The 71179-nt window shown below is 43.1% G+C and overlaps 2 protein-coding genes across 7 annotated transcripts; both read left to right on the forward strand.

The window, feature by feature from the left end:
• The first annotated feature begins 18249 nt into the window (after positions 1-18249).
• LOC141553867 (uncharacterized) lies at positions 18250-37496 on the forward strand. Of its 3 annotated transcripts, XM_074285293.1 has the most exons (5): positions 18250-18724; positions 19822-19874; positions 23822-23948; positions 25521-25616; positions 28670-37496. In XM_074285293.1, the coding sequence occupies exons 2-5, from the start codon at positions 19842-19844 to the stop codon at positions 30433-30435; spliced, it is 2022 nt and encodes a 673-aa protein (XP_074141394.1). In that variant the 5' UTR covers positions 18250-18724; positions 19822-19841; the 3' UTR covers positions 30436-37496. The 3 variants fall into 3 exon arrangements, with proteins under 3 accessions (XP_074141394.1, XP_074141395.1, XP_074141393.1); XM_074285294.1 differs by lacking the exon at positions 19822-19874; XM_074285292.1 differs by lacking the exon at positions 18250-18724 and having other exon boundaries at positions 18758-19874.
• Positions 37497-49067: 11571 nt separating this feature from the next.
• On the forward strand, positions 49068-59995 carry LOC141553871 (uncharacterized). 4 transcript variants are annotated; one of them, XM_074285304.1, is made up of 4 exons: positions 49068-49903; positions 53625-53751; positions 54850-54945; positions 57736-59995. In XM_074285304.1, exons 1-4 carry the CDS (start codon positions 49685-49687, stop codon positions 59184-59186), a joined length of 1893 nt encoding a protein of 630 aa, XP_074141405.1. In that variant the 5' UTR covers positions 49068-49684; the 3' UTR covers positions 59187-59995. The 4 variants fall into 4 exon arrangements, with proteins under 4 accessions (XP_074141405.1, XP_074141406.1, XP_074141408.1 ...); XM_074285305.1 differs by having other exon boundaries at positions 49069-49903; positions 57739-59995; XM_074285307.1 differs by lacking the exon at positions 49068-49903 and adding an exon at positions 50854-51346.
• The last annotated feature ends 11184 nt before the right edge of the window (positions 59996-71179 follow it).

Raw genomic sequence — 71179 nt, forward strand, 5'->3', positions numbered from 1 at the left:
CCTGAGCTTGAGCTCCTGTTGCCAGTTCTTTGTGTTCTCTGCCTCTGCCAGCTTCCTGAGGTCCTCCTAAATGTGTCTTGGTTTCTGTGGGGGAGGCAGGAGGACCATCACCACAGTCTCTGTCTTCCAGTTCTGCCTCTCCCTGAGTTTGTCCAAGCTCACATGCTCCCTTATCATAGGTGTGAATCTTGTGGAACTATAGTAATACTAAGTACATGTACTGAATTAGAGAATTTTTAAGCACCATGCTAACCATTGTCTTTATCAATTCTACTGAGTACATTGTAAGCATCCTTTGTTTCAGATTCGGAGTTCTGGCCCATAACAAATGTGACTGTGGGACAGATGAAGAGACAGAGCCAAAGAATGAAAAATAGAAAAAGAGATAGAGACAGAGAAACAGAGAGGGGACATAGAGTGAGATTTAGAAGAGCCACTCAGAGACAAAAAGAGATACAGACAACGAGTCAGAGAGAGAGCAAGCCAGAGATAGAAAAAAAGAGAAATAAAGTACCAGAGGGAGAAAGAGAGAGCCAGATAGTGAGACAGAGAAAATAGGAGAAAAAGAAATAGAGGGTCAAAAAAAAACAGAAACACTGAAAGAGGCAACAAGCCAAAGAGAAACAGTTGAAAGAGAGTGAGATAGAAAGAGAGAGAGAGAAATTTTAATTGACTTCTCTATGTGTGAATTAGTTAAATGTGGGGTTTGGCAATTTAATTTACAGATTACTACCACTGAAGGGAGACACTGACTCTTTTGGATATTTAGCAGAATCCACAGACACCTATGTTAAACAAGAAGGGAGAAACCTGTGGGGGGTGTTATTTGTTTATATGTTTGCTTTTTAAATTTGACTTTTAGCATCAGAAATTATGTCAGAGACAACTTATTGTTGATGTGAGGGACTCTCTGAGAGAGAAGAAAAAGAAGAGTCCAAGAGAAAAAGACAGATAGACAGAAACAAAAAGAGAGGGAAAACCAGAGAGTGTGAGAGAGAAAGAAATAATGAGAGTGAAAGAAAAAAGAGACTGAGATAGATAGAGAGAGTGAGCCAGAGTAGGAGAAGAGGATAGAAACAAAGTACCAGAGGGAGAAAAAGATCCAGAAAGAAGGAGAGAAAGAGAGTGAATAAGAGAAAAAGGAACAGGGTTAGAAAGAGGGAGAGATAGTCAGGCAGAGACTATCAGAGAGTAAAAGTTAAAAAGATAAGAAGAAAGAGAGAGCCAGAGAAAGAGAATGAGAAGAATAGAAAGGGTCTGAGAAAAAGACTAACAGACAGACATAAAGTGAGAGAGAGAATACCACAAGGAGCCAGATAGTGAAAAAGAGGGTAAAAAAGAGAGAAACAGAGAGGCAGCAAAAAGCAAAAGAGAGAAACAGACAGACAATCAGACCAACAGATGAGAAAAATCAGAGAGTGAGAAAGAGAAAGAAAATTTCAAGGGACAGAGCAAAAAAGACACAGTCACAGATATCAAAAGAGACTTAGCCAGAGAGAAAGAGCGTCAGAAACACATAGAGACCGAGCGAATATAATAAAGATGACAATACTCCCCAAACTAATCTATTTATTTACTGCTATACCAATCAGACTTCCAAGAAACTATTTTAATGACCTAGAAAAAATAACAACAAAATTCATATGGAAGAATAAAAGGTCGATAATTTCAAGGGAACTAATGAAAAAAAAGTCAGAGGAAGGTGGTCTAAGTGTACCTGATTTAAAGCTATATTATAAAGCAAGTCACCAAAACCATTTGGTATTGGCTAAGAAATAGACTAGTTGATCAGTGGCATAGGTTAGGTTCACAGGGCAAGATAGTGAATTAAAATAGCAATCTAATCTTTGACAAACCCAAAGATCCCAAATTTTGGGATAAGAATCCATTATTTGACAAAAACTGCTGGGAAAACTGGAAATTAGTATGGCAGAAACTAGGCATGGACCCACATTTAACACCACGTACTAAGATTAGATCAAAATGGGTCCAAGATTTAGGCATAAAGAACGAAATCATAAATAAATTGGAGGAACATGGCATGGTTTACCTCTCAGACTTGTGGAGGAGGAAGGAGTTTGTGTCCAAGGGAGAACTAGAGGCCATTATTGATCACAAAATAGAACATTTTGATTACACCAAATTAAAAAGTTTCTGCACAAACAAAACTAATGCAAACAAGATTAGAAGGGAAGTAACAAATTGGGAAAAAATTTTTACAGTTAAAGGTTCTGATAAAGGCCTCATCTCCAAAATATACAGAGAACTGACTTTAATTTATAAGAAATCAAGCCATTCTCCAATTGATAAATGGTCAAAGGATATGAACAGACAATTTTCAGATGATGAAATTAAAACTATTTCCACTCATATGAAAGAGTGTTCCAAATCACTATTGATCAGAGAAATGCAAATTAAGACAACTCTGAGGTATCATTACACACCTGTCAGATTGGCTAAGATGACAGGAACAAATAAGGATGAATGTTGGAGGGGCTGTGGGAAAACTGGGACACTAATACATTGTTGGTGGAGTTGTGAAAAAATCCAGCCATTCTGGAGAGCAATCTGGAATTATGCCCAAAAAGTTATCAAAATGTGCATACCCTTTGACCCAGCCATACTACTACTGGGCTTATATCCCAAGGAAATACTAAAGAAGGGAAAGGGACCTGTATGTGCCAAAATGTTTGTGGCAGCCCTTTTCATAGTGGCTAGAAGCTGGAAGATGAATGGATGTCCTTCAATTGGAGAATGGTTGGGTAAACTATGGTATATGAATGTTATGGAATATTATTGTTCTGTAAGAAATGACCAACAGGAGAAATACAGAGAGGCTTGGAGAGACTTACATCAACTGATGCTGAGTGAAACGAGCAGAACCAGAAGATCATTATACACTTCAACAATGATACTGTACGAGGATGTATGCTGATGGAAGTGGAAATCTTCAACATAGAGAAGAGCTAATCCAATTCCAATTGATTAATGATGGACAGAACCAGCTACATCCAGAAAAGGACTGGGAAATGAATGTAAACGGTTATTTTTACCTTCTGAATCCAATTCTTCATGTGCAACAAAAAATTCGGTTCTACACACATATATTGTATCTAGAATATACTGTAATATATTTAACATATATAAGACTGCTTGCCATCTGGGGGAGGGGGTTGGGGGAGGAAGGGAAAAAATCTGAATAGAAGTAAGTGCAAGGGATAATGTTGTAAAAAATTACCCATGCATATGTACTGTCAAAAAAAAAGTTATAATTATAAAATAAAATAAAAATTTTTAAAAAAGGGAAAAAAAAAGAAAAAAATGTTATAATTATAAAATAAAATTTAAAAAAAAGAAACACATAGAGACAGAGAGTGAAAAAGACAGAAAGAAACTGTAAGAGCAAGACAAGAGAGGAACAGAGTCACAGAGTAAGAGTAAAAGAGATAGACACAAAAAGAGAGAGAGCAAGCAAAAAGCAGTGAGAAAAAGAGAGAAACAGAGAGAGGAGTGAAAGAGGCACAAAGAGATCATAAGTAAAAAGTAGCCAAAGCATGAATGAGAGACTGAAAAAAAGAAAGAAATGGAGAAAGAGGAAAGAGTGAGAGACAGAGAACAAGCTAGAGAATGAAAAATAGAGTGAGAAAGAAAAATAAATAGCAAGACAGAGAGAAACAGAATAAAAAGGGAGAAAGAGTCAAAGAAAAAGCGAGAAAGAAAAAGAAGCAGAAGGAAACATTTAGAAAAAGTTAAAGAAACCAAATCAGTTCCAATAGAGCAGTAATGAACTGAACCAGCTGCACCCAGCAAAAGAACTCTGGGAGACCACTATGAGCTACTACATAGAATTCCCAGTCCCTCTAATTTTGTCCGCCTGCATTTTGGATTTCCTTCACAGGCTAATGTACACTATTTCAAAGTCCGATTCTTTTTGTACAGCAAAATAATAGTATGGCATGTATACATATGTTGTATTTAACTTATACTTTAACATATTTAACATGTATTGTTCAACCTGCCATCTGGGGGAGGGGTAGGGGGAAGGAGGGAAAAAGTTGGAACAAAAGGATTTGCAATTGTCAGTGCTGAAAAATTACCCATGCATTATATCTTGTAAATAAAAACTATTAATAAAAAAAAAAGAAAAAGTTAAAGAGAGGTAGTAAAAAACTCAGAAAGAGACATGTAGAAAGACAGAAACTGTAAGGGAGGCCCAGACAGGTTTTGGAAAGAGGGAGTAAAAAGGAGAGCAGAGAATAGAAAAGGAGAGGAAAGGAAAGGAGAGGAGAGAGAGGGAATGTCATTCACCATTGCTAATCTCATTTCATTATCTTTCTCTCTAAATCCAGGCCTTTCCTGAACTTTCTTATTTTTGTCCTGGTAATACACACAATCATATAGGATTAATCAGTAACAATATACACTCATTACCCATGTGTGACACTGAAGTGTTCATTTAGATATCTCATCTTTACATACCCCACATATATAAGCAGTTGCTAAATCCCAGCATTTCTAACTATTGAATGTCTTTTAAAAAGATATTGCATTTTAAATTTATGGAATAAAACAAGGATTTCTACGTAACACTATAATAACAAAGATGACTGTATGTGAAAGTATAAATCTGTTATATACAACTTCTTATTTTAAATATATCATAAAATTCTAAGGGAAATTTCATTTCCCCCCTCACCCACCCTAGAGATGCGTACCATTAAATACCAATACTTGTCTGTCTGTATATATATATATATATATATATATATATATATATATATATATATATATACACACACATACATACACATCTATGTATATGTGTATGTGTGTAAAATTATTCTATACATACCTTTATTAACTATTTCTCTGGATATAGATAAATCATTTATAGTTAATTTGAGTATTTATAATAGACAAAATAACTTATATATTCAGTCATTCATAAAACAATATTGTTGTTACTGTTTACAATATTTTCTTGCTTCTGCTCATTTTACTCTATTATTTCACACAAGTATTGCCATGGTTGTTTTTTTTTTTTATTTTCTGAGATCCTGAGCTCATCATTTCTTATAGCACAGTGGTCTCCCTTCAGCACCCTATATAACAACTTGTTCAGCCAATGCCCAATGAATGGGCAGCCCTGCAGTTTCCAGTACTTTGCCACCACTACAAACACTTTAGAAGATATCTTGACTTAATCCTCTTCTCTCTGCTCATAGAGCTACTATCTTGTTCAGGCCCTTACAAACTCTCATTTCTTCTCTAGTTTTGAGTCATTTTTTATAGCTTTCTGTGACACTTTGTGACCTTACTCTGGGTTTTCTTGTCAAAGATACTGTAGTGATTGGCCATTTCTTCCTGCAGCTCATTTTATAATTAATAAAGCTGAGGTAAACAGGATTAAGTGACTTGGCCAAGGCCACACAGCTAGTAAGTGACTGGGGCCACATTTGAGCTCAGAAATAGGAATCTTCCTGCACAAGGTCTCTCTAATAGCTTCCCTAGGATTCTACAAATCTTTACTGATTGAGAAACATTCAGAAAAATGGTCTGATACTAGTATTTTATTCACTGACCCATCATTTAGGATCACTAGGTGATCCTCAGCCCCCTCAACTGTTTGGGGATTTCATTGCCCATTTAAGAAGAACGCTTATTTCAAGCGCTAGAAATAGGGGGCACAAAGAACTTTGCACAAATGTCTAGATTTCTTTCTCAAAGACCAGGCCTTAAAGCAAACCCAAGCTGATTCTCATCAGCCACCCATAGGTCCTAGTCCAAGCCCCACTGGGTTATTGTGTGGATTAGAATCAGACTAAATGTAAATGTCAGTAATTTCTGCTTTGGTCAGAAACCCTGAGGGTCGTCCCCCCCCCAAGATTGACTGATTGATTTAGATTTGGGAGGAACTAGGTGAAAGAGGAGATTCTTGGCTCAATTGCTCCCCAGCCTTAATCACTAAATGTGTGCTGCCTCAATCAAACAGACCTGTTGAAGATCTTAGCATAAAAAGACCAAGATTTCCATTGCTTCCAAGGCCATCTTAATCTCTCTCTGGGCCACTGGACCCAGATAGCTCTGGAGGGGGAAAAGAGACAGGTGATTTTGCCCAGCCCTCCCTCACTTCTATTCCATTCACTTGTTTGTCATGACATCCCCTCCCTGATGTCATGGTCCTCTTGGAGAAGGAAGGACAAGGAACAACTCTATCCCCCTCCTCCATCCCTCTTTCTCTCTCTCATCTGAGAAGATATTTAGAGACAGAAAATCCTGAGTTTAAAAAAAAAAATTTACACTGGACAGTGATACTAATCCTAGCCGTAATCGCCCCAATTAGAATGATCCTCCACCTAATCAGACTTGCCCTAGTCAATCTATAAGCACTTATTAAGTGCCTGTTTTGTTCCAGGCACTGTATTAGGCACCGGAGGGGCTGCACTGAGTTTCAGAGGGAGAAACATGACCCTAGTTTCTTAGTCTTCTGATTCATAAGAGTTCTAATCAATATACAAAATTGAATTCATTTTTTACTCGTAGGTGGTATGGAACAATGGAATCAGTGCTGATTTTGAGGGCAGAGAACCCGAGTTTTAATCTTAGCTCTGTCACCTGGTATCTATGGGATGTTCAGCAAGTCATCTAACCTCATTGGGTCTCAGATCTTTCATCCTTAAAATGAGTGGAATGGACAAGGTGATTTCTTCGGCTCCTGCCAGCTCTAAATCCATCATTTGATACTAAGGAAACGCAACTTTCCTGCAACTTGATCTGATTTTTTGAGGTAAATCAAAAGTCCATGTTCTTTTTTCAGAGACATGTTTTAAAACTGAATTTTTTAAAAAGTAAATTGGCTATTTCTGAGGGAGAGGGACATACTTTGCAGACTTAGCAAAAAACTTTGTAGGGGACATGCAGAGCTGCCCCCCTCAAGATGATTTCTACAAAATAGAAGGAACTAGAAGGTATGTGGAAAGGTGAAGAACTTACAGATTAAGCACATATTGATCAGAGACTGTTAGCTAACGTAGATCAGGCCTATAGGCCCCAGTCCTATGAAGGCCTAGGCTGCATTCCATTATCCAAAGAAGGGGTTAAAAACATATATGTGGCCGAAGAGGTGGTATATCACCTTGTCTACTACATTCCACCGACCAAATAGGGCAATACAGACTTATATGACCAGTCACAACCAGTGGGATTTTGGAGGTTCTTTGTCTGAAATGTATTAAAGCTGTGAACATTTTCAAGGGAGTGGCTCTCTCCTGCTGGGAATTTGGCTCACAGACCATGATAGTCTCGAGATTCTAATAAATAATTCTGCTTTCCATGAGTGATCTCTGAGTAGCCAATTTGGGTAGGTCTTTTTGTCCCAAACAAAGGTATGAAAGAAGTGAGGAGCAAATGCATACGATGCAGCAGGGTGTGTGGCTGTGTCCCAATGTGCCCAATGAGCATTTAGCAAAATTCAGGCTTCTGGACAGCAGAGGCCCTCAAGGACAAAGATTAAACAGGACCCAGATGAGCCTTTCCCTGATGTTGTGGCTCCCCTACAGGCACTGTTGAGAGGTTAGTGGGGAAAAGGGGAAGCAGTTGCTCTTATCCAGAAATTAGCTAGGGAGAATGCTAATGCTCTTGCCAGAGAGCCATGCTCTCCTTAGATGGGGACGTGAGCTTTGAGGAGATGACAAAAAGATGTGCAAATGTTGGCTCCAGTGCCTTTCAAATGGATGCCCTCGCAGATGCTATTTCTTTTTTCTTTTTATATTTTTTTATAGCATTTTATTTACAAGATATGTGCATGCGTAATTTTTCAGCACTGACAATTGCAAATCCTTTTGTTCCAACTTTTTCCCTCCTCCCCCCTCCCCCTCCCCCAGATGGCAGGTTGACCAATACATGTTAAATATGTTAAAGTATAAGTTAAATACAACATATGTATACATGCCACACTGTTATTTTGCTGTACAAATGAATCGGACTTTGAAATAGCGTAAAATTAGCCTGTGAAGGAAATCTAAAATGCAGGCGGACAAAATTAGAGGGATTGGGAATTCTCTGTAGTGGCTCATAGTCATCTCCCCGAGTTCTTTCGCTGGTGTAGCTGCTTCAGTTCATTACTGCTCTGTTGGAACTGATTTGGTTCATCTCATTGTTGGAGAGGCCACGTCCATCAGAATTGCTCATCATCCAGTATTGTTGTTGACGTGTACAATGATCTCCTGGTCCTGCTCATTTCACTCAGAAGCTGCTATTTCTAAAGGAGTCACGGAGGGAATGAAGGTTAGGGAAACCAAGATATGTCATCAATGTGGGAAGACCAGCCACTTCAGGGCCCAGGGCCATCAGGCAGGGAGGGGAACTCGCCTAAAAGGGATATGCCATGATTGCTATAAACCAGGACATTATGCAAAGGAGTGCTGCAAAAATAATTCGGGAAATGAGGTGAGGGGCTCCTCAAGGGCCCGCAACAAGCTTATCAGTGGAGGACTCGGTCAGGAGTGTGGCAGGAGTATGTCTTGCAGTGGGGGGAGTTTCCAAATTGACCCCGGACATACAACCTTAGTACCAGTAACCAGGCTAGGCCCAACTCTAAGAGCAGAGCAGAGCAGCACTTGTGCTGGGCTTGACATCCTGTAGCCCGTTAAAATGTACACCACAATGTCATGCTGTGGTGACTAATCCACGTGACACGCCAGCATTTTTAGATAAGGGTGAACTAATAGCACCGGGGCTCCTTCTCTTACAGGGGCCAGACTCTGATATTAATTGGATGCAGCACATAGAGCAAGGCAAGCCTTGGGCCAATATATATGTTAAAGGAAAACCATTTAAAAGGCGACTCGACAACAGAGCTGATAGGTCTGTGACCTCCCGGCTCTTCTGGCCCCTTCATGGCAGGTTTGTACAGATGCCATGATGGTTTAAGGGCTGGGAGGAGCACAGCAGGCAGGGGTTGCAGCAGAAGGCCTGCCCTGGCAGTTTGCAAACAAAGGGGGTATTCCGGCCCCTCGTGGTCACAGGTCTCAGGTACAATCTATGAGACAGGGACATATTGAAAGCTTGTGGAGCCTCCGCTTATGTATCACCTCCACAGGATTTTGAATTGGGGTCATTGGGTGTTTGGGCACCACCTTTCAGATCACGCCCACACCATTAACATGGTACCCATCTCAGTGGGGAAAGCCCAAAACTCACATGAAATTGTACAACAGCTGTTGGGCCCCCAGAATAGTTACGCCTTAACTCTGCTCTGGTTACCATAATCATATGAGGGTATGACAGATTGTCTCTCTGTCCTTTGTAAAACCCCAACCTTGCCTTTGATGGTTACCTGGAAACAGTACATACCGAGAGGTCCAAGAGGCGCCCTGGGCATGTACTTTGCTGGCGTGCATTCCCGAGTTTCGGGTAAGCCAGACAAGTTTCTGTTAAAGGTATCCACCAAATATATAGGTGGTCAAGGAACCACGGGGCAGTCATGCATTGAGCATGTACCAATAACGGGAAAGCACTCCCCTCAAATGGTGGTACTGTTGTCAGGGCAACGAAAACGGGGAAAGGGGATATAAGCAGGGGGCAGAGAAAGAGAGAGGAGGAGGGAGAGGCGTGATGCTAATAAAGAGGGTGTGGTGACTGACTATCCTGCCCAAGTAATCTGGAGACATCTGAAGGGTGGTAGTGGTGACCAGGTAAGGAAAGGTGCTGCGCAACTCAGGAAGAAACCTGAGAAACAGCAGCTAAAGGCTGGACAAATGGAAGCGACGCAGCCCTGTATTTGTCATAAAGAAAAATCTGGGGAATTCAGAATGCTAGTGGACCTTAGGGCCGTTAATGCTACTACTGAACCTATGGGAGCCCTACATCCTGGCAAGCCATCTCCTAGTCTGGGAGCCCGGGCCGGCCAGTTACAGTAGTAGGCACACAAGACTGTTTCTGCTCCATCCCTCTGGCCCAGAGGATAAGAAAAGATCTGCTCTTACCATTCCCTCCATGAACAATGCAGGGCCTGCTCTGTGCTACCCATGGAAAGTTCTCCCCCAAGAGATGTGTTGCAGCCCCACCTTGTGTCAGGTGTAGGTAGCGCCAGGGCTAGAACCAATTAGGAAGGCGCGGCTTCATGCCGTGATACTGCATTATATGAATGATGTATCAGGGAACAGAGATCTCTCTGCCCTGCTTAAAGAGACCAGGAGCGATCCCGCTCAACATGGACTGGTGGGAGCCCCAGAAAAGTTCCAACATAGCTCTCCCATCATTGACCTGGGGCTCCTGGGACTTCTACAGTGACTAATCAGATACCTACATTACAATTAGACAAGGTGAATCCTCTGAACCTATTTGCCCTAGTTGGGCAAATCCAATGGTTAGGGGCTTAAGCCCCTATTCCAGTTTCTTTAATGCAGCCTTTATATGACATTCTGAAAGGCGAGTCTGATTTAAACTCCCCTCATCAATGGACTGCCTCCATGAAGGATGCAATTTATAAGATCATTCCTCTTGTTTCTAAATCTGAAACAGCAAGATGGGACTCCATGTGTCCTATAGAGGTCTCTTTAGTGGACCAAAAAAAGTCCTTTTGTGGTATTACATCAAATTCTGGAATATGTGTACGTGAAAAGATCACAGAAAGTATTACTGAACTGTACTGAAATGCTGGGAGAACTTGCCCTCCAGGCAGTGAAAAGGGCTTCTCATCTAATCTTTGAGCCAGGAGCTAGAGGAGCCATGATGCAAACATACTGACCATGGGCGTATTGTGCTCAATGGGCTACACTGAGCCCCCTTTCCCCATGCTTGCTACTTGCCTTGCTGTCCCACACTACAGTACAGCCCCCTCTTAAGACGATTATTGATGAGCCCGTGCAAGGCACAAATGTCCTTACCGACGCCTCTAAGAACTGCAAGGCCTCAGTTTATCATGAGTGCTCAAAAGAGATTCAGGTGATGGAGACTCTGTGTGACTCCAGGAAAATGATCTTTTCTCTATTCTCCAGGCCTGTAGGAGACACCCCGAGCCCATTAACATTGTATCAGACAGCTCACATGCTGTCCGGGTGCTGCCCCACAACCTCAGGACTTCCAATTGCCTACCTTGTGTCTGAGTTGCAGCTGATTTGGGGAAATCCTTCCACAGCTCCACCTAATACTCTGGTCCCAACACCTGACTTGGGGCCAACATGACTGTGAAGACACTGGCTTATTGGATCAAACATGCCCACTATCACCATTACTATTCACTACTGTATTAGTAATGCTAGCTTTGCCAACAAGAGATGAAAAAGAGATTAAAAGAATTAGAGTAGGATGAGAAAACCAAATTCACTCTTTGCAGATGATATAATGGTATACTTAGAGAACCCCAGAAATTCTACTAAAAAGCTATTAGAAATAATTCAGAATTTTAGCAAAGTTGCTGGATACAAAATAAATCCTCAACATTTTTATATATCATTAACAAAATCCAACAGCAAGAGATACAAAGAGAAATTCTGTAAAATCCGGACTAGCTCCTCTGAAGGGCTCAGAATAAGTCCTTGCCCCACGTTATGGGCACCAAATTGTAAAGTTCTGTCCTCTCTCAGTTGTAATCCTTCTCTGGGAGGGGATCTCTTTTCTGTAAATCTTTTCCTCTGTGAGCAGGTTTCTTGGGAGGCTTCTGGAGCCTCCAGCCAGAGCGAAGGCAGAATCTCAAATCCTCTCCTTCCGAATCCTGGCTCTGAATCTCCTCCAGCTTCCCTGAAGTTCTCCCGGGAAGTCTTGTCTCTAACCCACTTCAGACTGTCTCCTTTCAGACTGCCGTCCAAACTCAATGTCCCCGGAGGCAACCTTGGTGGCTCCTTATATCCTCCCAGAGAATGGGCTTGTGGGAACTCCTCACTGACCAATGAACAAGCTCCTTTAAAGTATTCTTTCAAAGGTGTAGACACCCTTAAAGATTTGAACTAAAGGTGTGAATTCTGAGCTAGAGAATTGGTAAGTACCAATTTAGCACTTAGTAAGAACCTAACAAAATTCCATTTAAAATACCTGTCGATAAAATAAAATATTTGGGAATCTATATCTGCCAAGGGAAAGTCAGCAACTATATGAGCAAAACTACAAAACCCATTCCACACAAATAAAGTCAGTTCTAAACAATTGAAAAAATTATTAAGTGCTCTTGGATAGGTTGAGAAAATATATTAAAGATGACAATACTACCTAATCTATTTATTTAGTGCTATGCCAATCATATTCCCAAGAAACTATTTTAATGACCTAGAAAAAATAACAACAAAATTCATCTGGACGAGCAAAAAGTCAAGAATTTCAAGGGAACGTGTAATGTTTGCTGATCTTGTTTTCTTGGAGGGCTCTGGGAGCAGCTTTTGTTTTAGTTCAGTAATCACTACAAGAGTAGCCAATAAAGTCCAAATCTTTTATTGTCTCCTTCAAACTCCTATCTCCTTCACTTGGGGCTTAGCTAGTTTTCATAGAGGCCTACCTTTCTCCACGGTTCTGAGAGCTTGAGCTTCCACCTGTCTTCTCTGCCCTCTGAATTTCTCTGAATGAATCCTAGCTAAGGCTCCTAACTTATATACTCTACACTGAGTATAAAGCAATCATTATATCACTAGGAAACCATTATTTGTTGTAAGATTAAATCAATCATACTGAACTACATAACCATTGTCTCTATCAATTCCACTGACGTAGTACCTGGTTTCAAGTTCTGGTCCATAACAGCAACTAATGGAAAAAAAAAATCAAATAAAGGTGGCCTAACTGTACCAGATCTAAAATTATATTATAAAGCAATCTCTCCAAAACCATTTGGTACTGGCTAAGAAACAGACTAGTTGATCAGTGAAATAGGTTAGGTTCACAGGAAAAAAAAACAGTCAATAACTTTAATAATCTAGTGTTTGACAAACCTAAAGACCCCAGTTTTTGGGATAAGAATTCACTATTTGACAAAAAAAAAAACTGCTGGGAAAATTGGAAATTAGAATGGCAGAAACTAGGCTTTGACCCACACTTAACACCATATACCAAGCTAAGGTCAAAATGGGTTCATGATTTAGGCATAAAGAATGAGATTATGTATAAATTAGAAGAACATAGGATAGTTTACCCCTCAGACCTGTGAAGGAGGAAGGAATTTGTGACTAAAAAAAGAACTAGAGCTCATCATTGATCACAAATAGAAAATTTTGATTATATCAAGTTAAAAAGCTTTTGTACAAACAAAACTAATGCAGACAAGATTAGAAGGGAAACAATAAAGTGGAAAAACATTTTTACAGTTAAAGGTTCTGATAAAGGCTTCATTTCTAAAATAAATAGATAATTGACTCTAATTTATAAGAAATCAAGCCATTCTCCAACTGATAAATGGTCAAAGGATATGAATAGACAATTTTCTAATGATGAAATTGAAACTATTTCTACTCATATGAAAAGGTGTTCCAAATCATTATTGATCATAGAAATGCAAATTAAGACAACTCTGAGATACCACTACACACCTGTCAGATTGGCTAAGATGACAGGAAAAAATAATACAGAATCTTGGAGGGGATGTGGGAAAACTGGGACACTGATGCATTGTTGGTGGAGTTGTGAAAGAATCCAACCATTCTGGAGAGCAATCTGGAATTATGCCCAAAAAGTTATCAAACTGTGCATACCCTTTGATCCAGCAGTGCTACTACTGGATCTATATCTGATTTTTCTTGTGCAACTGAATAAATAGGTATATTTATATTGGATTTAACATATACTTTAACATAGTTAACTACTTGCCATCTAGGGGAGGAGGTGGAGGAAAGGAGAGAAAAGTTAGAACAGAAGTTTTTGCAAGGGTCAATGTTGAAAAATTATCTATGCATATGTTTTGACAATAAAAAGCTATAATAAAAAAGAAAAAAAGAGTTGTCTCTGATAAATGTAAATGTGATGACCCTTGAGCAGATGACTTCTCTGTACTTCAGTATCTTCCTGTATATTGAAGAAGGTTGGACTCTGAAGTGTCTTTCAGCTCTACATCTCATGACTTCTGGTGGTTTAGGAATTGATGACATTCAAGGATGTGGCTGTGGACTTCATCCAGAAGGGGTGGGGCCTCTTGGACCAGCCTCAGGAAGAGATGTACATGAAGATCATGTTGGAGAATACCTGAAACTTGTGCTTCCTAGCTAAGGACATTTCCCCTGGTAAGTCTGAATCTGGAGCCAAAGGAATATCTTTATTCCCAAGTGTGTTGAGGTAGGAGGGTTTATCAGAGACCAGAAAGGGAAAAATACTGGTCTCCTGTGTCCTAGAAACATTGTCCTCCAGGCTGGTTTTCCTGTAAAATGTGTTTGCATTGTGTGATAGGAACCTGAGCTCTTCCTCTATTGTTGCTGTGAAGAGGGAAGAAAATTGTTCCCTCTCCTGAAGTTGTGTTCCCTTTAAGAATCTGTGATCCCTTTGGAGTTTCAGCCCCTCCTGGAGAAGGCATATCCCCCCAGAGAAGGTAACTTTCTGGGATGCCAGAGCCTTTGATTCAATTAGAAATCCTGGTCAAAAAGGCACCCCTTTGAAGTGTTGTTAATTCCAATAGGAGATCTGGGCTGAAAACTGATAAGAATCTAAGCCTAGGAACCTCAGCTCCTGAAGCCCCAAGACTCCTTGAAAAGGGCAGTTTCTGGACCAGTTCCTTGCAGAGGGCCCAAACAATTTGCTAGGACCCTGCCCGCTAAGCATTCTCTCAGTGCCAAAACTCCATTTCCAAATAGAACTCTGCCACTACAGAAGTCAGTTCCTTAGGAAACTGATTTCTATCCAACAATCAACTTTCATTTTGTAACTGATAATTTGGGAATAACTGATTAAAGGGGATTGTAACAATTCTCTTATTGCCAATAACCTCATGACAACCAGTAACTGAGGGCATTCAAACCTCATCACCTGCAGCTGTCTCTTACTAATTCTAGGTAATTCTTGCTAATTCTAAATTAAGGTCCAAGGTCAAGCCAATATAGAAGTATCTCAAACACAGAACTAATCTCAGAGGTTATTTCACTACATCTCTACCTAGATATGAATTTTATCTTCCAATGGCCTGAAATTTGCTCAAGCAGCTTTTCCTTCCAGTATTTGGAATATTATTCTAACAAGCATCAATTTGAGCTGAAAGCACCTTGTTGTCTCTAATATAGGAAGTTGGCCCACAATCTTCCTTCCCTATTGGCCTCAAATATCAGCACAGGCAATAGCAAAGTGTTTGGGACAAAAAGACCTACCCAAAGTGACTACTCAGAGATCACTCATAGAAAGCAGAAATATTTATTAGAATCTCGAGAAGCGGACCCCGTCCTGGTCTGCGAGCCAAATTTCACAGCAGGATAGAGCCACTTCCTTGAAAATATTCACAGTATTTATACATTTCAAACAAAGAACCCCCCAAATCCCACCCTCTATATGGTGGGATTGGTCACATAAACTCTATTCTCCTATTTGGTCAGTGGAATGCAATAGATGTATAGCTTCATTCTTTGGACAATGGAATGTAAGTCCAGGCCTTATCTAAAATCCCAGGACAACAGAGAGGCTGAATCTGAGGCCATAAGGCTTCAATCAATTTAGCTAACAGTCCCTGATCAATATGTGCTTAATCTGTAAATTCCTCACCTTTTCCATAAAAGGAAGGGAAGAGAATAAGCATTTATTTTCACCTACTATTTGTGCTATGCTTTCTTTACAGTATAAAAACAACAATATTGTTTAAGAACAACATTCAGAAAATAAATCATTCTAACTATATTTATCCAAATTAATGATAAAGGAAAAAGGAAAAAAGATACTATTTAAATATGAATAATAGCCATCTCTAAGGTGTGTGAAGGTAGAGAAAGGGGGGAAAAAACTATTTGATAAATTTAGTGTCTAAATGAAAAAAACAGCAAATCGTGCATTATAGATTTACAGTTTCATGGCCAATCATTTTTTAAATTGTACTATAGTATAGAAATACTTGTTTTGTTCCATAATTTTAAAAGAAAACTAAATATTATGTCACTTTACCTTCAAAACAACCTTCCAAGTTAGGTGGTATTATTCTCCCCATTTAAGAGTTGAGGAAACTGAGGTAAACTGAGTTTAAGTGCTTGCCAAGGGGCACAGAGCTAGGAACTGTCTGAAGCTTGAGGTAAGCTCAGGCACTTCTGACTCTATGCCCAGGTGTCTCTTAATTGTGCCACCAGCTCCCCTTCACTTCTAGATAATGGAAACCTTGGGAGGAATAATCTTCTATGAAGAAGATGCCCCCAACCCAGGTCCCTGTTGGTCAGGCTTGAGGCTGCTCTGGCCCAGTATCACTCCTCTGTCCAGGTGCTGGATTAGGACTCTCTTCCAGAATGGAGCCTGGCAGGAGAGGAGGCGGGACATGGACAAAGGTTTTGGGCTTTGCATCCCTTGTGCCCAAGAGCACCGTGTACATGGCAACAGAAAGACTGTGCGATGATCCTTTCTAAAGGCTCTTCTCAGTGATGTGGTGATTCAGCCAAACTCCAGTAAACTTGGGCTGGGGAGAACCATCTGTGGGCACTGAAAGTCGATCATAATAGAGTATTTTACCTTCTTTGTTATTTGTTTGCTTTTCCCCCTTTTTGATCTTATTTTTCTTGTGCAGCATGACAAATGAGGACATGTGCATAGAAATGTCTAACGTACTTTGGGTCCCTTGCTCCCAGAGGAGGGAGTGGAGGAAGAGAGGAAGAGAAGTTTGGAGCCCAAGGTTCTGCGAGGGTGAATGTTGAAGACGATCTTTGTATCTACTTTGAAATTTTTGAAAATAAATTTTGAAAAAAATAAATGAAAACATTTTGAAACATTAAAAATAATTATACAGCAGAATAATGTGGCCTATTTGTTTTGTGTTAAATAAGCACTAATGTTTGAGGAAAAAAGAATAATATGTGTGCACATAATAGAGCAAATCTCAAAATGGAGTAGCTCTGGGTCCTCTCATCTTTCCCTAAAGAGAACTAAGATACAGCTTCTCCCCCTCTTCATCCCTGACTGATTTCCCGCCAAGGGCTTCCGGGCCCAAGGGAAGATAGGATCTCTGGTTTGGGGCCTTCATGGGGGCTGGACCAAGAAGGCCTGAGGAGCTGCCCCGCCCCCCAGGGAGGGGAAAGCAGGGGCAGGAGAGCTGTGGTTACAAGAGGCTTCTGGGAGTTACCAAGAAGGAAGTGCCAGACTTGGGGAAGAAGTGCCTAGAAATTCTTCTTTAAAACATTTCTTAGCCTGGGCGTCCTGGGCTGGTCCCTGAATCTGTGTCTCCCCCTCTCTAACATGAGGAGGTCCCTTCCAGGGATCATCTGGGATCCCACAACAAGTCACTGTTTGGGATTTGGGGGCTTGAAATGCTCCTGAAAGAGACAAAGGGATCAGGTGATCCAGGAAGAGCTTATTTCCTCAAGTCAGCCAACCCTGAAGGGCCAGCTACACGCCGGGCTCGGGGCTAAGCGCCAGGAGCAAAAGGAGCGCAAGGGACGCCCCCTGCCGTGCTGGAGGCCACAGACTGCTGGGCGGACGCACCGGCACCGGCAGTGAGAGAGAACCCTCCGGGGCCCCGCGACAAGCGGGAACGACCGGGGACTCACTCACTGCTTAGGGAGGACGGGAGGGTTTGAGGAGATAGAACGTTGGGAGGGAATAGTCAGAGTGCAATAGCACAAGGGCTGCAGGAGTGAGGGGTGCTTATGGAGGAGGACGGAGGAGTTCTGATCCAGGACATTTAATTCTTCCTGGTTCTCATCCCGCACCATGTGGTTTAAGGCTGAATTTTAAGGGTCGTTTGCCTTGTAGACTTGTAGAGGGTCCAAGATCCCAGTGACTGAGGAAAATTCAGTACAATCCAGTCCTGATCTACAGTTACTGATGCTGTGCAGCCCCCGACTGTCCCAGGAGCCTTTGGCTTCCAGAGGGTCAGAGCGTGGGCTCCCCTCCTGGGCGTTAGTCTCCTGAGGCAGTTTCAGCAGGGGGGAGGGGGTCTTTCTGCCAAGGAGGAGGAGGGGCGAGTGTGGGAAGGGAGGAGGAGGAGGCTGAGGGGAGGAGGAGGAGGAAGAGGAAGAGGAGGAGGAGGAGGAGGAGGAGGAGGAGGAGGAGGAGGAGGAGGAGGAGGGCTTGGGGAAGAGGAGGAGGAGGCCCTGGGGAGGATCGGGAGGAGGCCGAGGGGAGGAGGAGCTCTCAGAGATGAGCAGCCCGGAGGGGGGTGTGGCCCGGTTGTGATTTGAGCCCTGTGGAGGACTCGGGAGGTCTGGGAGGAGTTTAGGGCCGAAGATCTTTGTGTGAAGGGGGGCAGGGCTGAGGTAGGAGAGGCGCCGGGAGGCCCAAGCCCAGCCCCTCCCTGTGATTGGAGGAAAGGGCTCCACCGCCCTGGGGGAGGGACGGGGCGGGGTTCTTGGGAAGACCCGCCCGCGCGGGGCTGCCGGAAGCAGGAAGTGACACCGCTCTCCATTCCCTGCACACAAACTGCTCTGCCTTCCTCTGAAGTTCCTGTCTGTCCCCGTCTCCCGGAGCTCGGATCTGTCCCCGTCTCCCGGAGCTCGGATCTGTCCCCGTCTCCCGGAGCTCGGATCTCTCCCCGTTTCTCGGAGCTCGGATCTGTCCCCGTCTCCCGGAGCTCGGATCTCTCCCGTTCCCCGAGATCAGCGACACTCCGAAGCCGGGCCTGTCCTTGCAGCCCCAGGTAGGTCGGAGCCTGCAGCCCCCGGGCTTCCTGGCTTCCGTGGCCGCCCTGGCCTTGGGGTCTCCGCTCCGGAACTCGCGGCTCGGGGCCTCCGGCTCCAGGAGCCCTCCTCTCCGCCGCGGCGTCTGTGCGATGAGCTCCCCCAGCCCTAAACCTTCGCTTCCGCACTTGGCCAGATTTCCCGTCGGGTCGGACATTCCCAGACTTCCTCATTTCTGCCTTCTAATGAGGCTCCGGGCCCCAGTGCTCCCAAGCCCCCGCGGTCCTCCCCTGCTCCGCGCTCCGTCAGGAGCACTTCCCTCCTCCCCATGGACGTGCTGGCCTGTGGCCTCCCGGACCCTGCTCCCCAAGCCTCCTGCTTCCTCCGCCCCTCTTCTCCCTGAGCCTTGGGGTTCAGTCCCAGACTGGATCCAGTCTCCGGGCTCTAGCTTTCCAGATCATTCCCGATCATTCCCCGGGGGCTCCATTCCTGCCCCTCCTGCACTGTGCTTTTACTGCCCAGGGTCCCACAGCCAGGGTTGAGGTACGAGGTGCCTGAGACCAGATTAGAACTCGGGTCCTCCCGAATTCAGGGCTGTGCTCCATCCACAGCGCCCCCTCGCGGCCCCTCCTGCACTGTTCTGCAGGGGGCAGTCTGGAAGCCCTGGGGGACCTCGCACTCCAGGAGTTGCTGTGGGCTCCTCCTGCTCAGAAAAGAGGGGAAAGTCCCCTCGTCCTCTGGGAGCGTTTCCCGCTCCAGCTTCACGTGACCAAGGACTGGCCCCAGCAGGGACCGAGTCAGAGACAGACACCCACAGTGGGTGGGCCCAAAGAGCGGTCCCCCAGGCCGGGAGCCCCAGGCAGTCCGCTGGGCTTCTCTGGCACAGGCAGAGGGGGGAGGGACGCTCCTGGAGCTCCTGGCCTTGCTCTGGGATTTCTGAGGGGCTTAGAATGAAAGCCCCAGGGTCCCCTGGGACCTCTGTCTGGAAGAGCTTTGGCCTTGTCACTTCTGAGGGTCCTTCCAGGGTGGGAGCAACAGGACCCCGGGATGGAGACCGGGGCCCAGAGGGAGGAAGTGGACGCAATGAGTCACTCTGGTTGCTTTGCCACCTCCACAGGGAGCCGGGAGCCAGAGGGGATGGGCCCCGGGAGCCTCGGACCTCCTCCTCGGGTGAGTGCAGTCCATCCCCAGACCCCAGCCCATCAGCAGCCACAGCCATCCTGGAGACGGGGGATGGGCTGTGGCGGGGGCAGGGCCTGATGGACGGGTCATTTCTTTACAAAAAGGGGGACACACAGCATAACAACCCTGCCGTGCCCAGCGGATTCCTTGGGCCCCTGGCATCTGGGCACCAAAGCCCGTGCACGCCCCCTGCTGGGGGTTATTTCATTACAGAGCACTGAGGAGGTGCTCCACTTGCTTCCTCAGGAATCTCCTTCCCAGGGGTCAGATCTGCTCCCTTTGGCCCCCCCCCAGCCCCCTCCCCACCCCAAGTCTCTCCTGCTCTTGGCCTCCTGTGGCCACGCTGCCCTGAAGCTCCTGAAGCACAGTTTCTCATGGTTTTATCTAAATAATTTATCTCCAGGGGTCAGCAACGTGTGCTCAATATGCCTCAGTGTTCCTCTGTGTGTATATGTGCATGTACACACACACACACACACACACACACACACTCTCTCACACTCTCACACTCACTCACACAGTTACATAAACTCAGAGAAATACATACTCACAGTCACACATACATTTATAACACCCATGATCCGCTGTCTCACTTTTTCACACATTCATGCAAGGCCCGGTCCTTCTGAATTATGAAAAGATCCACTTGCTGATGTCCTAAAACCTTTCTCCTTCCTGCACCAGAGTACAGGCAACAACGTGGTTCCTCCTTATTCCTCAGCAATCTGTGTTGGTCTTTGTGGTAAGCCGAGGTCACTGCCGCGCCCATACATTTATGGCCCTTACTTATCCATGTCTTCCCCATCCATCACACACATACACAGGGACACAACTGCAGTACACATGCGTATGTACACAGGAACTCTGATCAATGCCTCCAGTTCCTTTACCCCCAGAGCAAGACACATTTGTGTACATCCTTTGTCTTTGTTTTGCTCCGGACTGATCCCTCCCTTCATCTCTCCTCCCCATAACTCCCTCCCCTTTTTCTTCTCCCCTCTTTTCATTGGGGAGTACATCACACTTCTCCATTTATCCTTCCTTCCTTTGACCAGATGACGGAGGTTCGGATTTCCCCACTCCTTTGTTTGTGGAGATTTCTACCTGCAGACCCTCCTTGCCACAAATAACATTTGCTCTCCCTCCTTTCTCTCCACCCACTTCCCCTCTTTCTGGTTTCTCCTTAAGGTCATCAAGATATGACAAAATCACTTCCAGCTTTCCTTTACTTTGATTCTTTCTGTGAGCCCAAAGAGGGGTTTAAGTGGACTCCTATCATGATTCACCGTGATTGCCTATAACTGGTTTGTCCTTTTATTTTGAGTCCCTGAGGCTAGTTCATTCTGGATTGCTTTTTGTATTTCTTTTCACTTGTGTTTGAACTTCTAAAGTTTTTTTTATTTTTCATCTATGCTCTTTTCCTCAGGAATGTCTGGGAGAATTTCCATTAAAGGTCCTTTCCCCTAATAGCATGGTTTTGTTCATAATTTACTTTTGGCCATAAGATCGTGTCCTTTGCCTGCTGTTATTTTAGTCTAAGTTCTCTGCTGCATAAGGAAAGCTGCTGCTAACCTTGGGTCCAGTGCTAATGGTGGCTCCTTGGTACTTGATTGTGTTGGACATTCTTTCTGGAGGCTTGCAGGATATTTCTCTATGACTTGGCAGCTCTGCATTTTGGTGATGATTTCCTAGGAGGAAGTTGAGGTGATTCGAGGAAGATGCAGAGAGAAATCTGAGAATTTTTCTCTTGGCCATCAGGAGCTCTATTCACACAAGAGCACACAAGCTAGTCATGGGAGAGGTTCCCAGGGCTACCAAAGGGAGCTGCCCTTATCAGGAAATTTTGATACTTGGCCAAGGCTCTTGGAGCTGGAATACGATCAAGGACCTGGTCTTCTGTGACCTCTAAGATCGTTGCTCTATGGACTTTACCTGGGAAAGGAACGTGCTTTTAACTGCAAGGTTATGACAAGAACAGCTGAAAGCACATTTCTGAAAAAACTTCAGGCCTGTCTCACCAAAGTGCCCTGTGGATATTTCCTCTCCTTAGGATATAGGTGGGGACTTTAACAATTTCTTCAAGTCTTGTGAGCTGTTTTTTTCAGGGGATTCTGCTAGGACAGTGATACTTAAGTTTTCCTTGCTCCCTTCTCTGACTCTTTTACTTTGAGATGTCTTACATTTTCTTCCTTATGTTAAAGTCTCTTGAATTTGGTTCAGTATTTGTCATTGTCATTCAGTCTTTGTCTTGGGGGCTTCCAATTGGTCTATAAGTTTTTAGAGAGTTTGTTGTATGGGCAACGTTTTATGAACTTGATTCTTTTTTTCACAAAACTTATTTCTTTTCCATTTAGTTTCCCCTCAAGGACTCTTATTCCATGTTTTTACATTTTTTCCGTTTTTTTTTTATTTTCCAAAACTTATAAAACTTATTTTAAAAGTGAACCTTTTTTTCGTTTAGAAGATGGTGTATTCATCTAGTTTTTACAAGCAAGCTGGTGATAGTTCCTATATCATAACCACGTCTAGCTCTAGCTGTCATTCTTCCAAGAACTCTGGCCCGGTTAGGCCTGCACTTCTGATTAAATGTCTGCCCCAGAGGGTTGTACTTTGTCCAAAGCATTCTCTTTATCTGTTGAATTCACTGTGATTTCAGATGTTTTGGTTTAGAATGTGATTATGCGCATTTTTCCCCTAATGTTGAAATGTCTTTCCTTCCCTGGTAGAAATCCCACTTGATCATAGTGAATGTTCCTTGGATAATTTACCATGGTCGTTGTGACTGGACTGTGTTTAAAATCGAGGAGACGATAATCCTTCTTTGACTTGTAATTTCCTTCCTCTGTTTGGATTTACCTTGGCTCAATGTGCCGCAGAGTCAGCTGGAAGGGCGGGCCCAGGAGGTGCAAAGGGGCGGGGCCTCTGAGGCAGGAGGTCTTGTCTGCAGGAGTTAAGGCCTGCTATAGGTTCTTTGAGAGGGCGAGGGGCGTGTCCTCTTGCAAGATCTCCTCCTGGGACCAGCCCTAATTCCAGAAGCCTCTGGTCTGAGCCACGCCTTGGCAGTTGTGAGAGGGCGGGGCCTGGCCCTCCTGGAGGAGGCAGCTGCAGCAGACAGAGCAGAGCTCCTCCTCTGCTGCCCCCACTGAGAGGATGCCTGAACAAAGCCAGAATGCTCCCCTGGTGGCTCTGTGTCCGTGGGGTCCCGGTGGGAGCCCAAAGACTGGGAAGTTTGGCCTAGCTGGGCCCCAAGGGGGCGCTACCGGGTTAGAGCAGCACAAAGGAGATGCTACTGGCTTAAAGCGCCCCAAGGGGGCGCCGCTGGGTCCGAGCGGCCCACAGCGGGGGAGGGGAGTGGCGCCCCCACAGGGACTTCCTCGGTATCACTGCCTGCTTCACTTGCTGCCTCCTGCTCTGAGGCTGTGTCAGCCATGTTGGTACTTGCCTGGAAGCAGAGTCAGTTCTCCTTGTTTCCTTCTCTGCTTTCTGAATCATTTGTGCCAGACTTGCCTGGGAATGTCCAAAGTCTCCACAAGGGGGCGCGGAGGGAGCAGACAGGAGGGAGGGGGTGGGGGAGGAGGAGGCGGCCTCCCCCCTGTTCACTTTCTCCTCCCTTGTCTGTCTCTTTCCTTCCTCTTTACTCACCTGGTCCCGCCTCCTCCCGCTCCTTCACATCCTTGTCGTTAAAGGGACATGCCTGGGGCCTAGGATGCCATCCCGTTGTGTTCCACAATAAGTCACTTATTTCAGCTGATCCCGAATTCTCTCAGTCTCTTAATGACCACAGTCTCAAGAGCTGACCCTGACTCTCACAGAGCCTGTGACCTTTGGGCAAATCCCTGCTCTGAGTTTCAGTTTTCTCCAGCAAATTGGAGCAGTTTGGATTCTACTTCAGAAGGCTCTTTCTGCTCCTCATCTTGTTCCTTTTCATGGTTTAGGAGATGGTGACCTTCAAGGATGTGGCTGTGGAGTTCACTAAGGAGGAGTGGGAGCTCTTGGACCCCTCCCAGAAGGAGCTGTACAAGGAGGTCATGGTGGAGAACGCCAAGAACCTGCTCTCCCTGGGTAAGGGCACTTCCCCTGATGACGGCAGGTCTGCACTCAAAGGGAAAATCTCCATTCCCCAGGGTGCGAGATTGGGGGATGGGGAAAGAGAAGAGCAAGTGCTGGTCTTTGCCTTGCATGATAGGACCTGGGGATGTCCTTTGTTGTTCCTGAAACTCTCTCTTACCCATTCCAGATCAAAGATTAAATCAGGGGAAGCATCTGAAACATGGAACTAATCTTAGAGGTTAGCCTCTACCTGGACACAAATTGTGTCTGCCAAAGCTCTGAAAATTTCTCACACAGCGTTTCCTTTCAACTCATTCCTTTGGGGGATGGGTCTAGTATTTGGAATATTCTTCTTTTTTACAAGCATCAATTTGTAGCTCAAAGCAACTGTTGGCCCTAGAGTATGGGAAGTTTCTAGTTAACCTGCCTTAGTATTGCCTTCAAATTCCAGCAAAAGCGATGAGACTCAGACAGCTAGGTGGGCATTTCTAAGTGGTGGGAAAGGAATGGAAGGGGGGAAAAGCATATTTTTTTTTTACTACCTATTTGCCCGGTGCTGTGCCATATGCGTTCGTTACAATACAGTAACATTAATCATGAACAACTTCCAGCAAATAAGTTATTTTGACTATTTCTAAGTACCTAAATTAATGATAAAGGACAAATCAAGAAAGATGCCTTTTGCATCCAGAGAAAAACTTGATAAACAGAAATAAGGTTATCATAACTTTACATAAGTATATGTGCATGTGTGTGTGTGTGTGTGTGCATATATATATTTACATGTCTGTGTATTAATTATGTGTGTATAAAAATATCTGTGTAATGGCAGCCATGCCTATGTTGGGGACAGGCAAAGTGAAGGGAAAGAATTTTCATGACAATTTTCTTGTCTATTTGACAGTAATAGAAAGGTGTACATTATGGATTTACAGTTTCATGTGCACTCATCTTTTTAATGTATGGAAATGTTTGTTTATAAATTAAAAGTAAAACATAATATTTTGTCACTTTATTCTCATCTTTAGTTTCAAAGTTAGGGTAATATTGTTATCTCCATTTGAGAATTGAGGAAACTGAGAAAAACAGAGTTTAATTGATTTTCCTAATCCAAGGCTCACTTCAAACTCAGGTACACTTGACTTTATGCCCAGTATTCTCCACTGAATAACCGGCTCTCTTTAAGTTATAGAAAATGGAAACCATGGAATGAGTCTATCATTCTGTAAAGAAAGGTGTGCTAAGCTCAAGGTCCCCCTTGATCAGGCCTGAGTCTGCTCCTACCCAGTAACTCTTTTTACTCAGGTTTGGGATCAGAAGTTTCTGCCAGAAGGGAGCCTCACAGGACAGGAGGTGGGAGGAAGGCCTTTGGCTCTGTATGGGGAGGAAGCTGTACAAATAGAGGGCACATCCTGCTTTAGGTGACTTGCTCTACAAGCCCCAATGGGTGAGAATGGACGGATATGTCTGAACATCAGGGGCTGAATTTCAGCATGGAGCAGCTCTGGACCCTCATTGTTTCCCTAAGGAGAACTCAGTGGCCAACTTCTCTCCATTTTCTTTCTAACTGCTTTCCATGTCCAGGGCTTCCAGTTCTCAGAGAAGAGGTGACCTCTTATTTTGAGCAAAGGGAAGCACTGTGGATGCTGGACCAAGAAAGCCTCAGGAGCTGCTCTCCAGGTGAGTCAGGTGAAAGCAGGTCTCTGAGAGCTGTGGTTACAAAAATCTTCTGGGAGTTACACTGAAGTAAATGCTCAGTTTTGGTGAGAAAGGCCAGACTTAGAATTCTGTAATGGATATTTCTTGGCAGCAGTGACCAGGGCTCCTCAGTGAACCTCGGTTTCCCATCTACAGAATGAGTGGGTCACACTCCATGGCCCTGTTGAGCCCTTCCAGTGCTCATCTATAATCTTATAAGAAGCCACTGTTAGGGATTTGGGGCAATGGAACTCTCCTGAAAGTGCCCCAGGCGATTAGGTTTGGGACTTGAGCCATTCTTAGAACTTCTGGCCAGTAAACAATTAAGGGCCTGCTACAGGGCAGCCCTGGGCTAAACACCAGGAACACAGAGAGATGTGAGGGACATGCCCTGCTCTCCTGGAGGTCACAGAGTGGTGGGACAGACAATACACTAGAGACTGTGGAGAGACCCACTGTGTACCAGATGAGCTGAATAATTTAGTGCTTCACTGCATCATTAATTGGTGAAGATCATAATGGTTTAAGAAGGAGAGCAGGACTGGGGAAGAAAGAGCCAAAGTGAAAGAAAATAGCTAGCATTTCTACAGCCCTGCTTACCATGCTCTGCATTGTCTTATTTTATCCTCATGAGAATCCAAGGACTTAACCGATATTATTATGCCCATTTCACAGATAAAAAAACTGAATCCAACAGAGGTCCCATAACTTGACCAGCAAATTTCTGAAGTGGGATTAAAACCCTGTGTTTCCTGATTCAAGGCCCTGTCCATTTTCTATCCACTGTAACTGTATTTTGATTTTGAAACAGATATGATGAACATAGTCATATGTGTATGAGGTAGAAAATGGAGAATTGCACAAGCTTCTGTTGAGACATGGAAATTTATTTTTTAATCTCTAGCCAATCAAAAGCAATTGATAATTATTGTTTAAAAGATTAATGTTTATATTGGCTCTTGACAAGTATTGCACTAAATGACAAATGTACTCAAGGGTCAATTTCAAATATTGTTTTAAGTTGCTTTTCTATAATAATTTAAATACTCACAACCTTTGAAAGGATAGTAACTGAATCCCTACTAAATGACCAATCCATATCCCCAACCAATTCCTTTGAGAAACTGCCAGATAGAAGAATAACATATTCAGAGGAAACATTCAAATTAGAAAATAAGCTTACACATGTCAATGAGTGGCACTTTAAGGTCTGATTTTCTGGAAAGCTTGTGGCCTTCCATGATGATTTCATAATGGCCTCTCCTGTCCCTGCCTCCTGACCTGGTTTTCAAGTAGCCTGCCAGCACTGCTGCAGGAATGCAGACCCAAGTCACATCTTACTCAGGCAATTAGAGATGAGGTTGCTAGGTAACCCAGGAAGGAGAGACCGACACTGGTCCAGGGAGAGACAGCCCCATGGGTCTTTGCCCTCCTCTGGCCATTTGTATATGAATGTTCAACCTTCCTGGAATGCTGGGAATACTTTGGTGTCATTTTGAGAAACCAAAAGTTAGAAGCATTTAGAAGTAGCCAGAGTTTGATGGGATCACTGCACAATCCTCCTCTGCAGTGTGTTGGTGATTCTGAGAGCTTGAAATTACTGAAAGACAACTGTTAAGGTGGAAATGTGCACATCTGTCTCAGAGGCCAGCTACCTGTGTAACCAACTCAGGCATTTATTTACCACTGAAGGTGCCACTGAGACATTTTTGGGTCAGATCCCTTGAATCATTATATCAATCCTTCAAGGGGTTTGTGAGCTTCTGAAAGGGAAAGGATTGCCATAGTGGAACTCCCTTCCATATCACAGGATGAGGAACTCACTTTTCTATATGAAATACATTTTCAGATGTGGATATTTTCATATGTTTTTTAAAAATTTCATGTGTTATGCTAAGCAAGGGGCACCTAATTATAATTTTTTTTCTTCTAAGGCAATTGGGGTTAATCTGTATTGGATTACTTGCCATCTAGGGGAAGGGGGTCTAGGGAAAGGAGGAAATCCAATGGATAACAGAGGATGGGGTGAATGTGAGCCGGGTGCTCAACACCACACAGCCAGAAAGTGTTAAGTGTCTGAGAGCAGATTTGACCTCATGTCCTCCTGACTTTAGGACTGGTGCTATATCCACTGCACCACCTAGCTGCCCTATAATAATTGTTTTTTTAAAAAATAAGTATTAGCTATATCAAAAAAAAGTAATGTGTCAGAACAAACTCACTTTTGATATGTTATTCAGGTATGTTACAAATTGTATTGTTACAAATAGTAAGTGGATTAGCCTTCTACATATGACCTCAGATAATGTAATAGAAAAAAATAAAATTCAAAGTGATTATCATTGAAATTTGTTATGGTTATAGGTAGGATGGAGCATAAAATAACTTGAGTATTTAGTATATATGCACTATATGACATATCTATGGAAAAAGCATTGAAAGTACAAATAATGAAAGACAAATGGAAAAATTGTGGAGATCCTTTGTCACATACTATAGGCAGAGCAATCACAGGATGTAAATGTTAGTCCAAGCTGCTCGGATTGAGGTCAGATCACTCAGCCATTCTGACCCGAGTTGTGCACCTAATCAGAATGAAGGCACTTTCAGAATTATCACAGGTTTATTGTGAGGCTCCACTGTAAATGTGCGTGAAGCTCCTTAAAAAATAAATTATGTTTCGAATGTAAACTAATGAGATTTAAAGTGATTGCTTCTACCCATTTAGAATTTTTCTCTTTGCCTAGGAAGAGAAACAACTGAGTTTGTCTTCTGCTAATGGAGGGAAGGGGATATAAATAAATAAACATATATTATTTATATATATATATATATATATATATATATATATATATATATATATATATATATATATATATATATGTATGTATATATATGCATATATATATGTATATATATATATATATATATATGTATGTATGTATATATATATATGCATATATATATGTATATATATACATCATGTTTATATTTCTTTAATTGTTTGTTGTTTTCTTTCTTTCTTTCTTTTTTAGAAGCAGAAATCAGACTTGGAATGAAGGGAACTCCTACAGAGCTAAGCCATTCTGGGTTTGAAACTCACAGGCAAAGACTCATGGGTGATGGTCCCTGTGACTTTACTTGGAGAGAAATCAGTGAATCACATGAGAGAAGCCAGATTGGAGAGAGACATTATGAAGAAAACCAATGTAGAAAAAGTTTTATAAAAAAAGAAACTCGCATACATCAGAGAATTCACACTGGAAAGAAGCCTTACGAATGTAACCAATGTGGGAAATCTTTTATAAAAAGAGGAATTCTTACTACACACCAGAGAATCCACACAGGAGAAAAACCTTATGAATGTAATCAATGTGGGAAGGCTTTCAGACATAAGAACAGTCTTACTGACCATCAGAGAATCCACACTGGAGAGAAACCTTATGAATGTAACCAATGTGGAAAGGCTTTTACAAATAGAGGATTTCTTAGTTTACATCAGACAACCCACACTGCAGAGAAACCTTATGAATGTAACCAATGTGGAAAGGCTTTTAGACAAAATGGAGCTCTTATTAGACATCAAAAAATCCACACTGGAGAGAAACCTTATGAATGTAAACAATGTGGAAAGGCTTTTAGACAAAAGGTATCTCTTACTGGACATCAAAGAACCCACACTGGAGAGAAGCCTTATGAATGTAATCAATGTGGGAAGACTTTTAGAGACAAGGGAGCTCTTACTGATCATCAGAGAATCCACACTGGAGAGACACCGTATGAATGTAATCAATGTGGAAAGGCTTTTAGACAAAAGGGAGCTCTTACTGTACATCAGAGAACCCACACTGGAGAGAAACCTTATGAATGTAACCATTGTGGAAAGACTTTTAGGAAAAGGGGAGTTCTTACTGTACATCAGAGAACCCACACTGGAGAGAAACCTTATGAATGTAATCAATGTGGAAAAGCGTTTACAAATAGAGGATTTCTTACTTTACATCAGAGAACCCACACTGGAGAAAAACCTTTTGAATGTAACCAGTGTGGAAAGGCTTTTATATATAAGCAACGTCTTATTGATCATCAGAGAATCCACACTGGAGAGAAACCTTATGAATGTAATCAATGTGGAAAGACTTTTAGAGAAAAGGGAACTCTTATTGGTCATCAAAGAATCCATACTGGAGAGAAACCTTATGAATGTAACCAATGTGGAAAGGCTTTTAGAGAAAAGGGAACTCTTATTGGTCATCAAAGAATCCACACTGGAGAGAAACCTTATGAGTGTGAACAGTGTGGAAAGACTTTTAGAAAAAAGGGAGCTCTTACTGGACATCAAAAAATCCATACTGGAGAGAAACCTTATGCGTGTGAACAGTGTGGAAAGACTTTTAGAAAAAAGGGAGCTCTTATTGGACATCAGAGAATTCACACTGGAGAGAAACCTTATGAATGTAAGCAGTGTGGAAAGACTTTTAGAGAAAATGGAACTCTTATTGGACATCAGAGAACCCACACTGGAGAAAAACCTTATGAATGTAAGCAGTGTGGAAAGACTTTTAGAAAAAATGGAGCTCTTATTGGACATCAGAAAATCCACACTGGAGAGAAACCTTATGAATGTAAAGAGTGTGGAAAGCATTTTAGACATAAGCAAAGTCTTACTAATCATCAGAAAACCCACACTGAAGAGAAACCTAATGAGTGTAACCAGTGTGGAAAGACTTTTAGAAAAAAGGGTGCTCTTACTAGACATCAGAGATTCCACAGTGGAGTGACACCTTATGAATTTAAATAATGTGGAAAAGCTTTTACAAACAGAAGAACTTTTAATACACATCAGAGAGTCCACACTGGAGAGAAATGGTAAGAATGTAATCTGTGTAAAAAGGTATTTAGAAGTGAGCTCGTACCGGACATCAGACAATCCACCCTGGCAAGAAACCTTATGAATATAAGTAATGTGGGAAGTGTTTTTTTAAAAAGGGAAGTTTTTGAGTGAATTCCCAACAGTTAGAGAATGGCTAAATAAGTTATTGTAGATGAACATTATGGAATATTATTTTTCTATAAGAAATAATCAGCAGGACAATTTCAGAGAGGCCTAGAAAGACTTACATGAAACTCTTGCTAAGTGAAATTGGGTTATTTGCATGGGTATCACATTGCTAGAGGAGGGGATGGGGTGGGAGCAAGGGAGGGAAAAAATTTGACAAGTTTTGCAAGGGTGAATGTTGAAAATTATCCATGCCTGTTTTGAAAATAAAACACTTTAAAAAAAAATTTTTTAATTAAATTTTTATTCGACATCAGAAAATCCACTTGAGGGAAATCTTATGAATGTAAATTGTGGAAAGACTTTTAGAGAAAGTAGAGTTCTCACTGGACATAAGAGAATGCAAACTGAGGAGAGGTTTTATGAATGTAATTAGTGTAAAAAAAAAACTCTTTTAAACAAGAGAGTTCTTGCCAAGGCAAATTATATGAACACAATTGCAGAACACTTTTCCACACAAATAAAATCAGATCTAATCAATTGAAAATATATCAAGTGCTCATTGGTAGGCCAAGCAAATATTTAAAAAATCTACCTAAATCTATTTTAGTGCCATACCAATCAAACTCCTTAGAAGTTATTTTAGAGATCTAGAAAAAAAAAAAATAGTAAGGTTCATCTGGAATTACAAAAGGTGAAGAACTTCAAGGTAATTAATGAAAAAATTCAAATGGTGGCCTAGCTGTGTCCGACCTAAAACTATTATAAAGCAGTGATCATCAAAACAATTTGATGCTGGCTAAGAAATAGAGTAATTGAACAGTGGAATAGGGTTTGTTCACAGGACAAAATAGGTAAATGGCTATAGTAATATAGTCTTTGGCAAACCCAAAGACCCCAGCTTTTGGGATAAGAACTCACTATTTGACAATAACTGCTTAGAAAATTTGAAACTAGGCATTGATCCACATCTAACATCGTATACCAAGATAAGTTCAAAATGAGTTCAAGATGTAGATATAAAAAGTAATATTATAAGCAAATCAGAAGAACACAAGATAGTTTACCTCTCAGATCTGTGGAGAAAGAAGGAATTTGTGACCAAAGAACTAGAGAACATCGAAGACAAAATAAAAAATTTTGATCATATTAATTTAAAAAGTTTTTGTACAAACAAAATTAATGCAGACAAGATTAGAAGGAAAGCAGTAAACTAGGAAAACATTTTATATTCAAGGGCTCTGATAAAGGCTTCATTTCTAAAATATATATAATTGACTCAAATTTATAAAAATTCAAGCCTTTCTCCAGTTGATAAATGATGAAAGGATAAATTATTTTCAGATGAAGAAATGGAAACCATTTCTAGTCATATGAAAGGCTCTCTAAATCACTATTAATGAGAGAAATGCAAATTAAGATAAGTCTGCAGTACCACTATACACTTCTCATATTGGCTAAAATGACAGAGAAAGATAAGGACAAATGTTATAGGGGATGTGGGAAACTAATGTATTGTTGGTGGAGTTGTGAAATGATCCAACCATTCTGGCAAACAGTTTGAAACTTTGCCCAAAGGGCTATCAAACTGTTCATAATCTTTAATCCAGCAGTGTTTCTATTAGGCCTATATCCCAGAGAGACCTTAAAGGAGAGAAAGGGATCCAAAAGTGCAAAAATATTTATGGCAGCCCTTTTTGTAAGGACAAGAAACTGGAAACTGAGTGGATGCCCATGAGTTGGAGAATAACTAAGTTATGGTGTATGAATGTTATGGAATATTATTGTTCTGTAAGACACAATCATCATGGAAAGACATGAACTGATGCTGAGTGAAATGAGCAGAAGTAAGAGATCATTGTATGCAACAATGTGTACAACAGCAAGATTATATAGTGATTAAATCTGATGGGCATGGCTCTTCTCAACAGTGAGATGAATCACGCTAGTCCCAATGGTCTTATGGTCTATCTACACCCAGAGAAGTCTGTGGGAACTGAGTGTGAATCACAACATAGTATTTTCACCTTTTTTGGTTGTTTGCTTGCGTTTTATTTTCTTTCTCATTTATTTTCCTTTCTGATCTGATTTTTCTTGTACAGCAAGATAATTGTATAAATGCGGATACCGATAATGGATTTACATATATTTTTTACCATGTATTGGACTACTTGCCATGTATGGGAGGCATTGGAGAAAGGTAGGGAAATTAAAACACAAGGTTTTGCAAGGGTCACTGGTGACAAATTATTCTTGTATATGTTTTGAAAATAAAAAGCTTTAATCAAAAAAAAAAAAAAAACTAAAAAAATATATATTTTACTAAAAGGGAAACCAAAATCACAGAATAAAGGCAGTGGCTCATCTTAGATCTTCCAAATTTTCCACCAAAAAACTTAAAAAGCACCCCTCAGAAAAATTCTGGAATAGTAGAACCGACAGAGTATGAAATAAAACCATTTTCCAGGCTAAGACAACTTGATGTACTAAAAAATCTATTTCACTGGTATGATAATTTAGTGCAGTCCAACACAGGCCCCTTCCAGGCAAGCGAGCATCGGCTTGGTGGGGGAGACTTAATCTGCAGAAGTGATTTTTGGAGCTCTCAGCCCTCAAATAGTAAGGAGATCAGATCAGGAGATTATGGGAAAACATTTACTGGCATTGGGGCCAAAACACTGTCGTAGTAATTCATTCCCCCTGAGAGGATCTGGATTTCAAGTCCTAGTCAATCCCAGGATGAGCAATAGCACACTGGAGCTCATAGCTGCAAGTGAGCAGGGATGCCAGTTAATTCAGGGGAAGAAAATAATATTTGTTCTTGTGGTTGTTCACAGATAAGAGCAAAGAGTTAGAAGAATAGTTCACGCCTCTTGGATGATGTCATCTTGGAAGCGTTGAAAAATCACAGCTCCCCAGAAGGAGTTCAGAAAACAGCAGCACAAAAATTCAGAATCTTGGGACACTATCTTCTCCATCCCAAGAACAAAATCTAACTTTCACATAAAACTTAAAGTCAAATAGATTAGAGAAATGAGCAAACAAAATTCTACTAGAGAGACAAAAATACCCCATCCTATGATAGATTCACTAAGAATGAAGCAGAAAGAAAGTGAGGAGGTTGATAGCTTGTGTGCTTAGGGTTTCACAAAATTTGACAAAGGAATCTAAAAGATTAAAGTTAATGTGACATGAGATAAAGAAGCCTGTCATCCATTTGCTAAAATAATTGAGACAGGAGACAAAGATGAGGAGCAAGGGAGAAAGGTTTCACAGGGAAAACATTTCAGATATAGAAATGGCCAGGAAGTAGCTATGGGAAGTAAGGAATGTTCTCAATTTTTATCTATCAATGAGAAAAGTGACAATATCTATGATAAATTTGCAAAGCACTATTAGGGAATAATGACAAAGAAATCTAATTTCAAGACTAGGTATCATTTTGAGTAGGGGAAAAATTTTTAAAGAATAAATGTTCCAATTTGACAATAGCCAGCTGGGTTTTTGATTGAACCTCAAAATTTTAACAATATTTTGTGATTCTCCAATGTCAGAATGTAAGCCACTAGGCAAAGAAGAAGATATTAGTACTTCTGACATTTTTCTGATTTTTTTTTCTGACCACCTATTGCTTTATAGTTACACAGAAAAAGATTCAAACCACTGCATTTTTTTCTAGGCTTTGTTTACAATGTAATTATTAATATGGAAATGTGTTTATATTTACTTATCAAGTAATAAATCATAAAACAATAAAAGTGATTTAAAGTAAATGGGTCTCAGTACATTTAGGTTAGGCTTAGGGTCTCTCCTAAATCCTTTAAAGATCCTATGATTCTAAGAGGCTAAATGAATTATCTTCTTTATGTTTAACTATTCTCATCCAATTCTAGAATATCTGTTTTCATACCAGCCAAAATGATGTCATTCCTGGAAATGTAATCTCTAGTTATTTTTGTACAATTAGAAGAAACTTGCTCTCTATCAGTTATTTCTGCAAGATCTGGGTGGAAAATATCAATATTTTCAAGATACAAAGAGGGGCTCTCATCAAATCACATTTCAGACTTTAAAACAATCATTTTGTCCCTGTCCCCATAATGCTTTTCATCCTCTAAGCATTTATATTATTTTTTCCCATATAACTTCTGTTTGTTGTTTTATTCTCAAAATGGGGAGGGATCCTCCAAGTCCTTATTTTCAAGGGGAAGCCCTTGGTTCCTTTTTATTATTAAGTTCATGCTTTCCTAATAAACTACTGATACTCAGAGTTTTGTACCTCAGTTGAGGTTTTTTTACTCATAACAATTAGGCCTGGTGATCTTCTAAAGGAAGGCTTGATGTTACAAAGTCTATGCTTGGAAGCCATTGCCATCCAATTACACCTGATGGTCTTCAGGTCATCATGACAGTTTTGCCTTATGTGTTATTTCTGTGGTGACAAAGACACTAGAGTAGTTTCCAGTTTCGTTCTCAGCTCATTTTATACATGGGAAAAGTGAGGCAACAGGTTGGAGTAACATTCACAGGCTGATACACCTGATAAGTATCTGAGGCAGGATTGAAACACATGAAGTTGAGTCTTACTGATTCCCAAACCAGAGCTCTGGGCAATATGGGCAACAGTCCTTGGTCTCACCTTAAAGGAGGCTGTAAGCTTGGAGAATATTTGTCGTTGAGTAATTCAGTCTTGTCCAACTCTTTTAATACAGTTATGTCATCCTGCCAATTTCCAGGTGATCCTATCAAGGAAGGAGCCCCTTTTTGAATCAAGGCCAGGGCCTGCTGAAACTAAAGGTGGTTGAAAGGTATAACTTCCATACAAACTACTCCAAACTCATTTTTATAATTATTAGCATCAGTGGTCACAATCTATCAGATAAAAATAATTTCTATGCTAGAAATAAACTTCTAAACACAACTACCACCTTGAATACTAAGAAGTCTTTCCAATAATTAGACAACTTTTTATCATCCTTGTCCCCAAGGTTAATAATATTTTATGAGCTTTTCCAAAGAGATGGCCCTAAGGGTCCTGTTAATTCAGGTCTTTCCACATAGGGAGAATTGTTTCCAAACCTTAACATATTGTATGTTTTAAAACAAAGCATGTTCAAATATTGTTGTGGCTAACCACACTCTTGAGTAGCTTAATTCATCATTTGGCATCTAGATCCAAAGAATAGAAGAAATTATAAAATACATCATCAGAAAAACAACTGACTTGAGAAATAAGTCTAGGAGAAGTAATCTAAGAATTATTGGACTGTGTGGGGGAAAAAAATGATGAAAGAGCCTAGACAGCATCTTTCAAGAAATCATCAAGGAAAACTGTCCTGATGTCCTAGAACCAGAGGATAAAACAGCCGTTGAAAGAATCTGCAGATCATCTCCTGAAATATACTCCAAAATGGAAATGCCAAGGAATATTGTAGCTAAAATCTGCAATTATCAGATCAAGGAGAAAAAAAAAATTCAAATAGCAAGGGGCCACATGAGAATTACCCAGGACCTAGCAGCTTCCACTTTAAAGGATTAAAGGGGTTGAGATATGATATTCCAAAAGGGAAAGAAAATTGGACTGCAGCCAAAAATCAACTGTCCAACAAAATTAAACATTATCTTTCAAGGAAAAAGGTGGATATTCAATGAAATACGGGGGGTTTCATTTATTTTTGATGAATAAACCAGAACTGAACAGAAAATTTGCTCTTCAAATACAGAACACCAAAAAGAAGCATAAAAATGTTAAAAGGGAAGGAAAAAATTGGTTTCTTAAAGGTTATTATAGAGAGCCAGAACTCTGGAAAAGTATATTTGAAACAAGGATACTTACAACAGGGTGTTTACTCTGTGATTGATAAGATAATTGTTCTCTAGTTTACATATACTTAGTATGGTGATGTAATGATTCTACAATTGACACATGCTCAGTGTGCTGTAGTGATGTAATTGTACTAAGATATTTAAGGGCTTAGAGGACTGGAGACAGGGGAGAAAGTGAGAGAGTGTGAGAAGGAGTGTGTGTGAGCTTGAGCACAGACTCCAGACTTGAGACTCAAGAGTAAAGATTCCAGACTCTATCCCTGAACATCCTCATGGTCCCTCTCCCGCTAAGACCAAGGCTCGTCCAGAGATCCTCCAGAAAGCTAGTCCAGACATTACACTTTCCATGCAGTGAAACAATCCCTCTGTCATCGCACCTGGGATCCCTTCAATATGATGCCCTCTTCTTTTGAGGGCCTGCCTTTCAGGTAGACTTAAAAGATACCTTTGAAGTCTGTCAGTCTGGCTTAAAAGAAACAGTCAAAGAAAGAGAGAGGCAGACAGAGAAACAGAAACACCAAGAGATTAAAAAAGAGTGATAAAGAGAAAAAGAAACAGATAGTCAGAGAGACAGAGAAATATATAGAAATAGAGAAAGGAAAAGCCAGAGAGTGAAAGAAAGAGTAAAAAAGAGAAAGAAAAAGAGTGATTCAGAGTGACTGAGAGAGCAAGCCAGAGAGAATCAGAGAAAGAGAAAAGCAGAGGAAGAAAATGTCAAAGAGAGAGAGAGGAAGAGAGAGAGAGAGCCAGCACAAGCAAGGCAAAGTGAGCCAGATATTGAAAAAGAATAGGAAAGACAGAAACAAAAAGAATCAGAGAGACAGAGACGGAAAGAGAGAGATAGAGAGAGGAAGTGCCAAATGTATATAGAGAGAGAAGCAGAGAGAATGAGTCAACATAAGCCAGAGAGAGGAGAGTGTGAATATGCCAGAAGGAGAAATAAGGAGAGAGAGAAGTAAGGAAGGAGGGAAGAGGAGGGGAAAAGAGAGAGAGACAGAAAAACAGACAGACAGAAACACAGGGAGAGGAGAAGCCAGAGAATGAGAGAGAGGGAGTAAGAAAGAGAAAGTAAAAAAAAAAAAAAAAAAACTAAAAACAAGGGAGGGAGAGAGAAAGAGAGAGAGACAGAAAAATGTCAGAATGATTGTCAGAGAGTGAGAGAGAAATTTTTGAAAATGATTAAAAAAGATATGGTGAAAAAGAGACAGAAAGAGATAGAGCCAGAGAGTAAGAGAGAGTGAACCAGAGAGAGAAAGCAGCAAAAGGAAGTGCCGAAGAGAGAGATTGATCCAGAGTGAGAAAAAAGAAAAAAGGAACAGAGACAGAGAAAGAGAAATAGTCAGAGACAGGGACAGAGAGAACTAGAGAGAAGTAACGAAGTTATTATAGAGAGAGAGAACAAGATAGCATAAACCAGAGAGAGGAGAGTGTGAATGTGTGAGAAGAGGAGAGAGGGAAGGAAAGGAAGTAGAAAAGGAGGGAATAAGAGAGGGAGGGAAGGAGAGACAGAGAGAGAGAGAAAGAAAGAGAGGCTCCAATCTCCAGTGGTAGAGCCAAGATGGTGGGGTAAAGTCAGGAAGCTACTAGAGCTCTCCCAGTTTCCCTGGAAAACCACACAAAACCAAGTCTCTGTACAGAGTGTAATGGAATGAAACCACTCTCCAGTTGAAGACAGATTGGGAAAACTGCAAGAAAGTGTCACTGGGGTGAAAAGGGTTTTCAGCCCAACTCCCCCGGACTGAGAAAGCTGCTGAGAGGGTCTTGATCACAGCAGATCAGCAACAGAGACCTTTGAGTCCCGGCTCAGTAGGAAAGCAGAGCAGTGGGGCAGCCTCCAGGCTCAGCTCAGAAGGCAAAGTCTGGGAAACCAGGCTGTTTCCTGAAAAAAGCAGACAGAGCCCCTAGAAGCATAAGGGGCTTGGGGAAGCTTGGCACAGTGTCCCCTTTATCCTAGGAGCAGAGCTTGATCATAAAAGAAAAAATGATATGCCAGGAAAACGCCATCAAAAATTCCACACATCAATGAAACAAACAAAAGAAAAATTGTCAAAATTCAACCCAAAATTCCACTTTCCCCCATGAAGTAGAATTATAAAAGAAAAAGGCCAAAGACCATATGCATCAGTTTCATACCGCTTGTTTCTTCCAAAAAAATTGATTAACAAAAGCTACTAACAAAGTTTGCTTTCATTTGATTATTTTTAACTAAGGATTTCTGAAAACAATTCTCTGTTTAGGGAGGCTTGATATCTACATTTTGAATAAAAAAGACTGCAAATAATTTCATCTTTGCTTTGATTAAATGGGTGGCAAAAATAGTCACTGGCTATTATCTTTCCCAGATTGAACTAGGCTCAAGGGACAAAAAAAAGTTTCATTTTCAGTCATGATTCAGGAAGCAGAGACCCTGGGACACTGGAGGAAAGTCAGCTGCTTGCTTCGGGCAAGTTAAAAGAGGAGCTTGCCCATGCCATCTAGTGCCTGTCAATTTTAACTATTCTTACTAACCAGGCATTAAATTGTTGTTTCTAGTTTGCTGAAAGACAGCAAAAGCTGTCAGCACCATCTAAATGTAAGTATGGTTTTTTTCAATCATTTCAATCATGTTCAATTTGTTTCTCCCTATATTTTACAGATGAGGAAACTGAGGCAAACAAGATTAGATGTTTTGCCCAGAGTCACACAGGAAGATGTCTCTGTGACCCTCTGCCCAGCCCTCTACCCACTGCATCATCTACTGTCCCCTACATTTAATCCTCCTGAGCAAAGCCCCGGGCACCATGAGTTCTGAGTACTCATGAGATAGCTTCACAGGGAACCTCCTTGTCTATAAATGTAAAAGGGATTTTGCTTGGTACTTCTTGTGTGTTCAAAAATGAAACATTTCTTGAGAAGCAAAGGGGACCTCAGGCTTGGGATAATTATTCCTAGCCTAAGCTCAGATCACACGCCTTGTTATGAAGAGGAGGAACTCTTGTCTATAGTGACTCTTGTTACACAAACCAAGATGTGCCTAATGATGGGATTAAAAATCATCTTTATATTATTTATCAAGTTCTGGCATATATTCTTGAGGACTGTATGGGGCATGTGCATAAAACTAAAAAATTAGTTTTATTCATTCTCTTTCTTTTTACCCAAGTGGATCCTTGGGTGTGGCTCTGGGTCACCATTTATGCCGCAAGTGGTCTCCAAAGTGAGTGCTATTAAATGACCTCACCCAGTGTGGGTCACCAACTGGGGGAGTAGATTTTGCTACGCAATCTGATCTCTGGGCACTGGCCCCTCCCAAAGTTATGTTTGTATAAGTTTTATTGATCTGTTTTCTCTCTATTTACAGATTACTCCTATTTTATGAGTGAAATAGTTCAGTAAAAGTAATAACTCAGTGATCTTGCCTGAAAGAGCAAGCAATGTATCACACTTGGAGCACACATTTTTATTTTTTTTTATTTTTTTTTAAATTTATTTTTATTTTTTTATTTTGCCTTTTTATTGTAAACAAAAATGAACAGAAACCTATTTTATTTGCCTTTCTCTTCCATCACACTGAAGGGGGAAAGAAAAACAAATTTCTTATAATAAATATACCTAATTGAACAAGATAAACTTGTTCTCTCCTCCTCCCTCTCTCCATCTGGCACTTCCTTTCTCTCATTTCTCTTTCTTGTTCACTCTGTCTTGCTCTCTTTGGCTCTGGTTCTCTCTCTCTTTTTCTTCTCTTTTTCACTTTATTTCTTTTAATCATTTCTTTTCTTTCTTTCTCTCTCAATGTCTTCTCACTGTTTCTGTCTGTCTCTTTTTTCTCACATTTCTTTTTATTTCAAAATACATGCAAAGTGCCTTTTCATAATTCACCCTTGCAAAACCTTCTGTTCCAGATTTTTCTCTCTCCCTCTTCTCCTCCTGCTCCCCTAGATAGGGGGAGTAATCTAATACAGGTTCAATTCTTGTAAATATCTTTCCACATATATAATTCTGCACAAGAGAAATCAGATCAATCAAAAAGGGGAAAAATACAAGAGAAAGAAAAAGAAAGAAAGGAAACACCAAGAACAACAAAGGTAAAATGCTATGTTGTGATCCACATTCAGTCCCCATCATGCTCGTTCTGGCTGCATTCAAAAAAAAACAAAAAACAAAACCATGGGATTCTCCCAGCAGAGAAGACTCCCTCAGCTGACTCCTACTGTGAGCTGAGGACGTCTAATTGCTGGAACTTGAGCAGCCTTGAAGCCCTCGGGAGCTGCCTTCAATTCTCCTCAAGCTCAGCCATCAGACTTTTTAATCGATCATTTCCTTTTCCTAATCCTCATAAATTTCAGGAGAGCCCCCGAATATCAATGCAATCATGAAAGATTCCATTCCATTCCAAAAGCACTTCCCCAACTTTTCCCATTCAATCAAAAGCTCTTTAAAAAACATACTTCAGTCCTGACACGTTTAGGTGATTTCTTTCTTTTGAGGTTTTGCCCAAAGTTAAAGTGTTCCTTACAATTGAATGAAACATGGACCATGCTGGGAGCTGGGAAGCTTCCCCAGGAACATCCATGACTTTAGCACCTTGACACTGTGTTCCTATACATTCATTTATCGAGTTTTTAATAAATGAAAGATCTTTCCCTGCGGACTCAAAATGTGAAACTGCTCCCAAACAATGAGGTATCAGCTTGTATCATTCACAAAGAGATTTGACTCTTTTTTAATCACATACCACAGGGTTGTTTTTTATCCAAAGCCTATTCATTTGAAAGCTGTTGACACATTTATATGTATATTAGGGGTATATTCTAAAATAAGTTCCTTTTGTTCCTCTTTAGCTCAATCATCACTTTGAACAGCCACAACATCTTACAGCCTTTAATAATCGACTTTAGTCTTTCCTTTACACAGAAATGTTTTCTGCCCTTTTCATCCCCAGACTGCAGTCATCTTCCCCTCTGAATGAGCTCCTAACTATCACATGAAAGCACCCAAGTCACACCTCGGGTCTGTATCCATGGAAGGAGAACCCGAAGGGTGGGACAACTAAGCATCATCCCCACCCTGTGCCCACCCAAGACTCCCTATTGTTCATGCTTTAGGGCAAAGAACTCATTTTGAAGGAATTCTTCATGGAAACCACTAAGCTCCTGGAAGGCTCGGCTCAAGAATCACCCACATCAAGACGTTCCTGGGTTTCCCCTGGGTGTCAGAGGCCCACTCTCCCTGGCACCACAGACTCCAGAAAGTTTCCAGACATCAGTAGCTCAGTACAAGAAAACATGGGAGCCACAGCCAGAAAATAAAGAGGCCCCAGCTTTGCTGAGTCCCCCTCTGGCTTTCTAGAAAGTCAACGAGAGGACTGTATTCCTTACACAGCACAAACAACCCTGACTGGTTCTCCCAGGCTCTGGGTGCACTCACCTGGGGAGGACTCGACGCCCCGGAGAAGCTGTAAGCTCGCCGTCCCTCTGGGCCCTTCAGTTCCTAAGCTGCAAGGACAGGGTCCACAAGCAGGGAAGCCTTGGGCAGCAGGAAGCCTTGGGCAGCAGGTCTGGCGGGTTGGACCAGCCCTTGTTCAGTGAGTGACTCCTCCCCTCTCAAAAGTCTTAGCTGCAACACCTGGGGATGCTGTGCAAGATACAGAATCACAGCCCTTCCCCGCATCTAGGGGTTGGGTTCCCCCCTCCCCCATAAGTCACTGGCCTCCCCTCCCCCTCCTCTGCCACTGCAGCAGGGGTGCACCCGCCCCAGCCCCGCCCACACAGAGCCAGATTCGAGACTAAAAATGAAGCTCTTACCTCTTTCTCTTTACATTCTTTATTTTAAAACCTTTCTCTGGCTCCATCCTATGTACCCGCCGCCTGTACTGAGGCCACAAGAAAGGGAGAAGATGCTCACTGTACCTAAGATGACCCGTTAGAAATACTCCCACGTGTCCACATCTTAAAGGATCAGGGCAGGGCAATGGTCAGGGAACAAGTGATCTTCCCACTGGCTTGGCCCTGGACTCCCTGGGAAAAAGCAAGAGAGGAGAGGCCTGACCCATGCTGCTGTCAACCACCCAAAGAACCTGGGGAATCCTTCCTCATTTTCCCACTACCCACATCTGCTTTGGAGAAGACATTTCTTTTTCTTTTTAATTTCTCTTCAGCCTATTTCCCCCTTTGATTTAATGAATCCTGTCCCTACTTCAGTTGCTTCCAGACATCACCCCCAGTCCCACTGAGAGGAGCAGAAAGAAATAAAATGGATTTGACCCGGGGCAGCAGAGTAAAAAAATAAATCCCACTTCATCCATGTCCTCAGGGAAGGGAAGTAAGGAGGGAGGGAGAGGGAGGGCCAGGAACCAAGTTGTTTTTTCTTCCAGATGTGGAGCAATGCCACGAGAAACCTGGCAACTGGAAACAATAAAGAATTAGAGAATGATTAATATGGAATCAGCTGTAACATTTCCCTAATGGCACCACCAGTGGATGGGCTAATGTTTGAACCTCGCTGGGATATTTTCAACATGAATTAGTTTATATTTCACTTCTATTGGGCACAGTGGTTGATACCAAGTGACTTCTATCCTTCTGGTATTCTTCCTGCTTATCGACTGACTGAAGGAAGGTAAAACAGGAGGTCGCCCTATGCTGTCCACAGGCTTATGTAGGAATCCATGGGTTCATAGCTTGCAAAGTTCCCTGGGGGAAGGAAATATATGCCCCAACCCCACTCCATCCCACCTTCTCCCAAACCTCCAGTCCAACCTAGGTATTCTTGCATTTAAAAGTTAGAAGGAAGACTTGATAAATGTGATTTTTATTTAATTATAACTTTGAACTAAGCCAGGGGAATAAAAATAAAAGTTGAAAATCTCTGGTATCTTAGAACCTGTTTTTAACTTGATATGTATGGCAATGAACCACATTTTGGGGTCTACTTTTCTTTAAAAATAAGAATTATAGAGTTCTTTTAGTTATAAAGTAACTGGTCCAGGAAAACCAAGGACAGCTAGCACTGATGGAGCATTGGAAGGTTCACATGTTATTTCATCTGATCTTCACAACCACCCTATGAGGTAGTTAACACCTATTTTACAGATGAGGAAGCCAAATTACTTGAAGTATTGAGTACTTTCAGGAAATAAATTCCTGAGGTAGGATTAGGACATAGGTCTTCCAGGATGCAAATCTCCACTGCTCCACTGATTATGAATTGGTAAAAAATAAATAAATAAATAAACGGAGGTCCTCGCTTTCAAGACTTCTCTTTGAGAATTAGAGGGTGGTGCAATGGGAAAGCATGTAGATGGGGAATTGGAATTTCAAATCTGGGGGCTACTACCTGTTACATGTGACCTTGGACAAGTCACTTCTCTCTATGGGACTCAGTTTTAAAATGAGGGGTTAAAGCAGATTACCTCTACAATCCTCTTCAATTCCATGGTCCTCTGATGGTATCACTGGAACCTGAAATTGCCTAATTCAGCAACTTCTAGAAAGTTACCTCCTTCCAGTGATCAATGAGGTAACATTACCAGGACATGACTTTGGAAATGTCTAGCTACTAACAGTTGAGCTTAGACCAGAACTCAGGATTCTTGACTCCAAGTCAATGCCAGTGAACAGATTCCCATTTGGGGACCAATTTTTTAGAACAGTGACCACTCTGGGCCCTCTGAACCCATCTCACCTGACCTCGATTCTTCTTGAACTGGACATTTCCAGACTGAAGGCTACAATTCTGTTTATCTCTAATTTTGTATGTGAAGCTGATTCTTTGGATATGACTATTTATAGTATTCTACCCGGTCCCTTCTCCAGAGAGATACAGAGACAGAGACAGCCAGAAGCAGAGAGAAAGGGGAAGTGTGTGAGAGTGAGAAACGCAGAGACAAAAAGAATAATTAAAAAAGATAGGGAGAAAAAGATACAAAAGGGACAGAGGCAGGGCAAGAGGGAGCAAAACAGAGCAAACCAGAAAGAGAAAGGAGACAAAGGAAGTGCCAGACAGAGAGAGAGCCAGAGAGTGAAAAAAAGAGAGAGGTAAAGAAAAGGCAGAAAGAAATAGAGAGGAAGTATCAAAGGTATATATGGAAAGAAGCAAAGAAAATAGGTCAGCATAAACCAGAGAAAGAAAGAGAATGTGAATGTGCCAGGAGGAGACATGAAGAGAGAGAGAGAGAGAGAGAGAGAGAGAGAGAGAGAGAGAGAGAGAGAGAGAGAGAGAGAGAGAGAGAGAAGGAAGGAAAGAGGGAAGGAAGATGAGAGGGAGGGAGGGGAGAGAGACTCAGAGAGAAAGAAACTTTAAGAGGCAGAGAGATGGTGAGGGGAAAGAAAAACAGACAGACAGAAACACAGGGAGAAGAGAAACCAGAGAGTGAGAGAGAGCGAGAGAGAAAACAAATTTAAAAAAAAAAAAAAAAAGGGGGAGGAAAAGAAAAACAGAGACAGAGAAAGAGTGGCAGAATGAATAAGTCAGAGAATGAGAGTGAGAAAGAAAAAGAATGATTAAAAGAGACAGAGAGAGATAGAGCCAGAGAAAGTAAGACAGAGTGAACCAGAGAGAGAAAATAGATAAAGGAAGTGCCAGATGAGAGAGTCTGAGCCAGAGAGTGAGAACATTGAAAAAAAATAAAAATAATAATGAATAAATGAAACAGAGACAGTAAGAGAAACAGAAATAGAGTCAGAGAGTGAATGTAAAAACAAAAACAAAAAACAAAAAACAGAGAATAGAGAGAAACAGAGGAAGAGAGAAACAGACACAAAAAAGGGCAAGAGAGAGTCAGAAAGTGCAACAAAGTGAGGAAGCAGAGACTAACCTCTAATGGTACAGCCAAGATGCTAGAGTAAAGTCAGGAAGCTACTTGAGCTCTCCCAGTTTCCCTGGAAAACCACACAAAACCAAGTCTCTGTACAGAGTGTAATGGAATGAAACCACTCTCCAGTTGAAGACAGATTGGGAAAACTGCAAGAAAGTGTCACTGGGGTGAATAGGGTTTTCAGCCCAACTCCCCCGGACTGAGAAAGCTGCTGAGAGGGTCTTGATCATAGCAGATCAGCAACAGAGACCTTTGAGTCCCGGCTCAGTAGGAAAGCAGAGCAGTGGGGCAGCCTCCAGTCTCAACTCTGAAGGCAAAGTCTGGGAAACCAGGCTGTTTCCTGAAAAAAGCAGACAGAGCCCCTAGAAGCATAAGGGGCTTGGGGAAGCTTGGCACAGTGTCCCCTTTATCCTAGGAGCAGAGCTTGATCATAAAAGCAGAAAAAAGAAAAGAAAGAAAGAATTACCCCCCACCAAATAAAAAGAAAATGAGCAAGAAACAGAAAAGACATGGCAATAACACACCTAGAACTCTACCACTACAAAAGTCAGTCCCTTAGCAAACTGATTTCTATCCAACAATAAACTTTCATTATGTAACTGATAATTCCAGAATAAGTGAATTCTTTCACTTTTAAACCTGTGGCTGATTAAATAACAATTCTCTTACTGCCAATAATCATGACTACCAGAAACTGAGGGCATTCAAACCTCATCACCTGCAGCTGTCTCTAACTAATTCTAGGTAATTCTTGCTAATTCTAAATTAAGGTCCAAGGTCAAACCAGTATAGAAGTAATTCAAACCCAGAACTAATCTCAGAGGTTATTTCACTACATCTCTACCTAGATATGAATTTTATCTTCCAATGGCCTGAAATTTATGCAAGCAGCTTTTCCTTACAGTCTATTCCTCTGTGGGATGGTTTAATATTTTTTCTAACAAGCATCAGTTTGAGCTGAAAGCACCTGGTTGTCTCTAATATAGGAAGCTGGTCCACAATCTTCCTTCCCTGTTGCCCTCAAATATCAGCACAGGCAATAGGAAAGGAAGGGAAGAGAATAAGCATGTATTTTCATCTACTATTTGGGGTATTCTTTCTTTAGAATACAGTAACAACAATATTGTTTAAGAATTCAACAAATAAATCATTCTAACTATGATTAACCAAATTAATGATAAAGGATAAAGGAAAAAAGATACCATTTGCATATGAATGGTAGCCAACTCTAGGGTGTGTGAATGGAAAGGAAAGGAAAAATATTTAATAAATTTATTGTCTAATTGAAAGAAATAACAATTCATACGTTATAGATTTACAGTTCCATGTGCAATCATCTTTTTTAATTGTACTATATTATAGAAATACTTGTTTTGTTCCATAATTTTAAAAGAAAACTAAATATTATTTCACCTTATCTTCAAAACAACCTTCCCAGTTAGGTGGTATGATTGTCCCCATTTAAGAGTTGAGGAAACTGAGGTAAACTGAGTTTAAGTGCTTGCCAAGGGGCACAGAGCTAGGAACTGTCTGAAGCTTGAGGTAAGCTCAGGCACTTCTGACTCTATGCCCAGGTGTCTCTTAATTGTGCCACCAGCTCCCCTTCACTTCTAGATAATGGAAACCTTGGGAGGAATAATCTTCTATGAAGAAGATGCCCCCAAACCCAGGTCCCTGTTGGTCAGGCTTGAGGCTGCTCTGGCCCAGTATCACTCCTCTGTCCAGGTGCTGGATTAGGACTCTCTTCCAGAATGGAGCCTGGCAGGAGAGGAGGCGGGACATGGACAAAGGTTTTGGGCTTTGCATCCCTTGTGCCCAAGAGCACCGTGTACATGGCAACAGAAAGACTGTGCGATGATCCTTTCTAAAGGCTCTTCTCAGTGACGTGGTGATTCAGCCAAACTCCAGTACACTTGGGCTGGGGAGAACCATCTGTGGGCACTGAAAGTCGATCATAATAGAGTATTTTACCTTCTTTGTTGTTGTTTGTTTGCTTTTCCCCCTTTTTGATCTTATTTTTCTTGTGCAGCATGACAAATGAGGACATGTGCATAGAAATGTTTAACGTACTTTGGGTCCCTTGCTCCCAGAGGAGGGAGTGGAGGAAGAGAGGAAGAAAAGTTTGGAGCCCAAGGTTCTGCGAGGGTGAATGTTGAAGACGATCTTTGTATCTACTTTGAAAAAACAAATAAATAAAATTTGAAAATAAGATTTGAAAAAGTAAATGAGAATATTTTGAAACATATTAAAAATAATTATACAGCAGAATAATGTGGCGAGTTGTATTTTGGGTTAAATAAGCACTGATTGTTCCGGGCCAGAACTAGCTACTTGGAAGGAGGATTCTTACAAGGTGTTCAGTCAGCGGAATTGAGCAGACAATGGTTCTCTACTTTAGCGGGTGATTAACAGTTCTCTCGTTCAATGTCTGTGCTTCGTACTTAATACACTTTTACCAGATTGACACCTGTGCTAATGTCATTATAATAGAGCCCGTAAGCTGGGACAACCTCAGCCAGATTTCCAAATGTTTCTGAGCAGGGGCGTCCTGGGCTGGTCCCTGAATCTGTGTCTCCCCTCTCTGACAGGAGGAGGTGCACTCTGGGCCCGGCAGGTCCCTTCCGGAAGTTCAGAGCGTGGGCTCCCCTCCTTTGGGTAAGTCTCCTGAGGCAGTTTCAGCAGGGGGGGGGGGGCTTTCTGCCAAGGGGGAGGAGGGGCGAGTGTGGGAAGGGAGGAGGAGGAGGCGGCCCTGGGGAGGAGGAGGAGGAGGAGGCCCTGGGGAGGATCGGGAGGAGGCCGAGGGGAGGAGGAGCTCTCAGAGATGAGCAGCCCGGAGGGGGGTGTGGCCCGGTTGTGATTTGAGCCCTGTGGAGGACTCGGGAGGTCTGGGAGGAGTTTAGGGCCGAAGATCTTTGTGTGAAGGGGGGCAGGGCTGAGGTAGGAGAGGCGCCGGGAGGCCCAAGCCCAGCCCCTCCCTGTGATTGGAGGAAAGGGCTCCACCGCCCTGGGGGAGGGACGGGGCGGGGTTCTTGGGAAGACCCGCCCGCGCGGGGCTGCCGGAAGCAGGAAGTGACACCGCTCTCCATTCCCTGCACACAAACTGCTCTGCCTTCCTCTGAAGTTCCTGTCTGTCCCGTCTCCCGGAGCTCGGATCTGTCCCCGTCCCCCGAAGTTCCTGTCTGTCCCCGTCTCCCGGAGCTCGGATCTGTCCCCGTCTCCCGGAGCTCGGATCTCTCCCCGTTTCTCGGAGCTCGGACCTGTCCCCGTCTCCCGGAGCTCGGATCTGTCCCTGTTCCCCGGAGCTCGGACCTGTCCCCGTCTCCCGGAGCTCGGATCTGTCCCCGTCTCCCGGAGCTCGGATCTGTCCCCGTCTCCCGGAGCTCGGATCTCTCCCCGTTTCTCGGAGCTCGGATCTGTCCCCGTCTCCCGGAGCTCGGATCTCTCCCGTTCCCCGAGATCAGCGACACTCCGAAGCCGGGCCTGTCCTTGCAGCCCCAGGTAGGTCGGAGCCTGCAGCCCCCGGGCTTCCTGGCTTCCGTGGCCGCCCTGGCCTTGGGGTCTCCGCTCCGGAACTCGCGGCTCGGGGCCTCCGGCTCCGCCAGGAGCCCTCCTCTCCGCCGCGGCGTCTGTGCGATGAGCTCCCCCAGCCCTAAACCTTCGCTTCCGCACTTGGCCAGATTTCCCGTCGGGTCGGACATTCCCAGACTTCCTCATTTCTGCCTTCTAATGAGGCTCCGGGCCGCAGTGCTCCCAAGCCCCCGCGGTCCTCCCCTGCTCCGCGCTCCGTCAGGAGCACTTCCCTCCTCCCCATGGACGTGCTGGTCTGTGGCCTCCCGGACCCTGCTCCCCAAGCCTCCTGCTTCCTCCGCCCCTCTTCTCCCTGAGCCTTGGGGTTCAGTCCCAGACTGGATCCAGTCTCCGGGCTCTAGCTTTCCAGATCATTCCCGATCATTCCCCGGGGGCTCCATTCCTGCCCCTCCTGCACTGTGCTTTTACTGCCCAGGGTCCCACAGCCAGGGTTGAGGTACGAGGTGCCTGAGACCAGATTAGAACTCGGGTCCTCCCGAATTCAGGGCTGTGCTCCATCCACAGCGCCCCCTCGCGGCCCCTCCTGCACTGTTCTGCAGGGGGCAGTCTGGAAGCCCTGGGGGACCTCGCACTCCAGGAGTTGCTGTGGGCTCCTCCTGCTCAGAAAAGAGGGGAAAGTCCCCTCGTCCTCTGGGAGCGTTTCCCGCTCCAGCTTCACGTGACCAAGGACTGGCCCCAGCAGGGACCGAGTCAGAGACAGACACCCAGAGTGGGTGGGCCCAAAGAGCGGTCCCCCAGGCCGGGAGCCCCAGGCAGTCCGCTGGGCTTCTCTGGCACAGGCAGAGGGGGGAGGGACGCTCCTGGAGCTGCTGGCCTTGCTCTGGGATTTCTGAGGGGCTTAGAATGAAAGCCCCAGGGTCCCCTGGGACCTCTGTCTGGAAGAGCTTTGGCCTTGTCACTTCTGAGGGTCCTTCCAGGGTGGGAGCAACAGGACCCCGGGATGGAGACGGGGCCCAGAGGGAGGAAGTGGACGCAATGAGTCACTCTGGTTGCTTTGCCACCTCCACAGGGAGCCGGGAGCCAGAGGGGATGGGCCCCGGGAGCCTCGGACCTCCTCCTCGGGTGAGTGCAGTCCATCCCCAGACCCCAGCCCATCAGCAGCCACAGCCATCCTGGAGACGGGGGATGGGCTGTGGCGGGGGCAGGGCCTGATGGACGGGTCATTTCTTTACAAAAAGGGGGACACACAGCAGTAACAACCCTGCCGTGCCCAGCGGATTCCTTGGGCCCCTGGCATCTGGGCACCGAAGCCCGTGCACGCCCCCTGCTGGGGGTTATTTCATTACAGAGCACTGAGGAGGTGCTCCACTTGCTTCCTCAGGAATCTCCTTCCCAGGGGTCAGATCTGCTCCCTTTGGCCCCCCCCAGCCCCCTCCCCACCCCAAGTCTCTCCTGCTCTTGGCCTCCTGTGGCCACGCTGCCCTGAAGCTCCCGTCTCCCCCTTTCACCTGCTCCACTTTCCCTGGGAACAAATAAATCCAAGCCCCTTCCCACAGGGCCCGGCCCATCCCCCCTTCCTCCCCCCCCTCCTCCCTTCCCCCCCTCCTCTGGCAGACAGCTGCTGCTCCTCCCTGATCCTCAGCTCCTGGCTGCTCTTTGTGCTAAGCTGAGGTCCCCGCCAGAGGGCGCACCTCCTTTCAGGGCCTCCCCTTCTGTGCCCTTCCCCATCCCCCACACTTGCACTGGGCGCAGTCCCGGGTCTCTGTCGGGGCCTCGGGCTCCTTCCCCCCTCAGACAGAAGGAGACTCACTCAGCTCCATCCCTTCCCATTGTTTTGCTCAGGACTGATCCCTCCCTCCCCCCTCCCCCCTTTTCACTGGGTGCGCTTCTCCATTCATCTCCTGTCACTTACTCTTCCTTCCTTGGGCAGGCTGGAGGAGGTTCCCAAGGTCCCTCCCTCTGTGGAGATTTCTGCCTGCCGTGGGAGCGGCCCCAAGGGGGCGCCGCTGGGTCCGAGCGGCCCACAGCGGGGGAGGGGAGTGGCGCCCCCACAGGGACTTCCTCAGTATCACTGCCTGCTTCACTTGCTGCCTCCTGCTCTGAGGCTGTGTCAGCCATGTTGGTACTTGCCTGGAAGCAGAGTCAGTTCTCCTTGTTTCCTTCTCTGCTTTCTGAATCATTTGTGCCAGACTTGCCTGGGAATGTCCAAAGTCTCCACAAGGGGGCGCGGAGGGAGCAGACAGGAGGGAGGGGGTGGGGGAGGAGGAGGCGGCCTCCCCCCTGTTCACTTTCTCCTCCCTTGTCTCTCTCTTTCCTTCCTCTTTACTCACCTGGTCCTGCCTCCTCCCGCTCCTTCACATCCGCTTCCTGCTGCCCTCTCACTTCCTCTTCCTGGGGTCACACCCGCTGCTGACAGCCTTCCTCCCAGCCCCTTCTTCTCAGATTCTGGACCATAAAGGGGCGTTCCTTGGACGGTTGGGCCTTTTCCTCCTCCTGGTTTTCTTGTGGTGTCTCCTCTGCTGTTCGGCCCCGGACTGGATTTCAGGCTCCGTCCCCTTGATCCGAGTGGGTTTTCTTTCTGTTGGTCATGTTTTATTTCCCTTCTCATCACCACATCTTGTCTCTTGGGTTTATTTGGGTTTATTTGGGATTCGTTCCCATTTTTCTAGGTTTTTGTATAATGCTTAATCTTCCCTTTTCAAGTGAGTGTTTCCCCCTGAGGGCAGCTTAAGCGGAAACTCAGAAATTTTGGAACATTATTTAATTAATCATTTTCATTTTTCTGTTGTTTTTTATTGTGAGGGCATTGGGGGTTGAGTGACTTGCCCGGGGTCACACAGCCGGGCAGTGATAAGTGTCTGAGAGCAGGTTTGAACTCGGCTCCTCCTGGATTCAGGGCTGTGCTCTACCCACTGCGCCCCCTACTGCCCCCATTTCCTTTGACGGAGTTATCGCTGCCGAGTTCTGCTCTCGCACTCAGCCATGATGGAATTCATCCTCACGGGTCAATCTCCTTTTGGGTTTGTATTTCCGGTGCCGATCTCTGAGCCAGTTTTCACTCTTATTTCATTAGGGAATGAGAGGGAACATGGACCATTTCTACCTTCTTACATTCGTGGGCAGGATCTGTGATACAGTGAATTTTTCTAAAAGTTCCTTGTGTCGAAAAGAAATAGGCGTCTTCCTCTGTGGTCCCCCGTCCTGAGTCTTTTACCTCCACCTTCTCTAGACCTTTGTCCATCTCTTCTCCTCGATTTCCTCCTGCTCGTCTTCACCTCCCTTTCCCTTCAGTTCTCTCACACATTCCCCTCCCCCTCTTGCTCTTCCACTGGTCCTGTTCCTTGGCTTTCTAACTGCATCCCTTCCTCCCTCTCTAACAGGGACCCCCCTCTCTGCCCTTGGCCTCCATCTTCCCCTCCTGTTTTGCCTGGATTCTCATTCTCGGGCCCGGGGCTCTCTGCCCACGGGCGCTTTCTTTTTCCTTGACGCTTCTTACCCTCAGAGCCTCCAAGGCCCCGTTCTGAGGCTGTGCTGCAGGGGTTTCCGCCACTGCGTGTTGGCCAACGGCACAGACGCCTTGCTTTCAGAGCCCAGGGCAGGTGTTGGAGAGAACCCTGCTTCTGCTGGGGAACATCCCCTGCACATGATCCATCCTGCCTCGCCGTCCTTTCATTTTTCTCCACGTTCTCCTCCCAATGCCAACCCTGTGTCCATGCTGTCCTTCTCCTCCAAGGGCTCGTGTCTCCCAGGAGGGACAGCTCCCCAACCCCAAGACTAGTAGATTTTTCAGGCACTTTAGGTCCCCTGGCTCCTATGAGACCTTTCATCAGTGGAGCCCACCTCCTAAATCCGGCCTCCTGCTTTTCTCCACCTTTCCTAATTCCCACCCTCCTCCCCCCTCCCCATGTGGGCTTCTCCTTGGCAATCTCACAAACTATAAAAAAACAATAAATTCCTCAGATGTTCAGAGGTGAAATAATAGATTAGAAGAAATAACCTGAAAATTGTGGCTTACACTTAGACCATGATGAGGTCAGGGTGGCAATTCCTTGTTTGACATAAACATGTCAAATTTACAATGGCCATTCTCTTTGGCAGAGATGGTTCATTTAGGAGAAAAGGTTATATGTTAGATGCTTAATGAGATAATGAGATATTGGGTTCTTACTAAGTGCTAAGTACTTAACAATCCTCTCTTTCTGGCCCTTCTGGCCCATATCGTAGTTTGTACTTTGCTCTTAGGTCTTGTGCATTTGAGTATACAAATAGGAGAGAACTCTTTGGGGAAAGAAGCAGCAGGAATGGGAGCCCATGGACTGTAAGCCTGACAGGTCCACAGGATGTTTTGAAATCAAAGAAAATTGAAATTATTCTCAGAAATTTTGTATTTTCGGCCGACTGATAGAAGTTACCCACCACAGCAAAGAAATGAACTTTACAGATTCTTCTTTATGCAGACAGCCATTTTGCCTTCTAGAGTTATAGATAAAATGAAAACATAAAATGGGCATAAGGGGTGGGAAATATGAAATGCAGTTGGAAAAGCAGGATTACCAAGGAAAAGTTTGGAGGGATACATTAAAGGGATATGCCATGGGGCCCTAGGATGTCATTCCATTATGTGTTCCACAATAACTCATTACTCAGCTTTATTTCCATAATAAGTCATTCTATCAGTCTCTTAATGGCCACAATCGCAAGAGCTGACCCTGACTCTCAGAAAGGCTATGACTTTTGGGAAAATTCCTGCTCTGAGTTTCTTTTCTCTAGTAAATTAGAGGGGGTTGAACTCTGCTCCTGAAGTGTCTTTCAGTTCCTTATCTTGTTCCTTTTGATGGTTTAGGAGATGGTGACATTCAAGGATGTGGCTGTGGACTTCACTAAGGAGGAGTGGAGGCTCTTGGACCCCTCCCAGAAGGAGCTGTACAAGGAGGTCATGGTGGAGAACGCCAAGAACCTGCTCTCCCTGGGTAAGGGCACTTCCCCTGATGACGGCAGGTCTGCACTCAAAGGGAAAATCTCCATTCCCCAGGGTGCAAGATTGGGGGATGGGGAAAGAGAAGAGCAAGTGCTGGTCTTTGCCTTGCATGATAGGACCTGGGGATGTCCTTTGTTGTTCCTGAAGCTCTCTCTTACCCATTCCAGATCAAAGATTAAATCAGGGGAAGCATCTGAAACATGGAACTAATCTTAGAGGTTAGCCTCTACCTGGACACAAATTTTGCGTGTCAAAGTATGTGTGTGTGTGTGTGTGTATGTGTGTATTTACATGTCTATGTATTATTTATGTGTATATAAAAATTTCTATGTAATGGCAGCCATCTCTAGGTTGGGGACAGGCAAAGTGAAGGGGGAAAAAATAATTTCGTTGTCTATTTGAAAGTAATAGAAAGTTGTACGTTGTGGATTTATAGGTTCATGTGCACTTATCTTTTTTAATGTACTATGATATCGAAATGATTATTTATAAATTAAAAATAAATCAAAATATTTTATCACTTTATCCTCATCTTAACTTTCCAAGTTAGTGTGATATTGTTATGTCCATTTGAGAGTTGAGGAAACTGAGGAAAACAGAGTTTAATTGACTTGCCGAGAGGTGCACAATTAGTAATTGTCCAAGGCTCACTTCAAATTCAGGTATACTTGACTCTGTGTCCAGGACTCTCCACCGAACTATGGGTTCTCTCTAAGTTACAGAAAATGAGTCTATCATTCTGTAAAAAAGGTGTACTAAGTTCAAGGTCCCTCTTGATCAGGCCTGAGGCTGCTCCCATCCAGTAGCTCTTTTTTATCCAAGTTTGTGATCAGAAGTTTCTGCCAGAAGGGAGCCTCACCGGACAGGAAGTAAGAGGAAGGACCTTTGGCTGTACAGAGGAAGCTGTACAAATAGTGGTGCCTTAGGTGACTTGCTTTACAAGCCCTAGTGGGTGAGTATTGATGGATATGTCTGAACATCAGGGTCTCAATTCCATCAGGAAACAGCTCTGGATCCTCACCTTTTCCCTAAGGAGATCTAAGTGACCAACTTCTCTCCATCTTCTTTTCTTTCTGATTTCCCTTCCCAGGGCTTCCAGTTCCCAGAGAAGAGGTGACCTCTTATTTTGAACAAAAGGAAGCACTGTGGATGCTGGACCAAGAAAGCCACAGGAGCTGCTCTCCAGGTAAGTCAGATGAAAGCAGGTGTAAGAGAGCTGTGGTTACAAAATGCTTCTGGCAGTTATACTGAAGTTAATGCTCAGTTTGGAGGAGAAAGGCCAGACTTGGAATTCTGTAATGGATATTTCTTGGCAGCAGTGGCCAGGGCTCCTCAGTGAACCTCGGTTTCCCATCTACAAAATGAGTGGGCTGCTCTCCATGGCCCCGTAGGGCTCTTTCAGTGCTCATCTGTGATGCTGTAAGAAGCGACTGTTAGGGATTTGGGGCAATGGAACTCTCTTTAAAGTGCCCCAAGGGATTAAGTTTAGGATTTGAGCCATTCTTAGAACTTCTAATCAGTAAACAATTAAGGGCCTGCTACATGGCAGCTCTGGACTAAACACCAGGAATACAAAGAGATTTGAGGGACATGCCCTGCTGTCCTGGAGGTCACAGAGTGGTGGGACAGACAATACATCAGGTACTGTGGAGAGACCCACTGTGCATCAGATAAACTGAATAATTTAATGCCTCAATGCATCATTAATTGGTGAGGATCATAATGATTTAAGAAGGAGAGTAGAACTGGGGAGGAAAGACCCAAAGTGAAATAAAATACCTAGCATTTATACAGCCCTGTTTACTATCCTCTACATTGTCTTATTTTATCCTCATGAGAATCTGAGGACTTAACTGCTGTTATTATGCCCATTTGACAGATAAAAAAACTGAATCTCACAAAGGTCTTATAACTTGACCAGCAAATTAATGAAGTGGGATTAAAAGCATGGGTTTCCTGATTCAAGGCCCTGTCCACATTTTGAAGCAGATATGATGAACATAGTCATATATGTTTGGGGTAGAAAACAGGAGAATTGGACAAAAAATGAAGACATGGAAATTCATTTTTTAATCTTTAGCCAGTCAAAGCAATTGCTAATTACTATTAAAAATGATTTATATTTTTATTGGCTCTTGACAAGTATTGCACTAAATGACAAATGTACTCAAGGGTCACTTTCAAATATTGCTTCATGTTGCTTTTCTATAATAATTTAAATACTCACAACCTTTGAAAGAATAGTAACTGAATCCCTACTAAATGACCAATCCATATCCCCAACCAATTCCTTTGAGAAACAGCGAGATAGAAGAAGACTATCATAATCAGAGGAAACATTCAAATTAGAAATACACATGTCAATGAGTGGCACTTTAAGGTCTGATTTTCTGGAAAGGTTGTGGCCTTCCATGATGATTTCATAATGACTCTCCTGTCCCTGCCTCCTGACCATGGTTCTCAAGTACTCTGCCAGCACTGCTGCAGGAATGCAGACCCAAGTCACATCTTACTCAGGCGATTAGAGATGGGGTTGCTAGGTAACCCAGGAAGGAGAGAACTTCAGTGGTCTAGGGAGATACAACCCCAAGGGTCTTTGTACTCCTGTGGCCATTTGTATATTAATGTTCAACCTTCCTTGATTGATGGGAACACTATGATGTCAATTTGAGAAACCAAAAGTCTGTATTGCACTTAGAAGGACCCAGAGTTTGATGGGATTATTGTTACGTACCCCTAATAAGCAACCTGGTGATAGTCGCCTAGATTCTGACTCCAATGAACAAAATCCAGGAATATATTGGACAGCAGCTGTAACAGCTGACCGACCTATGCTTACTGTTTATATAAATGGAATACCATTTGAAGGATTGGTAGACACGGGTGCAGATCGTACAGTTATTAGAGATGCCAATTGGCCCAGTCACTGGCCAAAGATTAAGGCAGACACCTACATGTCTGGGGTAGGAGGATCAATAGCAGCAGAAGTTAGTGCTACCCCTTTAAGAAGGATATTTGAAGGTGAAACAGGAGTTTTTTACTCCTTTTGTGGTTGAAAAAATCCCCATCAATCTGTGGGGAAGAGACATTTTACAGCAGATAGCAAATTACAAATTACAGATTACAAATAAGCACTTTGGCTCTTTAGGCAGGGCTGCTGTTGAAGGCCTACCTGCACTTTCACTGGTTCCTATTCAGTGGAAGACTAATTCACCAGTGTGGGTAGAACAGTGGCCCTTAAGAAGTGATAAAATCCAGGCCTTATTAGACATAGTGAATGAACAACTTGACCAAGGACATTTGCAGCCTTCTCTAAGTCCTTGGAATTCCCCAGTATTTGTGGTGAAAAAGAAATCTGGAAAATGGAGGATGTTAATTGATCTAAGAAGAGTAAATGAACAGATGGAAACTATGGAAATTTGTTAGGGTTACAAGCATGACGGATCATAAAATAACTTGAATATTTAGTATATATGCACCAAATGAATGGAAAAAGTATTGAAAGTACAAATAATGAAAGGGAAAGGGAAAAAAATTTAAAGTGGAAATGATTTGTCACATGCTGTAAGTAGAGTATGCCCATTCACAGGATGTAAATCCTAGTCTAAACTGCTGGGATGGAGGTCAAGTCACTCAGCCATTCTGACCTGATTTAGGGTTAAGGTTAACCTTAATCAGAATGAAGGTACTTTCAGTGTTGTCATAGGTTTTATTGTGAGGTTCCACTGTAAATGTGCATGAATGAAGCTCTTTAAAAAATAAATGATGTTTGGGATGTAAACTAATGAAATTTAAAGTGATTGCTTCTGCTCATTTAGAATTTTTCTTTGCCTAGGAAAAGAGAAAAAAACTGAATTTCTCTTCTGCTCACAGAGGAAAGGGGATGTAAATAAATAAATAAACATATATATGCCTGCATCATGTTTAATTGTTTCTTTTCTCTCTCTCTTTTTTTATTTTTTATTTTTTTTGGAAGCAGAGTTCAGACTTGGAATGAAGAAAACTCCTGCAGAGCTAAGCCATTCTGTGTTCAAAACTCACAAGCAAAGACCCATGGGTGATGGTCCCTGTGACTTTACTTGGAGAGAAATCTGTGCATCACATGAGAGAATCCAGATTAAAGAGAGACATTATGAAGATAACCAATGTGGAAAAGGTTGTATAAAAAATGAAACTCTCATCGTACATCAGAGAATCCACATTGGAAGGAAGCCTTATCAATGTAACCAATGTGAGAAAACTTTTGTAAAAAGAGGAAATCTTACTACACACCAGAGAATCCATACAGGAGAAAGACCTTATGAATGTAAACATTGTGGGAAGGGTTTTTCAAAAAGGGGAACTCTTACTGTACATCAGAGAATCCACACTGGAGAAAAACCTTATGAATGTAACCAATGTGGAAAGGCTTTTACAAAAAAAGATGCTCTTACTACACATCAGCGAACCCACACTGGAGAAAAACCTTACATATGTAACCAGTGTGGAAAGACTTTTGCACAAAAGGGAGTTCTTACTGTACATCAGAGAAACCACACTGGAGAAAAACCTTATGAATGTAACCAATGTGGAAAAGCTTTTGGACGTAAAGGAACTCTTACTACACATCAGAGAATTCACACTGGAGAGAAACCTTATGAATGTAACCAATGTGGAAAGGCTTTCACAGAAAGAAACGCTCTTGTTATACATCAGAGAATCCACACTGGAGAGAAACCTTATGAATGTAATCTCTGTGGAAAGGCTTTTACAGAAAGTGGAACTCTTACTATACACCAGAGAATCCACAGTGGAGAGAAACCTTATGAATGTAACCTCTGTGGAAAGGCTTTCATTAGAAAGGAATCTCTTATTATACATGAGAGAAACCACACTGGAGAAAAACCTTATAAATGTAACCAATGTGGAAAGGCTTTTACAGAAAATGGAACTCTTACTAAACACCAGAGAATCCACACTGGAGAGAAACCTTATGAATGTAACCTATGCGGAAAGGCATTTAGTTATAAAGGAGATTTTAATATACATCTAAGAAACCACACTGGAGAGAAACCTTATGAATGTAATCAGTGTGGAAAGGCTTTTAAAGGAAAGGGAGCTCTTACTGATCATCAGAGAATTCACACTGGAGAGAAACCTTATGAATGTAAACAATGTGGAAAGGCTTTTAGAAGGAAGGGAGTTCTTACTGTACATCAGAGAACCCACACTGGAGAAAAACCTTATGAATGTAAACAATGTGGAAAAGCCTTTACAAAAAGGATATCTCTTACTGTACACCAGAGAATCCACACTGGAGAAAAACCTTATAAATGTAACCTGTGTGGAAAGACATTTACAAAAAAGGTATCTCTTACTAAACATCAAGGTATCCACCCTGGAGAAAAACCTTATGAATACAACCAATATGGAAAGGGTTTTATATAAAAATCTGATTGTTAATTGCCAGATCTGTGAAGAAATGTAAAGGCATTAAAATAAGGAAAATGAATTAGGGAGATAACTCTAGAAGAAGATGTGGTCGTGCTTATGCCTTTCATACTTAGCCATCTCTAGCTATAATCCCATGGGGAGAGAGAGGAAGGGAAAATAAAAGAGGACTAAAGGGGGCCGATAACTTCTTAGGCATATTGGATCCTTTTTTGCCACCTGGTTACCTACTTGAAAGGCAGCATCAGGGAAAGTAATTTTATTTGACTGGAGCTCAGTGCATTTAGACTAGGGTTAGGTTCTGTCCCCACCCTAAATCCTTTAAGAAGCCAAAGAAGAGTTTTAAAATGAACCCTATGCCTTCATGCCATTTATTAGTGAGTCTCAGCTTCAGATAAGGGGTAATGACTCGGATGACTTCATTAAATCTTCTGGCTATAATTTGGCAGTTTGGAAGAGGCAATAAGATATCAGCAATTCTAAATCTAGATCTTTGTTGATGTAGGAAACCTGCACATCCTTCCTAAATGAACAAATCTATGCAACTAATGAAATCGATTTCTTGTTATATTTGTTCAGGCAGAAGATGTTTTCTTAAGATGCATTTAAAAATGAAAGCTTTCAACTTTATGGTTTCATCTTAAATCCTTCCAATTGACAGTAAAGATCCCAAAAGCTGGAAATAGCACTGGGGGAGGGTGGTTTATCAAATTAGAGACAATAATACAATGTATGTAAGCTATGTATTGATGGTCCAACTGTTCTGAAAAGTCATTTAGGATTTATTAAAAGAAGTGAAAATTCTATGTTGTGTTCCACACTCTGTTCCCTTGGTTCTCTCTCTGGGTGCATATGGCTCACTTCATCACTGAACAACTGGAAGTGGTTTGAAATCATCTCATTGTTGAAGAGAATCCCATCCATGAGAATTGTTCATCATATAGTAGTGTTGCTGTGTATGATGATCTGGTTCTGCTCATTTCACGTAGTATCAGTTCACATAAGTCTCTCCAGGCCTCTCTGAGGTCATCCTGCTGGTGATGAACAATAATATTCCATAACAATCATATACCATAATTTTTTTGGCCATTCTCCAACTAATGCATCTACTCAGTTTCCAGTTTCTTGCCACTACAAAGAGGAAAAGGGCCTCTTTTCCCTCCTTTAAGATCTCTTTGGGATATAAGCCCAGTAGCAATACTGCAGGGTCAAAGGGTTTCCACAGTTTGATAACTTTTTGAGCATAGTTCCAAATTGCTCTCCAGGATGGCTGGATCCATTCACAACTCCACAATGCATCAGTATCCCAGTATTCCCACATCCCCTCCAACATTCATCGATATCTTTTCTTGTCATCTTACCCAATCTGACAGGTGTGTAGTGTATCTCAGAGTTGTCTTAATTTGCATTTCTCTGATAAATAGTGATTTGGAGCACCTTTTCACATGATTAGAAATAGTTTCAATTTCTTCATGTGAAAATTTTCTTTTCATACCTTTTGACCATTTATCCACTGGAGAATGGCTTGATTTCTTATAAATTTGAGTTAATTCTCTTGTATATTTTAGAAATAAGGCTTTTTATCAGAACCTTTGAATGTAAAAATGTTTCCCCGGTTTATTGATTTCCTTCTAAACTTGTCTGCATTATTTTTGTTTCTGCAAAAACTTTTTAACTTCATATTAAAATGATCTATTTTGGGATCAATAATGGTCTCTAGTTCTTTGGTCACAAATTCCTTCCTCCTCCACAGATCTGAGAGGTCAACTATCCCATGTTCTTCTAATCTGTTGATAATATCAATCTTTGTATAGATCATGAACTCATTTCAACCTTAATAGATGGTGTTAGATGTGAGTCTATGCCTATATTCTGCCATGTTAGTTTCCAGTTTTCCTCACAGTTTTGTCAAATGGCAAGCTGTTATCCCAAAAGTTAGGATCTTTGGCTTTATCAAATATGAGATTACTATAGTCATTGACAAAAGTCTGTGAACCTAACCTATTCTACTGATCAACTACTCTCTTAGCCAGTAGCAAATGGGTTTTGTTGACTGCTGATTTATAATATAGTTTTAGATCTGATAAAGCTAGGCCACCTTCATTTGCTTTTTTTTTTTTTTTTTTTTTTCCCCATTAATTCCCTTGAAATTCTTGGCCTTTTTGTTATTTTTTCTAGGTCAGTAAAATAGTTTCTTGGGAGTCTGATTGGCATAGTACTGAATTAATAGTTTAGGTAGTATTGTCATCTTTATTATATTCATTCCACCTATCCAAGAGCACGTGATATTTTTCCAGTTGTTTAGATCTGACTTTATTTTCATGGAAAGTGTTTTGAAGTATTGCTTATATAGTTCCTGACTTTCCCTTGGCAGATAGATTCTTAAATATTTTAACCTGTTGACAGTTGACATGGAATTTCTCTTTGTATCTCTTGCTGTTGGCTTTTGTGAGTGATATATAAAATGCTGATGATTTATATGGATTTATTTTGTATCCTATAACTTTGCTAAAGTGGTGGTTTATTTTTTTTTTTTCTTTTCCTCCCTGAGGCTGGGGTTAAGTGACTTGCCCAGGGTCACACAGCTAGGAAGTGTTAAGTGTCTGAGACTAGATTTGAACTCGGGTCCTCCTGAATTCAAGGCTGGTGCTCTATCCACTGCGCCCCCTAGCTGCCCCCAGTTGTGGATTATTTCTAATAGCTTTTTAGTTGATTTTCTAGGGCTCTTCATTATTTATTAATTTGGGTGGATTCTCACCTGTCAGAGACTTTGCTTTTTCCAAAAGGATTTAAACATTTAGTTATGTTCAGTTAAGACACAAGTTGGACATATTTCAGCACCTTATCATTTCCTTCTTTCCTAAGAGTCTAAAACATCTCAAGAAATAAAACCAAACCTGTGAGAGGACTTACCTCTTCCTCTCTAGGGTAAGGAGCCCAATATCCTCTTAGCTAAGGGCTTAGAGGGAGCTGCTAAGTGCTAGATGAACCAACCTGCCCAATCCTCCATTTGAGATGGATCCTGGGTTGCTGGCTGGGATTCTCAGCTCTCCTTATTGTAATGTTCTCTGGGAGCAGATTTCTTGGGCAGCTTCTGGAGGCAGCCTTAGTTTTAGTTCAGTGTAATCATCACCTCAAATTCAGCCAGGAGTTAAAAATCCATATCCTTTATTGTCTCCTTCAAAATAGCCCAGTTAGCTTTCTTTGAGGCCTATCTCTCTCCTTGGTTCTGAGAACTCTTGCTGCTAGTCCTTTGTCTCTAACAAATAGCTGGATTGAGGTAAAGGAGCTTAGAGAAAGGGTGAAGCTAGAAATCTGTTTTAGAGAAAGCCTTCAAAGCTGAGTGAATGAGGTCTGTAAGGGAGAGATAGCATTGAAAGTAGAATTAGAATTGATCTAATAGACACTGAGTAGGAAAAGCAACAATGAGCTATCCTGACAATAGCATACAGGAATGGGAGATGATTATAAGGTGTTAGAATTCTTAAAAAGTGCTAATTCAGTGGAATTGATAGAGACAATGCAGGGTGCTTAACAGTTCTCTAAATGTACTTAGTATTTATTAGAGTTCACACTTTTAAGAGAGCATATATAAGCTAGGAGTCTCAAACAGGATGTACTTCGGGAGATTCAGACCCAGGATTCAGTCATGGAGATTCACAAGTCGGGCAGAAATATAAGGAAGAAGCGCTCAGGGCCAGACCCACAAGCCCACTCTCTTGGAGGCAGAGTCAGATTCATTCCAACTTCCACCTTTGTGTTGCCTGGAGGTAGAAGCTGGAAGAAACAAAGAGACAGGCAGAGTTTGCACCAGACAGAGCAATGTAGAGCAATCCAGATATTGAAAAAAAAAAGATTGAGAAAAAGAGAAAAAACAGAGAGGGAAGGGGGGGAAATAGAGAGGATGAAAAGAGAGAGAGAAAGACAGAGAAAATGAGAGAAAATGCTAGAAGCCAGCTAGTGAAAAAGGGAATGAGATAGAAACGGCAGCAAAGAGAAGGAGAAAGAGAGAAATAGCACTAGAGTATGAAAGCAAAAGTGAGAAAGAATGAGAAACAGAGAGAGCCATAAAGATACAAAGACACAGATGGACTGAGAGACAAAGAGTGAGAGAAACAGAAAAATTGTAAGAGGATGAGAGGGAGAGAGTGAACAAAACAGTGAGTGAGTGAGAAAGAGAATAAGAAACAGAGAGATACAGAGAGACAGAGACAACCAGAAACAGAGAGAAATGGGAAAGTGGGTGAGTGAGAAACAGAGACAAAAAGAATGATTAAAAGAGATAGAAAAAGATACAAAAGGGGACAGAAGCAGGGCAAGAGGGAGAAACCAGAGTGAACCAGCAAGAGAAAGGAGACAAAGGAAGTACCAGACAGAGAGCCAGAGAGTAAAAGAGTGAAAAAAAAAAAAAGAAAGAGAAAGAGAAACAGAGACAGACAGAAACAGAAAGAAATAGAGAGAGGAAGTATCAAAGGTATATATGGATTGAAGCAAAGATAACGGGTCAGCATAAGCCAGAGAAAGAAGAATGTGAATGTCTCATGAGGAGACGTGGAGAGACAGAAGGAGAGAGGAAGGGAGGGGAGTGAGACACAAAGAGAAAGAATCTGTAAGAAACAGAGAGATGGAGGAGGGGGGAAGAAAAACAGACAGAAATGCAGGAAAAAGATAACCCAGAGAGTGAGAAAGAGAGAAAGAAACAAAATTTAAAAAAAAAAAAAAAAAAGGGGGGGAGGGAAAAAGAAACAGAGAAAGAGTGGCAAAATGAATAAGTCAGAATGAGAGTGAGAAAGAAAAAGAATGATTAAAAGAGACAGAGAGAGATAGAGCCAGAGAAAGTAAGACAGAGTGAACCAGAGAGAGAAAATAGATAAAGGAAGTGCCAGAGAGTGAGAGAACATTGAAAAAAAAATGAATGAAACAGACAGAGAAACAGAGTCAGAGAATGAGAGAGAATGAAAAAAGAAAGAAAAGAGAAAAACAGAGGAAGAGAGATACAGATACACAAGAGAAAGAGGAAGTGAGAGATAGAAAGAAAAACAGAAAGAGCCACAAAGTGAGAGAGAGAGAGACAGAGACTAACCTCTAATGGTAGAGCTAAGATGGTCTAGGAAAGACAGGAAGCTACTTGAGCTCTCCCAGTTTTCCTGGAAAACCACACAAAACCAAGTCTCTGAACAAAGTCTAATGGGATAAAATCACTCTCCAGTTGAAAACAGATTGGGAAAGCTGCAAGAAAGGTCAGTGTCACTGGAGTGTAAAGGGTGTTCAGCCCAACTCACCCCGGTTCTGAGAAAGCTGCTGAGAGGGTCTTAATCACAGAGGATCAGCAACTGAGACCTTTGAGTCCTGGCTCAGTAGGAAAACAGAGCAGTGGGGCAGCCTCCAGTCTCAGCTCAGAAGGCAAAGTCTGGGAAACCAGGCTGTTTCCTGAAAAAAGCAGACAGAGCTACCCCCTATAAGCATAAAGGGTTTGGGGAAGGCTTTCACAGCATCCCCTTTATCCCAGGAGCAGAGCTTGATCATAAAAGCGAAAAAAAAAAAGAAAAAAGAAAAGAAAGAAGTATCCCCTCCCCCCAAAAAAACAATAAAAGAAAAAAGAAAACAAGCAAGAAACAGAAAAGACATGGCAATGACACACCTAAAAAACCATACTAAAATGCTACACACCAATGACATGCCACGAAAACTCCATCAAAAATTCTGTTTTATGGGAGAGTTCGTCCTATTCATATTCATAGTTAAAATTACTAAATCTAGGTGGGGCAGAGCCAAGATGGTGGAGTGACCTCATCTAACCTTCTCTCAACATCACATTAGGCTTCTGAACCCTGTTTTTGAGTAACAGAACTCACAAATATTTAGAGTATAACACATTTCCAGAAGAAGATACTATGGAAGAACTTTAGAACATGTCTGTTCCAATCAGACAAGGAGACAGTCTGCTGAGCCCATACCACAGGGTAGAGAGTCCAGGGCAAAGAGCTGGGATGGAGAGCCAAGTCCTTGTACTGAGGAATCAGCTGTGAGGCTCTTAGGCTACTCTGTCTTGGTTACAAGCCAGTGGTACAGCAGATTTGCTGTGAGACACCCAAAAGCAAACACAAAAGGCAAATTGTAAGCCACAGAGTCCCAGGAACTCAGAACCTGGCCACAAATAGTCAAGTCAGTCAAAAACATCGACCCCAAGGAAAACTAAAAGGGCTTGTTGCCTCTTTGCTTTAAAAATATCTATCAACTTTTAAAAGAAATGAGAAAAAAAAAAAAAAAAAAAAAAAAAGAACTCCAACTAAAGTGGGAAAACAATTTGCATTTAAGTGTTTTGATAAAGGCTTCATTTCTCAAATATATAGATAATTGACTCAAATTTATAAGAATTGAAGCCATTCTCCAATTGATAAAGGGTCAAGGATACAAAAAGGCAATTTTAAAATAAAGAAATTAAAACCACAAAACTAATATAGACAAGATTAGAAGGGAAGCAATAAACACTTTTACATCCAATTTGATAAAGGTCTCCGTTTTAAAATATATAGAGAATTGACTCAAATTTATAATAATTGAAGCCATTCTCCAATTGATAAATGGTCAAAGAATATGAACAGACAATTTTCAGATGAAGAAATTAAAACTATATGTAGTCACATGAAAAGGTGCTCCAAATCAGAGAAATACAATTAAGACAACTCTGAGATACGACTACACACCTGTCAGATTGAGCATTATCTTTCCCTGTTATTCTAGCCAATGTTGGAGGGGATGTGGGAAAACTGGGACACTGATACATTGTTGGTGGAGCTGTGAACGGATCCAACATTTCTGGAGAGCAATTTGGAACTATGCCCCAAAAGTTATCAAACTGTGCACACCCTTTGATTCAGCAGGGCTACTACTGGGCTTATACCCCAAAACATCTTCCTAGAACATGATTAACAAAAGCTACTAACAAAGTTTGCTTTCATTTGTTTATTTTTCACTAAGGATTTCTAGAAACAACTCTAAAGATTCTGTTTTGGGAGGCTAGGTATCTATATTTTGGATAAGAAAGACTGCAAATGATTTAAACTTTGCTTTGATTAAATAGGTGGCAAAACTGGTCACCGGCCATTGTCTTTCCTAGATTTAAATAGGAATTTTGTTCCTGCAGGGAATACCTCAATGCAGAAAAAACACACTTCATTTTCAGTCATGGTTCAGGACCCAGAGACCCTGGGACCCTGGAGGAAAGTCAACCTTGGAACTGGGAACAAGGGCAAGTCAGAGGAAGAGCTTGCCCATGCCATCTAGTGCCTGTCAATTTTAACTATTCTTACTAACCAGGCATTAAATTGTTGTTTCTAGTTTACTGAAAGACAGCAAAAGCTGTCAGCACCATCTAAATGTAAGTATGGTTTTTCAATCATTTCAATCATGTTCAATTTGTTTCTCCCTATATTTTCAGATGAGGAAACTGAGGCAAACAAGATTAGATGTTTTGCCCAGAGTCACACAGGAAGATGTCTCTGTGACCCTCTGCCCAGCCCTCTACCCACTGCATCATCTACTGTCCCCTACATTTAATCCTCCTGAGCAAAGCCCCGGGCACCATGAGTTCTGAGTACTCATGAGATAGCGTCACAGGGAACCTCCTTGTCTATAAATGTAAAAGGGATTTTGCTTGGTACTTCTTGTGTGTTCAAAAATGAAACATTTCTTGAGAAGCAAAGGGGACCTCAGGCTTGGGATAATTATTCCTAGCCTAAGCTCAGATCACACGCCTTGTTATGAAGAGGAGGAACTCTTGTCTATAGTGACTCTTGTTACACAAACCAAGATGTGCCTAATGATGGGATTAAAAATCATCTTTATATTATTTATCAAGTTCTGGCATATATTCTTGAGGACTGTATGGGGCATGTGCATAAAACTAAAAAATTAGTTTTATTCATTCTCTTTCTTTTTACCCAAGTGGATCCTTGGGTGTGGCTCTGGGTCACCATTTATGCCGCAAGTGGTCTCCAAAGTGAGTGCTATTAAATGACCTCACCCAGTGTGGGTCACCAACTGGGGGAGTAGATTTTGCTACGCAATCTGATCTCTGGGCACTGGCCCCTCCCAAAGTTATGTTTGTATAAGTTTTATTGATCTGTTTTCTCTCTATTTACGATTACTCCTACTTTATTACATGTGTTATTTTATAACGGTTAAGTAAAAGTAATTGTTATGCCACAGTTCTCTTTTATTGTCCTGACGCAGTTTCCCTAATTGTTCTGCTTCGGTTTATAATTGTTCTGCTCAATCCTGCAAAACTTCTCCTCCCTCTTAATCAGAATATTTGATAAGAATAAAAAATCTTCTATTTTAGAATATTAGAATACCTCTTATCATCCCAAGCTATTAGACTATCATATGCTGTCTTATCAAGATGCCCCTCCCCATCTCCAGGGGGCCTCCCCCCATTTGTCATCCCGTCTCCCCACTCTGCCGGAGGCCTGTTCCCACGCCCAGCACCCTGACTCCATCCCTGCCTGGATGTACCCAGGCTGGGCCTCATGTATATAGGTCTTTGAGAACTCGTGGAGACAATAGTCTTATTCAGCCCTGGGACCAGAGTGTCATGGGCCAGAACTCTGACAAGGTACTGAGTCAGCGGAATAGATAGAGAGCCGAGTTGTCTGATTTAGCCTGTTCAGTGTGATTGATTTAATCCTACACGGAGATGCACGCACTTGAAACGGGGGCTCAGTAAGTGGGACTGAGGAGACAATGGTAAAGTCTCAACAGAGAACATGGCATTTTAGAGAGAATGTTAAATCAAACCATGGATCCATTTGATCCTCGTAAATCTCTCCCTTTCAAATAAAGTATTACATGCTCTCTAATCTCCATCTTGCCTGAGTTTCTCCAGCATTACATAATAACTCAGTGACTTGTCTGAAAGAGCAAGAGATGGATCACATCTGGAGCACATCACCACCTTTTTATCGTAAGTAAAATTGAACAGAAATCTATTTTATTTGCCTTCTGGCACTTCCTTTCTCTCCTTTCTGTCTCTCTCACCGTCTCTCTGTCTCTCTCACCGTCTCTCTGTCTCTCTCACCGACTCTCTCTCTCACCGACTCTCTGTCTCTCTCACCATCTCTCTGTCTCTCTCACTATCTCTGTCTCTCTCACTATCTCTGTCTCTCACCATCTCTCTGTCCCTCACTATCTCTCTGTCTCTCTCACTATCTCTGTCTCCCTCACTATCTCTGTGTCTCTCACTATCTCTCTGTCTCTCACTATCTCTCTGTCTCTCTCACTATCTCTGTCTCTCCCTCCTCTCCCCCAGACACCGAGCAATCCAACGCACGTTCAATTCCTGTAAGATCTTTCCGCCTGTAAGATTCTGCATAAGAAAAGTCAGGTCAAAAAGGGGGAAAAACCAGGAGGAAGAAAACAGCAACCAGAGAAGAAGCGTCCGCAGCCGCAAAGGAGGGCGCGCCGCGCTGTGATCCGCATTCGGCCCCGGAGCCGGGGCAGGCGGCCGCGGGTCTCGCGGGGACGGGCCTGGTGCTGCGGGCGCTGCCGCGGGCCACGGCTGGAGACGGAAGCCGGCAAAGGACGAGCGCGGGGCGCGGAGCCGGCCCCGCCCCGAGCGGAGACGAGACTTTAAAGGAGAGAATCCAGGATGGCGACTCCGACCCCCGGCCGCGTTGGAGCGATCGCCTTCTGAACTGACCCGAAGAAGCCCCCAAGGAGCCCCGAGAGCCGTCACTCAGAGAGGAGCGGCCGGGCGGAGACTCCGACGCTGAAGGAAGCGCTCCCTCTGGTGGCAAGAAGCTGTAAGAGCAGAAGGGGAATCGCCCCCAGCTGCCTTTAATCCATGGGTAGAGTTGGATTGTGTCTGGTCTCTCTCTGCCTCCCCGAGTCTCTCCCTCCCCAGCCCGGCCTGGCTCAGTCTCTCCGACCCCGCTGTCCCCAATTCTGAAGGGGCTTCCCGCGTCCTCGTGTGTGAGAGTGTGAGGGTGAGAGTGGGAGTGGGAGTGTGTGTGTGTGTGTGTGTGTGTGAGTGTGTGTCTCTGTGTGTGTGTGTGTGAGTGTGTGTCTCTCTGTGTGTGTGTGTCTCTCTGTGTGTGTGTCTCTGTGTGTGTGTGTGTGTCTCTGTGTGTGTGTGTCTCTGTGAGTGTGTGTCTCTGTGTGTGTCTCTGTGAGTGTGTGTGAGTGTGTGTCTCTGTGTGTGTGTGTCTCTGTGAGTGTGTGTCTCTGTGTGTGTGTGAGTGTGTGTGTCTCTGTGAGTGTGTGTCTCTGTGAGTGTGTGTCTCTGTGTGTGTGTGTCTCTGTGTGTCTCTCTCTGTGAGTGTGTGTCTCTGTGTGTGTCTCTGTGTGTGTGTGTCTCTGTGAGTGTGTGTCTCTGTGTGTGTCTCTCTCTGTGTCTCTCTCTGTGTGTCTCTCTCTGTGTGTGTGTGTCTCTCTGTGTCTCTCTGTGTGTCTCTCTCTGTGTGTGTCTCTCTGTGTGTGTGTGTCTCTCTGTGTGTCTCTCTGTGTGTGTCTCTGTGTGTGTGTGTCTCTGTGTGTGTCTCTGTGAGTGTGTGTGAGTGTGTGTCTCTGTGTGTGTGTCTCTGTGTGTGTGTCTCTGTGTGTCTCTATGAGTGTGTGTCTCTGTGTGTGTCTCTGTGAGTGTGTGTGTCTCTGTGTGTGTGTCTCTGTGTGTGTGTGTCTCTGTGTGTGTGTGTCTCTGTGTGTGAGTGTGTCTCTGTGTGTGAGTGTGTCTCTGTGTGTGTGTCTCTGTGTGTGTGTGTGTGTCTCTGTGTGTGTGTCTCTGTGAGTGTGTGTCTCTGTGTGTGTCTCTGTGTGTGTCTCTCTCTGTGTCTCTCTGTGCGCGCGCGGTTCTGTTTCTCTCTGCAGGACACCGCGCACCCAGTGATCTCCATGTTCCACAATGACCACCGGGACCGATTGTGCCCTCGGGCCACACGAACCCGACGACCGTCCCTGGCGGTTCTGGAGGACTTCCCGGAGCGGGCCGTGGTCCCTTTAAGAGTCTTCATTCCCTCTTGCTCTGTGGCCCCTGCTGGCCGAGGGTCCCTTCTCCAGCCCCCCCCCCCCCCCCCCCCCGCCCGTGCCCGGGCCTCCGAACTCCACCAGGAGACCCGCCGGCCCAGCCCCCGCTGGCCCTGCTCCCGTTGTCTCACCCCCTTCTGCCGGGCTGCCGAGCTCGGACTTCCCAGCCCCCACCAAGACAAGCAGGATCCCGAGCTTCCTGCAGGTTCCCACAGTGTCCGGCCCTCCCACGCCCGAGGGACGGGACCGGCCGCTGGTCTGAGGCCTGCAGACGGGGGCTCCCTCGGGGCCAGGACCCTCTGTGGGCCGAGAGCTGCCTTCTCAGAGCCAAACTCCATCTCCCGGGTCTGCCCGTGGAGCGGTTCTTTTCCAGGGTCGCCCTCTCCTCATCCTCGCCTCCTCCCGCCGGACTCTGCCTCCTGTCGGGATTTCCAACCTCACTTCCCACCCCACAGTAACCGCATCGACCAGTCTGGGGGTTCAGGTCCGCACTGCCGGGAGGCAGCCCCCAAGCTCCCCTTGCGCCAGGGGAGCCAAACCTCTCCCTCGGTTCCCGGCACCCCGGACCTGCCGCCAGACCTCGTCGTTTCACTCCCTGACCGTCAGAAACCTAACCTCACTTTGGTTCCTAAATCTCGGCCTCGTCATGATGACGAAGCCCCCCTTCACACCCGAAGCTTGCTGGGCTGCGGATGGGGGCTGAAGCGGTCTCTCTCTCTCTTCCGAACCCCAATTTTTCTTGAGGGTTTTTATGTTCCTTAGGGTGGGAGATCTGTCTCCCCCCCACAACCTGACTTTTGTGAAACTATTTTGCAGAAGTTCACACGGGGTTTATGAATGGTAGGTAGGGATAAGAGAGAGAACCTAGAACTCAAATTTTAGGGAAAAAATGTGGAAAACAATATTTGGTTTGAATGTACCTGGGGAAAATATGGAATAAATAAAATTTCTAAAAAAGATGTGGGGCT

This window comes from Sminthopsis crassicaudata, chromosome 2 (assembly GCF_048593235.1).
Source record: "Sminthopsis crassicaudata isolate SCR6 chromosome 2, ASM4859323v1, whole genome shotgun sequence".
In the NCBI taxonomy this organism is placed as follows: Eukaryota; Metazoa; Chordata; class Mammalia; order Dasyuromorphia; family Dasyuridae; genus Sminthopsis; species Sminthopsis crassicaudata.

Bases quoted from the DNA above. Each gene is read 5' to 3' on its own strand.
- LOC141553867 (XM_074285292.1), top strand. From the start codon at position 19,752: ATGGAGACCGGGGCCCAGAGGGAGGAAGTGGACGCAATGAGTCACTCT. The intron at 23,949-25,520 runs GTAAGGGCACTT...TTCCATGTCCAG, and splicing joins CAAGAACCTGCTCTCCCTGG to GGCTTCCAGTTCTCAGAGAA. The intron at 25,617-28,669 runs GTGAGTCAGGTG...TTTCTTTTTTAG, and splicing joins CCTCAGGAGCTGCTCTCCAG to AAGCAGAAATCAGACTTGGA.
- LOC141553871 (XM_074285304.1), top strand. From the start codon at position 49,685: ATGAAAGCCCCAGGGTCCCCTGGGACCTCTGTCTGGAAGAGCTTTGGC. The intron at 53,752-54,849 runs GTAAGGGCACTT...TTCCCTTCCCAG, and splicing joins CAAGAACCTGCTCTCCCTGG to GGCTTCCAGTTCCCAGAGAA. The intron at 54,946-57,735 runs GTAAGTCAGATG...TTTTTTTGGAAG, and splicing joins CCACAGGAGCTGCTCTCCAG to CAGAGTTCAGACTTGGAATG.